The following is a 72,089-nucleotide window of genomic DNA, read 5'->3' on the forward strand; positions in this document are numbered from 1 at the left end:
AAGGCATTCCAGAGGTAGCTGCTCTTTACCTTGACTAAGGTAGACAGGCACACATGGCTACAGCTAGATCAACTAGAACAGCGGTTCCCTAACTTTGGTCCTCCAGGTGTTTTTGACTTCAGCTTCAAGAAGCCCCAGAAAGGTGACAAACAGTCAGGAATGCATACAATCGAATCATAGAGCTGGAAGAGATCATAAGAACACTCAGAACAACTGGGAAGAACTTTCTGGAAATCCCACCTTCTAAATATGTTACTACATCCCAGATGGCCTTCTCAGTAGCGGCCCCACAAATCTGGAACAGCCTTCCCCAGGAGCTCCGCCTTATCACCCCCTGGAAACATTTAAAAAGAAGCTTAAAACCTTCCTCTTCTGTCAAGCCTTCCCCTCTGGAAAATGAAGTTGTGTATTTCGATCCCATCGACTCTCTGCCTCACCCTATTGAATGACTGTTTTAGATTTGTATAGTGCATATTGTGTTACTGGTTTTTATCTATTTTTATGATGTGTTTGTAACTGGTTTTAATTCTGTGTAAACCACTTTGATCTTTTGGAAAAGAGGTATATAAATAAAAACATTTATTTAAATTTTATAAGGACCATTCAGTCCAACCCCCTGCCATGCAGGAACTCTCAATCAAAGCATACCCGACAGATGGCCATCGAGCCTCTGTTTAAAGACTTCCAAGGAGGGAACTGTGAACTGAAGTCCAAAACATCTATAGGACCAAAGTTTGGGAACCACTGAACTAGAGTAAGATTGGATGCATTGTTTACTGCAGACATGCTGTTGCAGTGTGACACCAAAAATCTGCATTTCTCCATCTCTCCTTCACCTTCCTCCTAATATTGATGCTGCTAGAAAAAAACCACCCAGACAGAGCACAAAGAAGAAAATGAGAAATGAGTGGGTGTAAAATGCTTTTGTAAAAAGGAGCTTTACTGTCAGAGGTTTTGTTAACTGAGGCATGATTGTATGTAGTTTTATAGAAATGTTTTCAATTAAGCTTAAAATGACACCTATTCAGATCATTTTTCTGGCCCTTTGTTCCCTATGAAATAAGGGGAAGCAGTTGACCATGATCTCATAGTAGGTATATGAACTAGCCCAGATCATGGCAAAATATAAATTAATAAATAAAACTAAACTAAACTGAACTGAACATGCTTATGGTTTTTTCAGAGTTAACGTAGGGCCAATACAGACTGGCACAATACGCTGGCTTCCTGGCGGTGTGGGAGCATGGCATATGCCCCAACACCTCCCTGAAGCTGCCATCATGGGGCAGATTTTGACGCTCCAGAAGTGCGGCATTTAGACGCCAAAAAGGTGCTACGGTAGCAGAAAGGGTGGCTTTTTCTGGTGCAAAAATGAGGGGCATTTGCTGCTTCATTTTGGGCTGGAAAAAAAACTGGTGTGTGGTTGCTGCGGCCCCAATCCAGCAATCAAAGGGGTGGTGTAAAGCTGTTTCAGCCCTAAGTTCATCATACCTAGAGGTTTTGATGCAGCCTCTCACTGTGAGATAGCAATACCTAGCAAACAGGAATTAATCAGATAGCAGTTCCTGGTAAACAGGGATAAGAACCAAATCTTCTAAACTATTGAAACTCAACATGCCAACACAGATTTACTGTTGCCAAAGTCTAAACTGTTTTACATTGGCACCTCAATTATGGATCAGAGGCCACCACAGCTCTGAGTCATGTCTGGAATTTGTATAGCTATGATTGCTGTTGCAAATTAGACATGTGGCCAGAAAATATGTGTCATGAAGTCCATGTTATTTCTCTTTGTGAAGCCTTCACATAATTTTGTCTGGTTTATGTAGCAAACTATCTGGAACAGATTAAACTGCAACACCCATTAGCTTTGCTCACTTGGAATCAAAAGTGACAGCTGTTTCTCACATAAATCAATTTTTATCGTCAAAAGAATTTAGGATAAGAACTCTACCATTTCCCCAACTTTTAAAATGAGGAGGTATTAGGATGATATTCCCTTTGTATGAATATTTAAGGCAGGTAATGTACAGATTTGTGTTACTCTAAACAAAACAAACAAACAAAACAAGCAACAATTCATTTGCAAGATTATATAAAAATTAAGACAGAGTGGGGAGGACAATCTTTGGATTCAGTCAGATTTTGAATGAAGTATTCAATCAGCAGATTCAAAAAGATTTGGAAGAAGTCTAAATCTTCAGGAAACTTTGATAACAATTTTACAGAAAGAATGACAGTTTATCTTGAAACACTTGTATTTCGCCCAAACTCCCCAGATAAGGAAAACACAAGATTGGGGAAAAGTGGAAGGTATAAGAAAGTAATATTATTTTGTGATTAACACTGCTAACATCTAATCACAATGCATGACTTTACTTATTCCAACATAAGTGCGGTCTATTACTTCATTGTAACTCCCTAACATATATCCAGCAAGAAAAAATTCAGGATTCTGGCCTAGGGATAACTCCTGCAGTGTCCAGTTTCAAACAAATACCCCCAAAATATATGAAGGAGGGGAACAGGCAGGGGAAGTGAATAATTTCCCCTGCAGTATTTAGAATGCTCCTCTACCACAAAACAAAAGAAAGGAAAACAAAGCAAAAAGCACAGCTGCTATTCTTCTGAAATTTGACAAGTTTTTCAGTCTGAGCCACACCTATGCTGTGTGTCATACCCTAGCAACTGTAAACACAAATAAGAGCATACATGTATTCTTTTTTTGGAAACTCCCAAATGTAAAGACTGGTTTTGTGCAAAGGTCTTTAAACCTATTCAGTAGAGATTTGGCAGCCTTCACCCACTTAGAAAGGTCACCCCTGCAAATTTCAGACTGTTTTACAAACAATTTTTTAAAAACTCTATTACTGAGAAACACGTAGACATGGATTTCTGAAACTAGATTTGGATTCAGACTTGAGATGAATTGTGCAGTTTCTAACCCTTATTTGAGCCAAATTTGTCTATCTTCTGCATGACTCCCGAAAGATAGTTCACTATTCCACTGAAGGGACAGAATCTTCCACCCATCAAGAATTTTGAGCTGTGGGCTTCTCACTGTCATTCAAAACAGTTCATTTAGAAATGGTGGACAGATAATTGAAAATAAATCAGTGCAACTATTTGGTGATTAGAGCTAGTGATTTAATCTTTTGTGAGCAAAGGCAGAGACTGCAATACTATCCTAATCATGTCATTTAGTGTTCTAGTCAGCCGAAGCACATCAGACACTCAGTGTTCCTACAGTAGCATATATTGTGATATTGCTGAAAATATTGCAGACACCATGACATAACTTCTGAATCAAGGTGGTAGAGCCTTAACAGCTGCCAAACTCTAAGGGGACCACTACTGTTCAATGGCTTGTATGAAGAGGAAAGAGCAGCTTAGATGAATGAAGAAGCAGCTGGCTTTGGCTATAAGGAGAAAAGAAATGCTCTCCCAGCACTCCCTCATTGTTTTTTCCCTTCCAGCTGACATAGTTCTCTACTGGACTGTCTGAATTGTCTGTCACTGCCCCCCCCCCCAACTACTAAACTGCAACAGCAGTGTCCTTCTGGCACTTAGCAAATGGTGGTGGTGGGGGGGCTGAACTGGGTCCAACACTGTTTATAAGAGAGCATAGGTATGCATAAACCAGAACCAGAGAGTAAGAATGACATAGTGGTTTAAATGTTGGACTAGGACACTAGGAGACCAGGATTTGAATCCACTTTCAGCCACAGAAACCCACTGGGTGACCTTGGGCAAGTCACACTTCTCAGCCTCGGTGGAAGGCAAAGGCAACTCCCCCCTGAACAAATCTCACCAAGAAATTCCCATGATAGTTTTATATTAGGGTCACCATCAACTGGAAATGACTTGAAGACCTAACAACAACAAATGTAAATAACAGAATTCAGGCCTATATACTATGGAATGACTGAAGCCAAAGAAACGTTCTTTCAAATTGCCATTTTCTGTTGAGAAAACCAGTGAATAAACTGGCTAGGCCAGTGGTCCCCAAACTTTTTCTGACTATTGCCTCCTTTTGTCTTGGTCAATGACCCTATCGTTCCCCATGCATATTTCCTGCTTTTAGGTCTACTGTTCTACTGCAAAATCAAAATAACTGCTAGGTCATAGGCAAGTGGTAAACACATATAATGCCAGATCTACTGTTAGGTAGATTATACTGTCCCGACAAATTTTTCCCTAGCACAGAAGAAAGCTGCAATACTTGTAGGTATTTCTTTTGTCCCACATGAGGTACATGAACTTCCAGTTGTGCGCCAGAAGGTGCCTAAATTTCTAGCAGTGTATTCCCATTGAAGCAATCACAAATGTCTTCATGGGTGATGTATGAAAAATGTTTATTTGTAGAATCTTCCTTAACATTACTTTTAGGTTCAAGTAGGGTTTGGCCCAACTGAAATCTATCTGCATTTCTAATTATTCAACTATATATTATCTGCCTATCTATCTTTCTGTTTATGCTGTAGATGGCATTAAAGCAATCCATTGGAATTTTGTAGGAAAATCCCTGCAAGGAATCAGAGCTTAATACAATTTCCCAACAAGCTAATCAAATCATTAGAATACACTTGTCAATACATTGTTATCTACCTGTGTAATTATAATGTTTAATACAACAGACCAAAACCCAGAACTTCTTAAAACAGTGAGCCCTCTGAACACAGACTAATTCTTTGTAGAGATTAGCATGCTGATGATGCTAATCAGTACCAGATTGGCACAGTAGCAAACATCTGTTTTAACATACTCCACATATTAATCTAAGGACAAGGATAACATTATTCTATTGTATATGACTATATTTTTGTTTTACAAGTAGACATATCTGAATTACTTTTATACTGATGAATATTTTCTAATGCAAAAAAAAATGTTTCTTAGTTCAAAATGAAAATGAAGAGCAAATTGCAGAACTCCATTCCTTTCATTACTAGCTGTTAACAAGCAAGCAGGTCTTCATTAATATGGAGCACTGTGTGATACAGAAAAAGAAAAACCCTAGAACTCAGTAGCTCTCTTCAGAAAGAGACAATGGAGAACTACACAGTTTTTGAGAATGAGGATGGTTTTGACCTAGGAATGTCAGAGGTTGGAGTTAAGGCCTGGCTAGTGAACATAAAATGACCACATACTATATAAAATGTACTAGCTTGGGTCATTACAAAAGCTCCATAATGGTTCTGTTGAAAACTGGTGTTGTGTCGGTTGTCAGGATTCTGGTTAGAGGATCTTTGGGGGTTTCCATCATGGCCAGAGAAACACTTAAACTGGTAGTTCAGAAGAATATGATCTGTGTGAACAGCACCATCTGGTGTCAGAATAATACTAATACATAATGACTTATCAGTACTTTGATCACTTCCATCTGATTTCAGTTGTGGTTCATTTCAAATCTATAATATTGGGCATTTAAAATAATGGACTTTTTTTTAAAAAATGGCAATGGTCTGTGTGCTATTTTTTTCTTTAGCATACAAACTATTTTGGTAACAATGTCATAAAAGGACTGTGGAAGCACTGTGGAATCTAGCCTTTACAGCAAATCTCTTTATCTTTATAAGCAAGGATAGAGGCTATAAGTGCTTTTTTTTACATTGCATAATATGGTTGTAAAAACATACACCATCAAAACTGCCAGACAGTTGCAATGATTCTTAATCTGCACATTAGAGAGAAGCCATCAACAATTCCTTCTCCTTGTGGACAAGTTTCTATGGGTTTTAAGAACGCCTTCACCTACAAATGCTAAATTCATTATCATTTTCTTCTCTTTTGGTGCAAAAGAAGACTGTGATTTATTTTACAGCTTGTAATGAATTAGCGAGCAGGAAAGTAAATAATGCATGCTGAAAAGTTAGTAATTGGAGATGACAGTAATGACATTCCAGCATGTTCTGACTCATTTCAATTGCCTTTAAAAAAAAAAAAAGAACAAAATAGTTTCAGAAGCAGGCAAATGTTTTGAGGAGAATGAGGTGGAGGGGCTTGGCTGATGCTCATTCCACTTGTAACCAATCTATTATTTAATTCAGATGCTTGCCTTTAATGGCATTTCACACACATGGCAAGATAAAAAGCAGACAAAGATGGCTCATCCTTCTAACACTCAGAATGTCCACTTTGTTGAGAGTGCAGACTGCAACTCCAGAAATCTGTTAATAGCCCTGAAGAAGGCCAATTTGTGCCAAGGCCAAAATGCACTGGGCTTGTTAAAATAATAATAATAATAATAATAATAATAATAATAATAATAATAATAATAATGTTTGTGAATCATCAACAGTATGTGGGACCTCATTTCCTTTATCTCTTCTACTGCTTATTATACCAACAAGAAGGAACAAAATTCATCACTTTAGCTTTTGAAGTTCACTGGCACAAATGGTAAAAACCATGCTAGGAGAGAAAAGTGAGGTTAGAGTCACAGGTCTGGATCATGCTTGCTTGATATGTTATAGAGAATGTAGCCACAGTATGCCACTGGAGAACTAAAGTACAACAGGTGACATTTATTTCGGAAAAGTGAATGAAATGCATGCTGCTGAAGTTTCCAACCAGCAACCTATGCTCTTCAGACTACACCATTCAGTTCCTTTCTAATTGTCATTCCTCCAACAAATCAACATACTAAGCCACCTTTGAATTATTTTGCAAGGTCCCTAGCCTTAACCACATAGTGTTCCCCCACTCCAATTTTCTTTGCACTTCTACAAATCTTGGAATGATATTTTCCTCTTGTGAATGGCTGGTGCTGATTAGCTATCTAAGGATTGGCACTTGATAAATGAGTTAGTTCAATAAACTAGTTTATGGCTTAACACTTCAACTCAGAGCCAGTGAAATACTCTGTTTCACTCTATAGATGGGGTTTGTACAAATCCGCTCCAGAAGATTTAGCTATTAATGGGCAAACACAGGAAGCAAAAAAGGCCAGTATTTTGCAGCAGTTTAGCATAGTGACAGCTCTGCAAACATGCCTTCCACGTTCTAAAACTGTCCGCCCAACAAGTGTAGGAACTCTACCTCCCCTTAGAACTTTTGAATGGCTTTAAGACACTTAAAAAATAAAGCTGCTGTTTTATTTATCTTGGCTTCCCTCCTCCTTTCATGAGTGGACACATATCTGAGTGGTGGTTCCTTTTTGTTTTAGGAAGGTGGCTTTTTGTGGAGTTGTTTTAAACCCATTTTGAACAGGTAGGGCAATATTTCAAATAACTAAATGACAGCAGGAATTCTGGAGATTCTGATAAATGTCTTTGTTGTCCAGAAAAATAGTTAGTCCTCCCTGCTGACTGGGCACTTGCCTGCCTGCTTTAAAAAGATCCCTCCTTTCAGCTGCTGACTTATTCCCACTCTGACCATTTGAGCCTGGCTTAGAGAGTACAGTAAGATAGCAAGCTTGAACTCAAAGTCAGTGCTTTGCTGCTTAAAGCTTTATTAACCTTTGTGTTAAGATTTTGCCTGTTAATACTGATTTTAGCAAAGCCAATGTAAATAATGAAATAATGAGAGTTCTTACCATAATTTATTTAAGATTTATCTTGTGTGTGTGTGTGTGTGTGTGTGTGTGTGTTCCTATAATCTTAAATTCATATAAATCCTTGAATTAACTGTTCTCTCCCTAAACCCAAATACGCTGTAGATTTAATTGGGGGAGGCAGTGATGCTTTCTTTTTGTACTAGTCTCTCCCTCCAAGAATAAAATCCCCATGTAAAGCAAGCATCTTTTCACAAGATCAACAACATTGCAATTCAGCTTTTGCTAGTGAACCTTTTAATTTTTTTATAAGGAACAAAAGATTGCCATTCACTGGGACAGCTTCTAGCCTGTAACACTAAATAAGGTAGTACCACTCTGGTCTTTTTTAATTATTAAAGGTCTTTTAAGTTAAACTGAAAAGGGTATTCAGTGCAGAGAGCTACAAGATGGAAAGGTACAAAATCAAAGACTTGCCTGCAGGCACCAAGGGCCCTTGTTACAGCAGCTCTTTTTTCTCTCAGACAATTAGAATACTTGCCTGAGCTTGATAAGATTTCAGTGTATTTGGCATTTCTTTCTATTTTATATTTCTATTCCATGACGGGAGGCCACTATTCAAGTGGAATACGCAAGGCTAATTTGTTCACATCCTAAGAGGACTGAGTTGCTAGATGTCCCTTGTGATAAACTGTTATGCATTAGAATTCTTCACCTTGCATGAGGTTATAATTGTTACAATGGGAAAAGGACATTGCTCAGATTGTTAGACAGGGAGGGAACTTACTTCATTTTTGTGTGCTCTGAAGAAGATGGGATTTTTTTTCAAGTGGAGATGGGAGGGAAATATGGATGTTAAAGGAACCAGAGAATTTATTTTATTGAAATTCAAATAGAAAGATTATGACCTTCTGTGGAACACTATTCCGGCATGTAATAAAATAGGCTTATTTTTGTACCACTTACAATACTTATCTGCTGGAGAATATTTAATACTGTTATATTCCTGATCAAAACACAGTAGGTTGTACACATGGGAAATGAGAAAAGTGTAGAATTTTCAGCCCCCAAAGATAAATATGTCTAAGTTATCATGTTCTTTCTTTCTGGCAGCTCTTTGTGCCATTTTTAGACTGATGCACACTACTATTGCCAATTTGCTGCTGTTGGTGTGTAGCCTTTTTTTTCCAGAAAAAGAGAAGGAAAGCCTTACAGAACATCATTTCCATTTCAAAACAAAGGGCCAAATCCTGCTGTCTTAAAAGAAACAAAGTTCTTCCACCTTTAAGAAGGCAACTGCAGACAAGTGCAATTGCATATATAATGACAATTTCTTCTTCCCTTTCTTCCTGCCTTCCCTTGCTTCCCACCACAGGTACAAAAGATCAAGTACATACCTGTTCCATCTTGTAGTCACTGCTATGGAAGCACTGATATCCCTGTGACCTGAGCAGGGAGTGGCTCATCCCAAAATGGCAGGGTGAGGTTCCCCACATTTAGGCAAGAAGCTTGTATGGATGCCTTCTACTACAAATTTGGTTGTAGCCACACAAACAGGAATGTTAAAATTTCCTGCATAGAAGCACCTTGAGAGACAAAGAATAGTACTAAAGGGAATAGTACTGAAGAACTGAAGGGAAAGAAATACACATAATGAGAACCATTAGCGCATCAAAATATTGACTCACTAAAGGTTTTTGCCAGATATGGATGAGAGAATGGTTGCCAACTGCCAGCCTATTTAATGAGGGGAGGGATGTGTGTATGTTTTATGAAGGTGCTGTCTATGAAATGAGTAAATTGAAATGATTGTCAGTATGAACTGTAGTTATACCCTGCCATCTGTGGAAATGATCTTAATTGATATTTGAAGCAAGTTGCCTAAACAAAAAGAAGCATGGAAAATGCATGCACTCATCAGTAACTACTACTGAAAACACACCTGACATGTTTTTGTTCCTATATAAATTTTCAGTGGCCTTCAATGTTTTTTTTTAATTGCTTTGTGCTGCACTTAAAATTGTCAGTACAGTACTGGTAAAATAGCAGAACCAGGAAAATGTTTTTAGCAGTAAACATTTCCAAGAATATGCTTAGGTTCAGTTATATTTACAGCCAAATACTAGTGGGTAAAAAGACAGAGGCCAAGCCTAAATAGATCATGGAGGATAATGTGTGCATATAGAGATGATACTTGGAATGCCATCATGTTGTGGAAGGAATCTTTCCCCCAAGTATACAGATTTTCAGTTGACCCATCAGTAGAGTATGCATCAAAACTGATATTCAAATATCAATTAAGATAATGTATATTTTAATGTTGTAAACTGTCCTGATTGCATTTCATAGAGGGGCAGGATATAAATAAATTTATTATTATTATTATTATTATTATTATTATTATTATTATTATTATTATTATTATTTAAAACATACAGTGGCCAGGAGAACCTAAAATTGAGTTGTTGTTGTTATTATTATTATTAACCTTTATTTATAAAGTGCTGTAAATTTACACAGTTCACACAGGAAAGGAATACAACCAGTCCAACCTGAAACAGGTACCACCATACTTTCATGTGTGCTCTGAAATACTTAACTAGGGGCTTGGGATGCTTAGGCTTGGAATGTTCTTTTGTAGAGATGTCATTTGATTGCATGAATAGACGCATTGAATACTATTGTCAAAACTGTCTTTAGGGGAATCAGCAATATTCTCCCCACCAAAACAGCCACAACACAACAAACTGAAAAAAGTATGAAATAATACATTTGATATATCTTGGTTTTGGTAAAATATTCATTCTGAATAGTGGATCTGCTGTCTAAAACAGCTCTGCAGACCTTTCTCCATTCCATTTTTTTGTTGTCTATACAGTTTTCTTATTTAACAAACTTTATTACAGCCATTTGGCCAGCAGAAATACAGTTTTCATTAGTTTTCTAGGGATATTCAAACAAACTGTACTAAAATAAAATAGCAAACGTTTCAACTGTCCCAATTAGCTGGGACGATCCGCCATTAGTCTTTTGTCATTTCCCCTCTTCAGGCACTTTTAAAATTCCAATTTATGTTTCCTCCTCCCACTTTCCCCATTGTTCTCAGCTTACGTCAATGGCTGTTAACTGGTTCACATTTGATTAAGTATAGGACACAGAAGAGGAGAAGGCAGAATCTTATCTCTCCTTTTAGACTCAAGTAAAATCAGACTGTTGTAGGCTCTCCTAGCTTTATTTCTTCCTCAGTAATTTTTGCCATCTTGACCACATGCTGCTTGGCTTCACCTATCTCAGTTTTCATTTGTGAAATGTTGGAGGGTATGAAATAATGCAGAAAACACGTTAGGAAAATCAAGGTATATGTTTTTTTAATTTATCCAGTAGATAGTTTTGTAGAGTTAACTGTATAAAATGGCATTGCCATTACTTTGCCTAAGTAATGCTGCTACGCCACTAAATCCGCCATCCCATTAGTACAGTATAGCCAGTATGCAATACAGTACAGTGATACTCTGGAGTTTGGTTCCAAGATCCTTCATGGATAACAAAATCTGTGGATGCTCAAGCCCCATTAAATATAATGACATAGCAAAATGGTGTCCCTTATAAAAAATGGAAAATCAAGGTTTGATATTTGAAATTTATACTTTTTAAAAAACATTTTCAAACTGTGGATGCTTGATTCTGTATATAAGAAATCCATATATGAAGGGCCGACTGTATAAGCAAAAGCAGCACCCTGCTATCTGGATTTGATCCAGCGTTAGAACACATCAGAAAATATTAGGATAGAATGGTCAACATTCATTTTAAATGAGATTTATTATTCCTAGTGTACTGAGGTTACTAGTGCTATCTTCTTGGCTTATTTCCGAGCATTCTACAACCACCAACACCACTAAGGGCAGCCAAATTAACACGCTTGGAAGGGATCATTTAAAGAAGGGATCACTGAAAGAACAGTGACAGTCCTGTCTTTAGCAATGCAACATTCATTCTGGCATGCTTATTTGTTTAATTTATAACCCATCCTTCTCTCAGGATAGGCAGCTCACCACATAAAGCAGTTTAATCACAATTTAATTCAAAATCAAATACTACAAAACCATAAGACGTTATAGTGTTAAAGCACATTTAAACCAATTATCATGTTAAAACAACAACCACAGAGCACAGAGATAACAGGCACAGAGACAGCTTCCTTGGAATCAGATGGAAAGTAGAGATAGAATTGGGTGTCATAGGCATACAGGTGACACATCACCCCAAACCTCTGGATGACCTCTGCTAGCAGTTTCATATACAGTTGTCCCTCCATATTCGCTAGGGTTAGGGGAACAAGACCCCCGTGAATATGGAAAATCCGCAAATAACAAAAACACTGTTTTTACCTGAGAGGACACCTCTCTAGGAATCTCTAGGTCCTCCAGTGCAACTCTGTGGTCAATGTCCAACATACACTGACCATGGAATGGCACTGGAGTAGCTACAAATGGTCTTTCAGTGCAACTTTTAGTTAAAGTTGACCACAGAGTTGCACTGAAGGTCCTAGAGAGAACATATTAATGAAATCTGTGAATAATCAAATCAGCAAATATCAAAGCCACAAATATGGAGGGATGACTGTATATGTAAAATAACATGGGACAAAACAGAACCCTATGGCACTCCACAGGCCAGTGGCCAAAGAGTCAAATAGGAGTCCCCCAACACTGCTTTCTGGGTTACCCCTCCAGAAAAGACTGGAACCACTGTATAATAGTGCCCCCAAGTCCCATCCCAGAAAGGTGGTTCAGAAAGATAGCATGGTCAGTATCAAACGCCACTGAAAGGTCTAGTAGGGCCAACAGGGACACACTTCCCCTGTCCAGTTCTCTGCATAGGTAATCTACCAAGGTGACCAAAGCTGTTTCTGTACCATAGCCACGCCTGAAGCCAGATTGAAATGGATCTAGATAATCCATTTCATCCAGAAAACCCTGGAGCTGGGAGGCCACCCTTGCTCCAGAACCTTACCCAATGTTAGAGAACATTCTGAATTGTTCCCAGAGATGGAATATTATAGTCATCTCAGTGGGAAAGATTCATGTAAGAATTAATATAAGAATTAGGGTGTACTAAAAAGACAGGGAAAAAAGACTGGAAAATATGGAAAGGCTTTGCTATATGTTTGAATATGTGATATGAAAGATGTAATCATAGAATCATAGAGTTGGAAGAGACTGCAAGGGCCATCCAGTCCAATCCCCTGCCATGCAGGAAATCCAAATCAAAGCATCCACGACAGATGGCCATCCAGCCTCTGTTTAAAGACATCCAGGGAAGGAGACTCCACTACACTCTGAGGAAGTCTGTTTCACTGTCAAACAGCCCTTACTGTCAGAAAGTTCATCCTAATGTTGAGGTGGAATCTCTTTTCCTGGAGCTTGCATCAATTGCTCCGGGTCCTAGTCTTTGGAGCAGCAGAAAACAAGCTAGTTCCCTCCTCATTGTGACAGCTCTTAAACAGGGCGGTCATATCACCTCTTAACCTTCTCCAGGCTAAACATCCCCATCTCCCTAAGCTGTTCCTCATAAGGCATGCTTTACAGACCCTTCACCATTTTAGTCGCCCTCCACTGGACACACTCCAGTTTCTCCACATCCTTTTTAAATTGTGGTGCCCAGAACTGAACACAGTATTCCAGGTGGGGTCTGACTAAAGCAGAGTTGAGTGGCACTATTACTTCCCTTGATCTAAACACTATATTTCTATTGATGCAGCCTAAAATCGCATTGGCCTTGTTAGCTGCTGGATTGCACTGTTGACTCATGTTCAATTTGTGGTCTACTTTGACTCCCAGATCCCTTTCACATGTAGTCTTGTTCTCCTCAGTCTGTTATCACTCTGTGCAAATGCCCTTGATTTTTGAGTTTCCTAATGCAAATGAACATGCAATGGAGATGCAGAAGAAAAACAATTGGACAATGGCAGTTACACACAAGTTTCCAATGTGTGTAATGGTCATTCTGGTAGCCTGAAACATCATATGTAATTGGAGGAGATTCATTCCACCTCAATGCCCAGGGGGGAAAAAAGAGAGAGTGCTTGGACCACCCATTAGACACAAGAGACAGTCAGACCATCAAGAAGGATGGCAGTGCCTTCTCTGGCCAGTGGATGGGACCCAAGTGTCCTCCTTTCCATCATAAAATTAGGAGAGAGCCAAGCCAAATTTCTTGCCATTTGCTCTCTCTCTGTTTGGGGACAGGCTAGTCTCCTCCTTGCCATTATGTCACTGGGGAGGCAAGAGTTACTTTTTCGTTTCTTTCCCTGACAGAAAAGGACAGAATGTGTAGCTTTCCAACCTCAGTACAATAGCTTATTACAATGTAAGCTAGGCCATTTGATTACTAGAAAAAAAGCTACTACAAATTGTAAAATGCACAGCAATTGCTTTGACTGTCACACAATCTCAGTTCAACATCTACAGTTGCCAGAGAGAGGGAAAAGAGTCAAGCAAATGTTCAACTATGCATAAGTGCTGATAATTTTGCATACAACTTACCTACTGGAGTCTCTCAGTGTGGTCCTGAGGTATGATCTAGCAAGATAACTTACAATGAAATAATTATAAGAAAGCTGTTGCCTGCATAAATTCCTATTTACTTAGAAGTCAGCAGGCAACCTCCAAAATTCAAATGTACACATCCGTGAACACATAATGTGTGGTGAGGATCAGAATCAAATCAAAGCTCTAAGACTCAGTATCAGGAATGGCTAACATGCTGGTATACTCTCTGAGTCTGTTTATCCACCAAAGTTGGGAAGAACACGTGTGAATAATCCAGTCCCCCAATGAAATGTAATGTAATAGCTTTTGGTTTGGGGGTGAAAGTTTTACATGGAATTATGTCTGCTGCTGATAGCAAGATATTTTGTTAACATTCTAATGCTTCTATAGTCTGGCTTTACATATTTTGCAGTTACCTTTCTGCAAAGTAGCAAATGAATAAAATAGATGTGATTATTAAAACAAAGCCTTTTGAAATCATTAGAGCCCTGTAAAAAGTTTAAGAGTGAAATGGAATATGGATGCTCTTTTTTTATTTACAATGCTTTAATTAGAGCAATACATGTACCCATTCAGTAGCATACCATTTGGGGTATAATACCAGATTAATTTGGGGTTTAATACCTTGCAGTAATATAATCCCACTGTATAGTTAATGGGGATATTATTTAATGCAGATATCAAATGATTTTGTAGTTCAAAATGGTAGAAAAGAAAGCAACATCAATAAAAATGGAAATGAATTATATATCCAGGTTCATGGTAGTCAAAAAAGATGTTTGCTTTGTAAGGTAAATAATGCACCTACCCAATCCTATTGTTAGACCCACTGAAACTAGAGTAGACCCACTGAATCAGTTGGCTTTGCCTACACCATTTAAGAGTTAAGTCTAAGGCTTTACTTTAGTTGTGATCAACCAAAAGGATTCCAGGGGGAGGGGGAAAGAAATCTTTGAAAATTCCTACGGTCCACAAATTGTCCCACCATTCAGGCTCATAGAACATTTTTAAAAAATACCAACAACACATCACTGATTATATATTCTGTCTGTCTACTTCCTGAAGCATACTATGCTGCATTATTAGATGCACAGCAGAGTTTTATAAAGACTCAGCATTGAAAGCAATCCCCTGATTCCAGGTCCCACAAACAGTTTGAATTATCTGATGTATAATTTTTTTTCCACCAAACTATTAAGCTAGATGCTACAGCATATGTCCATCAACATGTATGTCTGTTTATGTTATACCATGAGAACTGAATATGTAGTTCAAGATGGGTTAGAAATGAACTAATGTCTTGGTACATCACATGCCAAAGACCATGAACAGAACGATTCCAGTGCGCTAACCTAAATCTCCTTGGCCATCATGGGAAACAGGGTTCTAGATTCCAATCTTTTCATATTCTTGTATTGCAAGGCGAACTAAGACATTTTGTTGCCTGAGAAGCAGCAAGCAATGTTTTGCAGATAGGAGTATAATACCCAAGGAGTAGAGTCCCCAATGCTAGCTGAATTGTGTTTGTAAATGAGATAGAAAGTTACATGTTTGTCTTTCTCCATCTCTGCAAGTACAAATACAAATTAAACAAATTACAAATTAACAAATTAAAAAAGTAAAATTTATTGTATGGTACTCCAAATCTGTTGTCTGTGGCAAATACATCACCTTTCCTAACTCAGAGCCAATCTTGATATGTTGGTGGTTGAAATGTAGTGGGGAGGAGACTTATTTACACATATACCCGCAATATGTCACAACATTGCCCAGAATGATCTAAGATTTGGAGCATCATAATTGTCTTTGATATTCAACTCTTTGATATGCAACTGTTCAGCTTCAACTCCTTCAGCAATTAATTCCAAAAAAGGAAGTGACATCAAAATTTAAATCACATTAGAAGCACACATTTCTTCTCTTGGGACACCTATTGCTAAGTCCCAGATAAGGTCTAAGGTTGTGATTTCTCATATTCAGGGGCAGACCAGCAGTCTGGAAGAAGCCCAGTTGAGAACTTATCAAACTGAGTTGATTGAACATTTGGCAAAGAATCTGGTCAGAATCCTAAAGCCAAAGGGAACCACCTTTGACCAGCAGAACTGGAAAGAGGGCTGCCCTTTCCCTCAGAGTTCCCTGAGCATCCTCAAAATCCATATATTGGAAAGTCCTTTTTGGGAAGTAGGGTGAGAAAGGCATCAGGGTGTAGAGAAGAAGAAACAAGACGTTATACTTAGTGGGTATCTGTTAACACATTACTAGATGTAGGGTGATGATTCCAATCAAAGTGAAACTCTTCCTGTGGCTCAGTTTCTGGAAATTAAAATACACTACTACACTGTCTTTAAATTTTATCATTACCTTTTTTCTTCCTTCCTCTTGTCTTCCTCCTTAGTTTGCAATGCAAGCAAAATACAGGGGAAAAGTGCCCAAGTACCTATCTTAAAGGGGATGTAGAATTCTGGTAGGTTGGTCAGCCTAAAGGACAAAATGTTCTCTGTAGTGCATAACATTTTAGAAATTGATACTTTGGGAAGGAGAGCCAGTTTTTTCTTCAATTGCCTACGCCCAGCCTTTGTAAAAGAATTATGGCAGATAAGAAAGTAAGTGAAGTTGTGTCCTAGAAAAGTTATTCAAAATAGGCTCTCTGTCCTACCAGAACTTAAAATTAGATACATTTATAAATGGCCAATCCCAAAATAATACTTCTTGGTCTTTTTCCCCCCATGCTATATCAGATTCATTTTCACACTCTTTTTAAAAAAACACAGTAGTGTCCAAAAACCTCACTCACTCTTCTCACTCTCAGAGACATCCTTATGTGTGCTAACAGTGCTTCCATTTGAGAACATATGAGAACATGAATGGGATGGCAGGGGCTACACACACACTGCAGAAATAATCCAGTATGACACCACTTTAACTGCCATCAATGCTATGGAATTCTGGGAATTGTAATTTGTTGTAGCACCAGAGCTCGCTGACAGAAAAGGCTAAATATCTCACAAAGCTACAGTTCCCAGAATTCCATAGCACTGAGTTATGGCATTTAAAGTGGTGTCGACTTGGATTAGTTCTGCAATGTGGATGCAGCCTGAGGCACAGGGGAAGAGTTACATTGTTTAGATAAATGATCTAAAATATACTGCCTACCTGTAGTTATGAAGCTGGAAGAAAGCATACTTAGAAATATAGATATTTCAGACAGCATTGTTGAAAAATTGCAAAGAGTATTGGCAGAGTAGTACAATGTGATACTTTTCATACTGAAACAATTTGTGACTCTTTTCTATCTGAAAAATTGCAGTTTTTTAAATCTCTCTAGTTTTTTTCATAAGAGTAAAAAACTAGTTAAGCAAATTCTTTATGTACTATTTATCCAAAGCTAGTACAAGCTAAAATTTGAGTCCAAGCATGTGCCTGCACTACAGAATTATAGCGTTTTGATGTCACTTTAAGACTCAGGGCCCCTTCCTAAGAATCCTGGGATTTGTAGTTTGAGGAGGTCCTGAGAATTTTCTGCTTGTGAGCTCTGCAGTGGAGAATTCCAAGGATTTGATATTTTGTAGGATGCAGCCATGGCAGTTGAAGTAGTATCAGATTGCTGTAACAAATTGTCTACACATTTCAAGTGTAAATGCAAGTGCCTTATTGATATATCATGCCTTATAGCAACGCTGCAACTCTTACTGTCATGAAAACAGATAGATTTCTGTATCAGACATCTTATATAGGATGCAGCCTTGCTAGGCAGGTAACAAGGCTTGCCCTTGGCTATTACTTAGCCTGACCACAGGGCTTTCTACAAACAGCAAAGGCTTTATAAGTGTCAGCTCATGGCTAAATCAATGTTTATGCATGATGTACCTTTGAATAGCAAACACTTGCTGCCTGCAAGCTAAACAATGTTTTTATCTGTTTGCCTATTTCTGGCCCTTCAACCACAGCACAGGGTGTTGCAAATCGTATTTAGTAACAATTATCTGCTGGCACTTCATGAACAGGAAAGTAGTGTGATTAATGAAAAGTGACACACCAAGATTACTTTACTATGCCAGTCTTCTTGGTGAATTGGCAACTCTGTTGAACCAAAGCATGGCCTTTGTTACCTTTAGTAGGGTCAATGTGAATGCTAAGTGTTTAGAAGATTAGCTACTACAAATGTCCCAATATTTTTCTATGAAGCTGTCACTAATGAACTGCAGGTAGCCAATTAAATATAATGATACCGTCTTCATCTTGCTCAGAAAGGTTGTGTAAAAAACATCTGCAATACTTCTTAAAAATTGTTAACGTATAAAGAAACAGTGACCCTGGATTCCTAGTGCAGTGTGATTTTAACATGCACTGATAATTAAGGGTTCAGGAACCTTTCATATCTGTCCAGATTTGTTATGCATCATTTTTGTCCCCTTTTTCCAGTTCACACTTGATGCTTTTGCTTTGCAGCTGTAACACGTAGGTACATTTTCATTCCAGTACACCACCATGACTTGCAACATCTTGCAACTTGCAGCTCAGGTAGCTACTGATTTTATTACTAGCCCTGAAGTTTTAAGTAACTTTATTGTAGCTGTAGTAGCAACAGATTGCTTGTCACAAAGTGGTGAGATAATGTAGCATAAAACAAAAGAGAATACGTGGGCAGAATAAATATGTCTTATAAGCAGAAAGTGTTCATCTGGAAATGTTTTGGGAAGTCCCTCTCTTCTTGCCCTTAAGAGGACAGAAGCGTAACTCAAATAAAACTGAGAACTGTAGGCAATTTTGCTTCCAGGTAAAGTGTGTGTGTACTATAGACATCAGCACACATATTGTATAACTACAGGCATGATGAAATAACACTGATTACCAGTTTAAGATGAACAGACTACTGGCTTCTCAACAGTAAATTTATACTGAGATGATGGCTTGTCATGTGATGGCATTGTGTGCTTTATGAACAAGGGAGTAGAAAAATATAGGGAGACTCACATGATTAATTATTGGTTCCAAGACCCACAATCCAGCTCTGCCCATGAGCTTGGAAAGTTGCTTAAAAATTAAACATAATGATATGCTGAAACTATTGTGAGTTCCATAGTGCCATCTTTGCACTAATCAGTTATGAATGGCTTCAGCATGTCATCATATTCATTTTTCTTAAAAGTTACCATTATGTGATAAATTATTCAATGTATCTAAAAGGACGTCAGTTGTCCCCAAACCAAAGTTGAATTAGTCAGTTTTAATCTTCCACCTTGTCTAAATCTGCCATGTAATCTTGCCTCGATCCAAAGGGAGAGGCGGGAAATATAAATAAATCAATAATAAGGGAAACTCATATAATTGGGAAAGAAACATTCTTTCATTCAGTGCAGAGAACATCTTTCTCTTGTCAGTTTTCAACCACAGAAAGTATTTGTAACTTGGCCTGCCTTTCATTGATTCAGCTAAGTTATGGGGCAATCAGTAAAGTAAAAAAAAACCATGGTTGCCGCACTGTTACCTAATTATTTCATTTTCAGTTTATGGCTGAAATCCAAGCTTAGCCATAAGTAGTTGCTGAAATCAGTTGGACTTTTAATTAGCCATGTGAGCATCCATTTTTCTTTGTCTCAGTTCTTAGTCCATGCCTTCATATTTCCACAACAGTTGTGATTTTAAAATTAGATTTCTAATCTAAATTGCTCTTAATGTGCATGCACTTGTCTATTGCATGCATGTTTACACACAATTTCACCTTATATAATGCATTTTATACACCCGCCCCCAAAATATACACATTTTTGTGCACACTTTCTCCCTAGTATACATATATGCAAATTTTGCTAGTAGCATTGCATTACAAACTTCTGAGACATGTGAACACAAAAGGATGAGTATGCTCCAGGATATATTAATTAGGGAAATTAAAAAAACTGATAAGTTGATGTGAACATGAGAACTGGAAAAGAGATCCCCACCCCTACTTATGGTTTCCTTAAGCCCCATTGATTTCAGTGGGTGTACTTGAGCTAAGCTGTTGTAATTTTCCATAAGTGGCTGCAGTGGATTGCTATGTGAGAGCAAGTATAAGTACTGTTTGCCATGCATGGTAAAAATTTGTCTCAAGCATGTAGGCAAACATTGTTCTCAGATACAGAAAGATATAACTTAGTGGAATCGTGTGACATATTGAATCCGGCTTCCAAGAAAAACTATTGGTTGGTGATCTTTTCTGATAGAATATAATTAAAACAAACAAGTGAGAAGACATGGATTAATCATAGAAGGAACATGTTCATTTGTTTAAAAAGGGTGGTTTATAATTGTTTTAAACAATTTCATATTGTAAACTTACAATTTTTAAAGGTCAAACTTCAGAGCTGGATTGTTAATAAAAATCAGTTGTGTATGGAAAACACTTATTCAACAATTACTTCTCTTTGAATATGTTTACCAAGTATATGCCTTGATTATAAATACAGTCACTTACTTCTAAATGCTTTTCAGCAATTTCTACGTAATGGTTCCAAAGGAGCCCATAAAATGTAGTAAATCATAAAATTCATTTTGCTTTGCATCAGGTCATTTATCCACTCCACGACTAATCACCTCATTTCAAAATTCAATAAACCTAAATAGTTAGATTTATAACGCTTTGTCACAACTGAAAAGGGAATATCAACAATATGCAATTAGAAGGCGATTACAACTTAAAGACAAGCACCTAGTTGAAAACAATTAAAAACACTCTGCAACAATAATGATATCCATAGTGTTAGCAAATAAAACAAATTAAAACTGATTTAATTTCTGCTTTGAGAGACAGAAGAAAACACTAAAAAGCTTTACTTCAGCCACTTAGAACTCTGAAATTACTCTGAAGTGAAACTGAAAAAGCCAAACAACGAGGGTTTTCAAAATATTCTTATTTGCATTGCAATGAACATCTAGGATATTTTAAAAAGTAAGTTGCTGAGTGACTTTTGTTGTTTAGGAAAATGAATTAGGGGATGAATTTATATAATAAAAGATAACAATTTCAATACAGATTATGAAACTGCCTCTATCCTAGAAACTGAATCAAAACCAGTTCCAAACTTTTTCTGTGAACTTGCTAGCCATTTAGAATTCATTTCCCCTTAACTGTGATTCATTTAGGCTGCTTTATTTTAAAAGCACTCTGTTACCATACTGCCGTGGTTTAACACCGAATGCACCAAGCATAATCCAGAGATTTACTATTGATTCACAAATGTGATGTGTAAAATGTACTTTGATCTTACTAGAAAATAAAATATCAGGCTGATTTGTTTGCATATATAAATGACATTTTACCATTTACTGGTTGTTTAAATCAGCAGCTAGTTTTCTGGTACTTTTACAGCAGTGCTGGCTCTCCCATATGGCTTTTAAATCCCACTTTTCCATGAATACATCGGGGGGGGGGGGGAAGACAAAGCCAACAGCATGTACTGCAAAATATTCAACATTTAGCACAAATAGGACTAGGAATGAAGCATACATTGTCTTTGGAAAGACCTGAAAGGGCATCAGATTGTCAGTGTTACTAAAGGTCTGTGTGCCTCAGTTGCCCCCTTAATTAAATTCTTAGAAGTAATCAGACGCAAGATGACAAATGGTAAGAAGAGAACATATCAGGGCTGAATAATTTTATCATTTATTCCTATAACTGTCAATTCACGAAGGACTATTTTTTTAATACATCACCTAAATCACAGAAGCTGGTACCATTTTGGGTGATTCATGTTAGCCTACTTACATGACTTACAGCTAAATTATTTCCGTTCTTTTTCTTGGTTTGCTTTCACATGATTAATCTGTGATTTGAATGAACAAAGCTTTCAAGATGAGTATAGAACACTGTTGCTACACTATGTCCCTTATAATATTTGTACCAATTTCTTCATGTTTTCAGAGCAACAATTACTACTTTAAAGACCATGATTAAAGCATAAAGCTCTTTATGAATTTCTATTTTGTTTCTTCTGAATACTGCAATGACAGCATTGCCAATAGTGCAATGACAGCAATGATTCTTTCAAAACAGGCTGCCATACTCACAATGATTTAAGAGTTCAATACATCTTCAACTATATTTTCTTTTTCTTTTTCTTTTTTTTTTTTTTTTTGAGGAAAAGTAGTAAATTTTCTAAGTTTTCCTTTAAATTGTCTTTTGCAGACTTTGAAATGTTTCTATCTAAATTTGGATATCATAACCTAATTTTTTTTTTATTCTGCAGTACTAGGAACCTGATATATCAAACTGTCTTTAATGATATCCATCAAATAGGATGACATTTCATTTGGGACATCCGGTGAAAATGAAGGAATGTGCAAGGTAACATTAAATCTTTAGATTGTAGTTTATGACAAAAGGTGGCAGGTTTATCAGAGCTCACATCAGGTACTTGTACATTACATCAATCCATCGTTTTGATATCCTGCTTAATAGATCTTACTTTAGTATATCACAAGAGGTAATCAAGATGTTCTACAGCTTTCTTTGAATTTGTGCTCCTTGTGAATTATGATATACTACAAGGGATATTTTTTTTCTTTTTTGTACATAGCTAATTATATATTAGTACATAAATACCACAAATTGCTTCATGTGTATATACATTTATTGACAGTTGATGCTGCTCCTCTCCAAGTGCACATAAATAGAGCTGGTGGTATGATGAGGCCCAAATCACTTCATAAGAATAAAGAAGGAAATAAATATTGTGTTTTGTGTACGGTGTAGTACACTACTTTTTCTTAAAAGCAAATAACTAAATGAATTAAATGAACTAAATAAATATGCAAATGTGTTTTTGTTGCACTTCTCTGTTGTGAGGTTAGCACTCAGGTAGTACAGCCAGCTATAAAAAGCACTTATAAGAAATGATGTAGCTATCTATATACTTGCAGAAAGACCATGAAATATAAGAATCTGCAACTTTGGATTCAAAAATGGGTCTAGTGTCACATGAGTTGATTTGTATAACCACATCGGTTCAATAACTAGCTTAGGTCTCATTGATTTCGGTGTCTGTTCTAAGTATAATTTCTAGGTCCTCCATTGCAACTCTGTGGTCAACATCTGCCAGACATTGACTATACAATTGCTCTGGAGGAACTACAATTGCCCAGTGGAGTGTTGTCTCTAGGAATCTCTAGATCCTTCAGTGTGACTTTTGATTAAAGTTGACCATAGAGTTGTGCTGGAAGACCTAGATATTCCTAGAGAGAACATATTACTAAAATCCAGGAATAATCAAATCTGCAAAAGTCAAAGCCGCAAATGTGGAGAGATGAGTGTATATATTCAAAGGCTGAGATTCCCATTTTTGTGCTGTGGGAGACATAATTTTGCTTATTTTACAACAGGAAATGACCAAGTCAGAATACTGAGCAGAGTAGCTTTAACATTTATGAGTCAGAATGCATACTCAATGTTGCTCATTTTCATATCAGAAAATGTAATTTCCTCTATGGAGAAAACTTCACAACACTATTTTAGAATAAGTTCATTTCCCACTAATGAGCATAGTTAATCACCTACTTATGAAAAATCTTCTCTTGTTGGAAAAGAAAGCAGGCATGAGAAGACAGATTTTTTTTCAAATGCTATTGACTAACAAAAAGTCATATTCATGATTTTGTTATATTACCTTGGGAGATTTCAGATTGCTGCCAAGGAGCGACATTACAATGACACTAGCTATCTAAATACTCAAACCAATCTTTGTTGATGCAATTTTTATATTCACGTCTGGTAACTTGGCATTTCCCCACTGCTTGGATTCATGCATATGCAGCAGAGTGCTGATAACACCAATCCCTAAATGCTCTTGAGCTTCCCTGGCTCTGACCCAAAGTAGTAAGGGCTTCATTCATGTTGACAGGGGGAAAAAGTTATATAAACTCTCTCCCCAAAAGCAGAACTATAAGATATTTGAAGATTAAAAAAATGGACAGCAGTTTGGACCTGGTAAACTGAAAGTAGGGTGCAAACAGATTGATTCGTGAGCAGGTCTAATAGGAATTATGTTTTACATTTTGCATATAAAATCATATCAAAATCAATATGAATACATTACCTTGCTTCTTAAAACATCTATTTACTCTTAAAAATTTTGCTGGTTGTCCAAATATGGAAACTCTCTTTCTATTATATACTAGAGAAGTTTATTTTTAAAATCTATTTATTTCTATTTATGGTTTGCACATGTATACATTTATAGAGCTGTGGACTTTCTAGATTTTTATCACTGACAAAATAGGTGCATCTTTATGTATATCTTACACAGTGAAATGAATACACACAGCAGGAAGCAACAACCAATTAGGTGATTAGGAGAGGTATCTACACAATAAATATATTATTACACACATATCTGACACATACTCATTACATATACATTCTCTTGTTTAATAAGGGTACTTTTTTATGAGAATGCCCATGAATCAGGGGTCAAATACAAATTTACACATTTATACAATACCAAACGTATCATATCTATCCGTCTGTCTGCATGTCTTTATCTATCATATTCATACCCCACCTTTCTGCAAACAATGACTCTCAAGGTGGCTAACAGTAGTAGATTTCAAACAAAAAAAATATAAAAACAAATTTAAAAACACATCTTTTAAAAGGAATAACAGCACTAATCCGTTAAGATCAGGAACATAAAAATATTTACAAACTTTCTCAGTCTCAGTGTGTATAAGAATATATCAACACACTTTTCAAACAATGATCTTGAGTCACAAGATTTCCTCCAAGAATATGAGTATAAAAACCATTTTTTTCATTTTGTGTGTGAAATTGTTCTATTTCATGCAAAACATGATTTCTGCCAAACAACGACAACAACACTTCACAATATGAGTTGTGAATAACCCCAAATGGGAAAACTCAAATGCAAGAATGTGCATGTGTGTGTATATTGCCTAAGATTGAGAAAAAAATCAATATTCTTTTGTGTGAGAATAAAATAGGTATTTATATCCCTAGCTAAGATCCTTTTCAGAAATAACCAAGCCATAATACTAAAGGTCTGCCTACACAGAATGCCTTTACCTGTCAGTAGAAGAAAAATGAAAGGGGCCAAGCTAGCTTTCCATGGCTGAGAGTGCCAAAGACTGGTAATAACCAGTGTGTAGAATTTCTCTCATACACCTGTACCAATGTCTATCTAAAGAATCATAGAATATAGTTGGAAGAGACCACAAGGGCCATCCAGTCCAAACTCCTGTATCAGCCTCTGCACACAAGTAGCTGGTGAATGTGAGCTACATAAGGACCTACCCTGAAGCCTAGTGGAGAGTTCCTTGTTTGCACCAGGTCTTCATGGGGGCTGCCATGAGTAGCTGCTCGCCACTCTGAATGGCTTGCTTTGAGTAGAACTCCAAATCTCACAATGGTTCCAGCTGTTGCAAGATTTAAGGGGTGAGATCTCACACCAGATCTCATTCAATTCTCATGAGATTTGGTCCGAGATTTGCTAGGCTCATATTGATCCGAGCATGTGGAGGCTGGCCATTCTGAACCTAGCTTCTGAGCAGGATTTACAGCTGTAATATGAACGATTTATGACCCCTGTACTAAGTTGTGGCCATTTTTATATCCATACCACAGTGTTGTGCCCTTTTGGTCTGCCACTACACTGTTATAATAACTGCTAGACAACTGACTGACCACTGCATGGACAGAATGTTGGATGAGGAAAGTCGTTGGTCTGATCATATAATTAAATACTTAAATAAATAAAGTAATATAAAATTAATTACATTGCATTCTAATCAAACTAAATTAAAAACAGTGCCTTATACATAAGGTATAATGGCTAATGTAGGCAAGAGCAGTTCCTTGCAATATTGCAAGACCTGCTTAAAAAAAAAAAAGAGTCCAGAATTCATTTTTCCTTCTTCTAGGGTCATAGAATCATTTTCCCTAAGGAAGCAAGTAATATATTAATCAACGAACTTCACATAATTACATCAGGAAATGAAGTATAAGTATAACAAAAGCATTTTTTCCTTTTTAAGAAGTGCTAGATGTCATGTGGGAAGAACTGTCAAATAAATTATGTTATAAAATGGATTATACGGTTGGTGTACATCCTTTAAAAGGGTTCATAATGGGAAAAAGTATATAGCTGTTATTACTCTAACATTGTACTTGCTCTTCTGTTTCTGAGTTGCAATGCTATACATGTCTCTTCCTCACAGATTGGTCCCATTGAGCTGAATATCTGTGGAATACTTCCAGACGTGTGTACATAGGATTGCAACTTAAATCTGAACTTGTTTACTGTGTGTAAAAAAAACCACACACACAAGAGGAGGGGAGGCATGTTAATCTTGTTTATTCATCACTGATTTCTTCACATGGAGAGTACCAGTCTGAGGATGATAGCCTCTACTTCAATATTCCTGCCATGGGAAGGGTATCAGTGTGTAGAAGATGGAGTAGTATACTACAGTTACAACAGTTTGATACTACTTTACCCATCAGGAGTCTGTCCTATGGAACTGTGAAATCTGTAGTTTCATAAAATACTTAAAAATTAGGATTTTGCTAGAGGGTTCTACTGCAATCCCCTGAACTACATCCAAGAATGCTGTACAATTCTTATTTGTATTTAAGGAATTTTACTATGCAAAAGCATCTGGTTCCCAAAGAGTAGCTGTAACAGTAGTTTGCATTGTATATTATTGAAAAGAAAGAATCGTATTTGCACAAGGATAGAAAAGGGCATGATGAGTTGGAGGAAAGAAATGTATGTCAATGTTATTTGGCAGATTTTCATTCGTGATCCTGCTCTATAGCTCTCCAAACATAAATATTCACAATCCCTAAAATGTCAGGACAAGTCAGCAAAGTGGTACCTATGTTTTAAAAATAAAATTAATCTAACACACGCTGACTAGCTGTTCAAGAAATATGTTTAACATTTTGAATAACAAGGAGTTATGCAGAAAACATTCTGACTACAACCATGGGGCTGGGGGGAATGCACCATAATCAGTACATTTTAGAAAAGGGTCTAAATTTTAAAGAAAGATTTGTTTTAGGTATCCCAATGCCATACACAGCAGCATTTCCTAGCATGGTATTGCAGTATGCAAAATTATTTCAGTTTGCAAACACATTAGATCTTTTATGCACTACACCAAAATACATGGAAGTACTCCAAAATAATGACGTGTATCTCACGGGCCTTAAAACGGGCCCGTTGCGTTCCAAAACGGGGGCGCACACGAGCACGCACCGAATGGGGTGAGGCTAAGAATGGAGTTTACTGCACATTGGAATGGTGCCACTGCCGCCAGGCATTCCAATTGCATCCTACATCCATTCTAGAGGGCGCGATTTCTGAGAACACTTTGGAACAGTTCTCAGAAATTGTGCCCTCTGGAACGTATGTAGGACGTGATTGGAATGCCTGGCAGCAGCATTGCAGTGTGTGCCTCATCCCACCCCCGTTTTGGAAGACAACAGGCCCGTTTAGGGCCCATGTGATAAACTTCTAACCTCTTGGTTATAGGATACAAAGCATCAACGACCATAGTGCACATGCAACGTTCACAGAGAATTTCACCTAGAATATGCAGATCATTTAGAGAAAGATTGTTCTGACACAGCCAGAGAAAACTAGATGTAAATTGAGAACCACATTGTGCTTCAGAGCGAGTGCTTACACTTTGACTGCTTAGACCATGAAAAACTATGGAATACGCTCAAAGAGATGGGAGTACCACTATGTTTGATCATCCTGATGTATAGCCTGTACTCAGGATGATGATGATGATGATGATGATGATGATGATGATGATGATGATGATGATGATATATTTTATGTATGCACTTCTCCCTGCATATTGAGGCAGGTTTCAACAAACAACAGACAAGAGGCTGCTCTTAGAACTGAGTATCCTGGAACAGAATGGTTTCCAATGGGAAAGGGAGTCAGGCAAGGCTGCATTTTATCACCCTCTCTATTCAACCTGTATGCAGAAAACATATGCAGAGCAGGCTTAGATTCAGAGGCAAGAGGGATGAAGATTTCTGTACCTCCTGCCATCTATCTCTTTCCCCAAACCTACCACACTTTACACTTTCATCATGCTTTACATCATGCACTTGCTATTCCACCTCTTCTACAGTCCCCCCCCCCCCCTTGCATCATTTCATTCTGCTACTTTCTTCCTAAACAAGCAGTAGTTGCCTAAAAAGGCAGTGCTGCTTTCAATAGAGGGCAGATAGGCCGGTAAATACATCAATATACAATGATATACAGTTGACCCTCTGTTTTCGCGGGGGACCCTCAGAACAAACTGCTTCAGAACAAATTCTGCCATGAAAACCTCATAATAGTTTTTCCTTAGGGTTGTCGTAAGTCAGAAAATACTTGAAGGCACACAACGACAACTCATCAGCTATTACTACTGTTATTTGGCAGCTGACATAACATACTTTGGAACCCACAACATGCTACTTTCATTCCACCTGTGGAACACGGTCTTTCTGATTTGTAAAATGCTTCAAGAAGGAAATCAAGCAGATTTCTTATCACTTAGGTGTAAATAACACTTTGTCTTCCTCTTGACAGCAAGTGAGAATAAAACATGTTCCCAAACCTTAGTCAACTCTGTTTAGTTTTCAACAATAATAACATTAAATTATTATCAGGAAACTGTTGAAAGTTACTTGAATTTTTCAGCACTAGTATTTAAAATCATATTATTTGCCCATGAGTAAATGTGATTTCCAAACTACTTTCCCCTAAGGTATCTTAGGGGATGGAAAAAAATAGTAGCAAACTTCTCAGATGATCTCCACCCACTACTTGTGCTATCTACATGCCAGGCGAACTAGTGTCCAGCCCTCAGATGAATGTACTAGCAAAGGAGGAGCTAGTCTGAGTCTGGAAAACCTTATTTCTCAATCTAACACATAATATGAATTCCAAAATCAGCCTTACAACTCAAATATGATTTTGCAGACATCCAAGTCCAATGAGAAACAGATTACGGATCTGGGTACATTTATCGGGCTTTGTTTATTTTAGAAGAGAAGATTAAGAGTTGATATGATAGCCATCTTGAAATGTTTCGGGATGTCTTACAGAAGATGGAATAAGTTTTCTTTTGCTCTAAAGTCAAGGATATGAATCAATGGATTCAATTACAAGAAGATTCAATCTAAGCATTAGGAAGAATTTCCTAATTGTAAAAGCTGATCAACAGTGGAACAGACTACCTAAGAAGATGGGAGACCCTGATACCATCCAGCAGCCCAATTATGGCAGGATCCCCATTATTCTTCTCTTCCACTTTTTCAGCTGCTTTTAAAATGCCCCACTCTCTTCCCTCCTCCTCCTCAGTTTACTTCACTGGCTGCAAATTTGAGTCCCAAGTGCAAAAGTAGTTTGCTCTTCATCTGGGGATGAGAGGACAGGAAGAAAAGAATCTTACAATTCCCAATAGACTCAGACAAAATCCAACCACTGAAGCCTCTCCTAGCTTGTGTATTCCTACTCATTAGTAACTTTTGTTATCTTATACACACTTTGAATGTCTTGACTCCATGTACCTAAGGTTTCATTTGTTAAATGTTGGAGGTATGGACTTGCCATTTTTGCAGGTCTTTAAACAGAGTTTGAGTGGCCATTTTTGTGAGTGCTTTAATTCTGTACTCCTGCATAACAGGATCTTAAACTAGGTGACTGTTGTGGTCCCTTCCAATGATATGATTCTATGATTCTATGTTTATGATCATATTACTGTTCATAATAACCAATTATTGAGGAAAAGACATTTTGATATAAATGATTATATGAGCTAAATTAAATATTATTGAAATCTTGCTATCTTATAACATTAAATAGACTATTTTCTAAAATCTTATTGTGCTCACCTATTCAAAATGGTTTCTACACACACACACACACACACACGTTATATTTTAAAAGCCTGTCTAAATAAAAAGGTTTTAGCCTGCCACTGGAAGGACAAGGAGGGAGGCATTCTGACTTCCCTGGGAAGGGGTTTCCAGAGTGTAGGGACAGAGTCTAGGGGCAGCCACCAAGAAGGCCGTCACTCATATCCCCTCCAACTGTGTTTGTGATGGTGATGGGACTGAGAGAAGGCTCTCTCTTGATGACCTCAGATGACCAGCTCATACAGGAAGAAACGGTCTTCCAGATAACCTGAACTTGAGCCATATAGCACTTTGAGTTGTGTCTAAAAACAAACTGGCAGCCAATGAAGTTGTTTCAACCGGGGTGTTGTCTAGTTTCTGTACCTTGCACCAGTTAACAGTCTGGCTGCAGCTCTTTGGACCAGCTGACCTTTTTGAACACTCTTCAAAGGAAGCTCCAAGTTAACAATAGTCTGAATGGGATGTAACTAAGGCATGCACCACCATGGTTAGATCTGACATCTCAAAGAATGGGCGCAGTTATTGCACAAGCTTTAAATATACAAAAGCACTCCTTGCCACTGCAGAAACCTGGGCTGAGTCCAATAGTACACCCAATCTGCGAACCTGTGACTTCAAGGGGAGTGTAAACCCATATAACACAAGCTGAATCCCTATTCCCTGATCTACCTTATAACTGACCAAGAGTACATCTGTCTTGTCTGGGTTAGGTTTTAACTGGTTTGCCCTCATCCAGTCCATTATTGATGACAGACACTGGTTTCAGATGAGGACAGTTTCTTTGCATTGGAGTAGAAAGGTGAAGTAAAGTTGGATGCCATTCACATACTGATGGCAGTGCACTGCAAAGCTCTGGATGACCTCTCTCAGCAGTTTCATGTATGTGTTGAATAGCCTGGAGACAAAATAGAACCCTGAGGGACCCCATAAGTCAGTGACACCTGGCTGAGGGAATCGTCTGGCTTTGCCTCTCCAGGGCAAAGAACAGAGCCACTGTAAAACAATGCCCCCTAGTTCTTCCCCAGTTAGGCATCCCAGAAGGCTATCATGGCTGATGGTATTGAAAGCTGCTCAGAGGTCCAACAGAACCAACAGGGACATACTTCACCTGTCCAGTCCACAGCATCAAGGTCACCAAAGCTGTCTCGGTCCCATAGCCAAGCCTGAAACCAGACTGAAATGGATCTAGGTAATTTGCTTCATCCAAAACAACCTGGAACCTCCTTGCTCAAAAACGGTAGGCTGAATGCTAGCTGATAAATATCCATGACAGAGGAATTCTGAGATGGCTTTTTCAACAAAGGTCTCACAACTGCCTTATTATAAGGAGAAACTGACTACCCCCTTTACCCACTCAGCCAGTCCCTTTTGCGTGTTTGGCAAGCATTGAATGAAAAAAAAACTGCAGCAAAATCATTTTGGACTTCACCAAAACCATACTTTACTGCAACAAGGTAACTATTCTAGAATTTGGGAATGAGAATTCTTGTACCATTCCATTTAGGTTTCGAAGTCATTCCTCTTAAATTCTTTCATATTCAATATTTCCTTTGACAGAGAACATTACTTGCACACGTCAGGAGATCACTGTCTGTAAATAATGTACCACAGGAATAGCATTGTGTAATATTTCTACTCAAATAACGATGCATTATTTATGGTGTCACAGGCGAAGTATCAAAGAAGGGAGGGGTGAAAGATATATATTCTGCAAGGAATCTTTTTTTTAAAGAAGAGAAAAAGATTGGAATGCTGAATGTAAATAGCTGAGGCACCTATTTTAGATTTCTGTTGGTAATAAATGTATGTTATAATAAAATATTTCAAACAAACACTACAATATTAAGGTTCCTCATACTTGCCCTAGGGCAGCAAAGACACAAATGTTTTGTTTAAATTATATTCTCTGTCTAAAATAGAGACGGTAGTTCTGATCTTCATCCAAGCATGGTGCCAATATGTCTCTGTAATTTAAATAATCCAAAGCACCAATTTTACACCAATTATGGTGACACCAGAATCTGTCCAGTGTTTCTAATTGCATCCCTTTCTTCTTGAGGGCGGAAAACTGAGATGGCACCATTTGTACTTAATGCCTTGAAACAAAGTGAAATCAATATTTTTGTCCTACATTTTCAGTGGATAACACAACAGCAACATAACAGACATGGATATTTTCTTTAGTACTCCCAGCATTTCAAAAGGAGAAAATGTATCCTGATTAATTTGCCTGTAATTGCACAAGTCCTTTATAGTTCCTCCATACCTTTTCTTAGACATGGCAAAACCAGCAGGATCAATTAGTTGAAAATGGAGCTAAAGTACATGCTTCCTAAATTGCATTATAGATCTCCTCCCTGTGCAAAGGGAATAAATGCATCAGTATCTCTTTGTACTTTAGAGCATCAATAATCTTGAATTAGTGAAGGGAAAAACACGGCAACTAATTGGTCACTTTCTGCAATTGCTTCTACCCACATATGTGATTGAAAGATAAAATCTTTTTTAAAATTCATGCATGTTATTTGTGCCCATTAAATGGCTCTAGTGTTTAATTAAAAGTTAGTGAAATACATTTATTCAAATAGTATCAATCAATAAACACAATCAATTTATCTCGAATTAGGGAGCAATGAGATTTACACCCATCAAGAACAAAGAGACTTGTTTTTGCCTTTGTTGATTTTTTGACATTATTTAAGCATGTGACCTGTAATGAACTAAAGTCTATGTGCTTTCACATTGTCTGCTGAGATACAGTGACCCCATGAATTTCATAGGGTTTTCTTAGGCAATGAATCTTCAGAGGTGGCCAGTTCTTTCCTCTGAAATATACCCTATAGTACTTGTTGTTGGTCTCCCATCTAAGTACTAACCAAAAATGATCCTACTTGCATGTTCAGATGGGATGTGGTACCTTTAAGGTATTAAAACATATCATGTCTTGGGCATTTACACTGTTTACAATATTTATTAATATAAAATTTAGAATAGAAAATATGCCAATGATGCTTTTCAGTATTGAAAGATTAACGTTTGTTGGGGGCATTTATATATGTGTCCTAGCCCTGATCGATCTTCATATGAATATATTGTAGATGTGTAGAAGAAAAGTAGGTATTGTGTAAAATGACACTGTGAGGCTGACACAATATTCTTTGCTTAATACATCTAAGGGAACTGATAATCTGTTTATTTGGATGGTGGACTTAGTCTATTTAAACATATTTCACTAAGTTCTTATAGGGACCTCGAGTTGGTGGGGGAGCGATAAGTAGATCTCACACTCACCCTACACACATGTTTTATTTACTAGCTAATCAAGCAGGCCTGCAGCAAAACACTAATAATAGTATGGTTTTCAGTAGTTGCAGTTTCTCCAGCAGGCTATTTACACTGTGAATAGGTAAGAATGGTTCCATCTTAGAATGCCAAGGAAACTGTTCCTTTATTAGTATAGAGTGATTTCACCCCTCTCCAGGCTGTGAAAGTGTCAGAACTTTCCAGAACAATGGAGAAAGAATATTTAAAAATTGGGAAAATTCAGATTCTTTGGTCTTGTCCTGAGATGGTGCAGAATCACCCATAGTCCAGCCCAGTAAACACTTGTGATGGTGTCTAATTTCACTGTGGGGACCCTGGTGAACAGCAGCTGTGATGGACTGCTCCAGGGAAGGGACATGAGCTAAATTTGCCCTTGCCTTGGGTTTTGTTGCTGCACCCTGTTTAACACCTTTTGGTAATCAATAAACGATTGTTTTGTGCCCCTGTGACTCTGTTTCATTTTGACAGACTCTTGGGTCATAGTTGTCCTGGGAACTGGGTGTATTCAGGCCCTGGAATCTTTACAATCACTCTCTTGTTCCTTTTAACAATAACACCATGCCATCTGTCTCAAATGTCTGCAGATCTCTTGAAGCTTTAAAATGAAACATGTGATAGATATTTAGCAAAATTGAGAGGCAGCTAGTAGTATCACTATGCCACTTCAGGATGTAGGTTGAAACAAGTCCATTTTGAATGTTCCACTACCTTAAAAGTGTTACCAACAGGATCGCCTCCTCCCATATAATCCACCCCTATGTTTATGTGTTTTAACTTTCGTCTTATGGGTTTTAGTCTATGTTTTAACCTTCCTTGAGCCTTGTGTAAAGATGGGTAAGAATTATTATTATTATTATTATTATTATTATTATTATTATTATTTGAAAATCACCCAGATAAGGGTGATCTGTCATAAGGCTGAATGAAGTGGCTAGTTAAAGCAGCTGTTTTATGCTGTCACAAAAGATGGAAAAGCATTTATTTATTTATTTCTGTAATTTGATTTCCAGAAAAGGAATCTGGGTGTCAAAATAACTTAACTTTGATACCATGGCACCTTGACATTTGTAGCTGGTATAGGATGGACACATTGCCATTTCATTTCAGAGCAGTAAGGAGAAACATTGCAGCATTTCCTTGCTTTCTTTGCTTTGCAATCATATGAAAAGTCTCTATGAATAGGAATGGTGCTCCACTTAGAATTTCTGACCTCAGCACAATACGGGCAAGATGAAGCTAAAAAAGGGAATAGCTAGCAAGCTTTTCCTTGGGCTCTTTCCTTGCATGTCTTATTTGAATGCCTGAATAGGATTTTGTACTTTCATGGTGACTGTAGCATATGGGGATATTAAGGATATGATTCTCTATCTGCAGTATCATCTGGCAAAATCCATTCTGCCTAGGGACACTGATTATCTGAAGAAGCAATGACTAAAACAAATAAAAGCAAGCCTTATCTGAATTAATGCCAAACAACATGTCCTCAATTTAAGGTGGACACAACTCTCTCTGTGTTTCTGTATTTAGAACAAGGTTCACTCTCTATTACCCCACTATCTGGATCTGCAAATGAACAGGTGGATGAGGGATGAGATCTTGAAGGAAGCTGGCAACTCAGAATTTGAGAGGCAACATTGTGTTAGAGTCTTTAGTAATGGTGACATTAACATTAGCATTTCTTTCTAAATGTCATGCATTTTGAGAAACTCTCATTGTTTTCGCACACTGAGTAATGTTTACTTGTTTTAGAAATGTTTCCTTATGGAGACATTTAGGATGTTTAGTCATTTTGGCCATTTTTACTTCTTCTTGTTTGCCACTACCCCCCAGCACAACAGCGAACAAGTAACAGATTATTGTAGGGAGAAAAATAAGAGTTCAAAACTCTGTGCAAAAGACACTTGTACCCCTCCAATACCTATTTTACTTTTAATGTCCTCTGCCTGCTACAGATTCCCTGAAGATAGAACCACTTTTTATTATATGGAACAAAATGTGGGAAAATGTAGAAGAAAGCAATTATGTTGATCAGTTATTAAAACCAAATACTCTCTGTGATTTTTCAGATACACACACACACACACACACACACTGGCTTGAATACTTGAATAAAGCCCAGTTGATTTGGGTGCAAATAGATGCATCAAAACCCCTTTCTAAATACGCTACTTCATGATTTTCCTTCTTTATTCTGCCACATGGGTAGACTGGACATTAATGGTTAAATAGTTTCTAATATGACATCTATAATGGGGCTTATTTTTTCCTTCTGCAGTTTATCCAAAGTAATAGTTCTATAATTTTACTGCTTTAATGGTTAACAGTCTTTTTACACTGTACGGTATAAACATACATGAGGATGACATCTTGTTGTTCCTTTGTTTAAATGTTGTAAAGGATAAATGTAATAAGAAATCAACTATAGTTATTATTCATCATCATGTTGCAAAATATTCCACAGTTGTTACAAGATAAATTTGTCACAGATGAATCTACATCATTCCAGTAGAGTTGCTTGCTTGATGTGTGTGTGTGTGTGTGTGTGTGAGAGAGAGAGAGAGAGAGAAGTACTTTGCTGAAACAGCACTTCACTGAAAATAAAATACATTATGAAAAATGTATCCAGTCCAAAAGAAATAGTATTGGGTTGAATGCAAAACCTATTGAAACAGGGATTGAACTAAGTAAAGATACAAATATACTTTCAAAGATACTTACATTGAACCCTTATCTTTGACATATCCTAAAGGTCTCTCAAAACTCAGGACATCCTTTTTTCCCCCCTCAGTGGTGTATGTGTATACAGTGAAATGTAGTGGAGAGGACAGAATAGAGTTGTCTATCACCTTTATACTCACATAACTGTTAGAATTAGGGTTGCTATTTTCCTAGTTTTTCTGGTTTTATTTGGATTTTAAGCATGCCACCCAATACACATCAGCTGGCCAAGATTCCAATCTCTAACCATTGTGGGAGATGAGATATGTGTGAGAATGGGGAAGTATTTTTCTGTGATAGCATTTTGGAAGAAACAAGTCTGCCCCTATCTTTCAGCCACAAGAAAAGGTAGACTGAGTACTGAAGTGGTGGAAGCACACTGTGAGGAGATGAGCTGAAGTTCCAGGGGAGAATAGGAAGGAAGAGGAGTGGAGTGCAAGTAGGGGAGTGCAAATATCAAGGGAAGAGTGTCTTGCGACAGTGTGGGTTGAAAAGGGAATAGGCAGGAAAGTAGAGAGAGAGGTGTGAGTAGCAGAGTGCAAGAAGGACACAGGGGCACATTGTCAGGTCGCAAGGTGGCAGGAGGAAAAGTGAAGGGGGAGTGAGTAGGTTTGCCGAGAGGCACTGATGGCCCAAGGACACATGTTAATTTTCTCAACCCACATTAATTTCCATGACTTGGGTCTCCCAGTTCCACACACAGCACATTAAACATTATTCCATGCTAGTTTTCTCAGGTCAATTAGCTGCAAAAAATAGTATGAAAGCTGAAAATGGAAGGTGGAAAACATTTAATAAGACGGGGGAAGAATGTAATAATGGACTTTGAATAAGACTAAGACTAAAATTAAAAATTGTTGAATTTATGAATATACATTAGTACATGGGTAGATAAGTGTATGTATAGATAAACGCATAGATATGAAATATACGTGGGAACTGATAACAATACTTAGAAGACAGTAGAGATTAAAGGAGTTAGTACAAATAGTGGTAGATCTATGCAGAGGTACAAAATATGTATACAGGATTAAATTTACAAAATAGTAAAAGTGAGAAAGATATATTTAGGTCCATGTCCAATTTCATCTACAGAAAATATTTTTTTAAAAAATATAGTGAAGTAGAGACAAAATCAACTCACACGTAGAAGTTACTAGGAAGGAAAATAGACAAAAACAAAACAAAACTGAGGAAGAAAACAAGAATAAAAGTAATTAGAAAAGATAAACAAGCAACAAAGAGTGTAAACACCTATAAGGTCATAGTTAAGGAAGTAATGATTGTAATAGTGTTTATTATTATATGTCATGGGGGGTGTTAAAGGGGGGAGGAAAAGTAATGAATGTATGATCATTTTTTTGTAATAAGTGTATTAAAAAGCAAAAATTAATTATAAAAAGTAACAATTAATGTGCTGAATTTGCATAATTAGAATTAGAATGAAAATTAGAGTCATTTTTGTAATTAGAATAGTTTGGGCAATATGCAAATTAGGAGCCTAGATTTGAGGAAGTGGAATATGGCAACTCTAGATATAATATATGGCAAACATGCACATTTATTACTTCCTTCTACTGTAGCCAACAGAACGTTCCCTTTTCTGCAGAAAGGTAAATTTCATTGCACAACTGCTAGCAACCTTTTCAGTATGACTGAACGTGAGATTCACTAAATCCTTCCTTTGCCAATGACATAAATCATTCTTTTCTTCCTTCAAATTAGAAAATCTACAAACAGTCTTGCTGTCATTTTGATTGTAGATTGTACTCAAAGACAAGATGAACTGATACACTTTCCAAGTACATTTCAATTCATTCAATGCAATCAGTTCAATTAGTTATTATTATGCAAAAGATTATGAACAGCAGCTCAGTTGAAAGCCGCCTGTCCCAAGAGCTGACACCTTTTTCCTAGTAAACAATTTCAAAGCATCAAAAGAAAATTGGACATCTTTTGTTCATTCCAAATGAATGCATTTTCAATTGACAATGCCAAATGACTGTGAATATAGTTTTTATGAGTCTTTTTTCCCTTCCTTTTCATGCTGAGGGTGCTGAATTTCTTTGGAAATTTCATCATGCTATCTGAAGAAAAACAGTCTTTAAACAGTGTGAGGCCTATGCAATAGCAGCAAAATTATACCCGTACCTCACAGTCAAAATACTTTGGGAACTTAAAATAAGAGAAATAATGCTCCAAACTAGTGTTGTGATCTTTTGGATTGAAGGCAGAATCTCATTTTAGCAGATATATGGGTTGGGAGATTTCACCAGTAACTATGAAGAGACTGTTCTACTTTCAGCATGTTCGTGTGGAATAACCTGCCTTTCTCTGACAGTAAAGGTATAATTTTGGTGCTATTGCTTAGGCCTCACACTGTTTAAAAACTGTAAAGTCAACATTTCACAGATGAAAATTGGGACACGTGTGCCAAGCAACATCAAAGTGTAGTCAAGATAGCAAAAGTTATTGATGAAGAAGAGCACACAAGCTAGGGAAAAATGCAGCAGTTTGATTTTGCTAAGCCTACTGGGAAGAGCAAGGTTCTGCTCTCTCCTCCCTTTTCACCCTGCTGGATTATTTCATCACAAACTACTTTTGCAATTGGAAACCAGATTGCAGCAACTGAAGTAAGGCAGGATTGGGGCGGGGGGGGGGTGGGTGGGTGGGGAGAAGAGAAAAAAAACGGGGACATTTAAAAGTAGTTGAAAAAACAGGGCAGCAGAGGATTTATTGGGTCTATTTCTGCCAAATCAGAACAGTTCATAAACAAATATCATTATTACATTCAACAATTAATATACTTGCTTATAATGAGAATATTTGGATTGTAGATAAGGACACATTTATCATTATGCTTAACATTTATATTGCACATTTATATTTCTCATTTGAAATGTATTTCTCATTTGAAAAAATCTACACAAGGTTAGCTATCAATCACAAACGTGGGACTGGGGATTAGAGCAGCCTTCATCAATCGGCTGTCATTCAGATGTTTTGGATTACTACTTCCATTAACCCCCAAATATCAAAAAATCGGGGACCACAGATTGGGGAGCTGGATTACAGATTGTTTTCCATGAGGCAAAATATTAATTAGAAGGCCCTACCTCCAAAATTGCACTCTTAGGTCTAATCTTCATAGAGGTGGTAAGGTTGTCTATGTTCACTGCCATTGTTAGAGGCACTTATGGGAGGTGATAACCAGACATTTAGTTTTATATGTATGGAAATCACCTGAAAGTCTTTTCCAGAGTGCTGTTGGATATTCTGCTGTGGTCTGCTATGGGATCAGAGGAGCTGACAATAGACCTCCATGTCCTGGAGTGTGACTGCTATGGGTACAGAATTATAAGAAGACAAACAGTGTCTTAGATCCTACATGGAACAGGTGGAACATAACACTCAATCTATGAAGGTCAATGTCATCTCCTTACCTCAGCAGCTCAAGTCCAGGAAGGTGCCTAGACCTCTGCTGCTTATTGGGGGAAGAGACTTCAGATGAAGCAGCAGGTGGTCTTCACTTGGAAGGGAGAAGAAAGTACACACACACACAGCATGCACCCTCCATTTCTTTCCTTTAGGAAGCCAGAATAGCTGCATTGTTTTCATCAAAATTACCTCCCCAGTTCCTGCCCTCCTAACTGGTAAACAAGTCATGGACCCTCCCAGGGTCTAACCGATGCATGCAAGGGACAATTTGGATGGGATACACAGAGGTAGAGAACAGGTTCATGTGCACCATTCAAAAAGAGAGGTGCACACATATAAGTTACCCATATACACATGTAGGACATTAACATGATGCCACTCAGTTTCTGCCGAGAAGACACCTAGAGATGTTTGAAGTTCTGCTTGTGTATTCAGGAACATACGTAGGGCAAGTGGTAGTATTATTGTGACAGGGACATCCCTCTGCCCACTGCATTGCAGATTTGGCTTGTGCCAATATGGTGACACTTATATGTACCTCTCCTCATGTTTACAAATTTGATTAGGGCATTCACAAGCAGATGTGTGGCAAAAAATAAGAACTGTATGGTATATATGAGTAGGTTTTGAAAATTATAAGGTAAGGAAATGTACTATAAATGTGCAGTTTTAGTTTGATGTTCCTCTGATGCTTTCTGTAATCAAAAGTATTTTTCCTTTCCATTTCTAAGCTGTCTGGAGAGAACAGCCGCTTTTAGCATGTACTGAATGTTTTCCTCTTAAAAATAATTGACAGTAGTGTCCAAATCACACAGATAGATAAATAGATAGATAGGAAGATATAGAGTTAGCAGGACCAAGATCAGGAAATGTTGCCTCTGATATAAAAATTTTACACATTTTCAGTATTATTGGCTAGCTATTATGATCAGTCACTATTACTAAGTTTCAAGCAACCCATATTTCACAAATAATGTTTATCTTATACATGTCTAATATACACATCTCTAGGAGTCTGTTCAAGATCTGAAATGCAGAGTAATCCAAGACACCAAAGAGGTCTGTTGGCCTTGCTAATACACAATTTACTTCCAATGAGAAAATGATGGACTAGGTAAAATAAACTAGCATGCAATTGACTAAACATCTTTCCTGACATTCATATTCATAGGACTTGTGGAGGAATGGACTTGGTCAGTGGCTTTGGTCAGATAAAGCAACGCCCAAACAAACCAGCTACATTTTCATTAATTCCTTCCTTCAGAAACACACTTTAAGCATTTTTCCTTTTTAATTCTCATAGAATATAAAACAGGACAAGTTCTAGTTTTTGTTTACTTCAAAGATTATTTGGCTTACTTTTGAGTAGGCATGTACCCTGTCATTTTATCCACCAGAAACTTCAACCAACCTAATTTTACTGTTCTTGGAAGGGATGACTACTACTTATAGGTCTTACCTACATTGGAAAGGGGCTTATTTCAGTTTTTATCACTGTGTTGCCCTCTAGAGGCTGGCCTTAGAATAAGTGTTTCCTCATCAGCATTAAAGCTTTCTGTGCCACAAAAGATTATTGTTGAGAATTTATACTTCATTTATATGTTCGACTTTAACTTTAACAAGTAAATATTTCAGAACACAGGAAACTCACTGGTTTACATAATACATCACAGTTTTTATCTGAATAATATGATTTTTTTACCTTCCTTCTATTATGAAGAAATGACTGATTCTATGAGTTAAGTGCATTTTCCTAATTTCAGAGACATAACATCTAATATTGAACATGCCACATTGTCCTAGGTGTTCTGCTGAGCATCTCGCTTTGAGTACCCCACAAGTATTTCTTAAGATTACTGATTTAGAATTTCCTTCCAAAATTAAACTAACATAAAGTACTTCTCAGAACATATAACTTATAGCATTATCAGGAGAAATAAAATAAATTATTTCTTCTTTAAAAAAATCACTTGGAATTTGCCACATGCCATATGAGATAAGGAGAAGCAGATGTTTAGATGTTTTTAAAGGGGATATAAGACAAAATCATGGAAGAAAAGACTCCCAACAACTACTAGTCATGATGACTATAAATTTCCTCCTGTATCAGAGACAGTGTGCCTCAGTGGCAATAGCTGGGAGGAAATGGATGGAAGAAAGATACCGAGCTCTTCTTTTGTATGGGGTGTTTGATTGACTGTTGTGTCCATAGAATGGTGGACTAGGATTAGGATAGGTGGACTTTGGTCTCATCTAGCAGAGCTTTTGCATGGCAGGGGGTTGGACTGCATGGCCCTTGTGGTCTCTTCCAACTCCATGATTCTATGATTCTTCTTATGTTATTATTAATTCACTGATGGAAGCTGATCATCTTCTTCAGTATAAGCAGTTTTTAAGAAAGAATTGTCAAAATTCATGGAAGAAAATAGGTTCCTCTATTTAATAATAGCTAATAGAACATCCATGCACAGAGGCACTGTATTTCTGATTACTGAATATTGGAAATAGACAGAGAAGGAACATTGCCTACATGCTCTTCCGGATACATAGGTAGGCTAGAATGGATAAAGCCAGGTTCTTGTGCCACCAGCCAATCAGGACCACTAAAAGTTGTCTGCCCTCCTCCATCTCTGCCATGGAAGGAGGATAAGGGGGAGAATGAGAAATGTGGTGTTAGTGGCTTTTGTACACTGAGAGAGTACCACCATCACCTTTTTCTTGTTCTCTTTCCATGGCAGGCAAGGTACACAGGTAGAGGGGAGGTATATTATAGGGGAGGTGCCAAGAATAGGCCTTCTTGGGATGCCTGTTGGGATTTCCACCTTTCTTTCCCCCCCAGGCCATTGCCTCGAAGCTGCAATGATGTACTCTGACTTTCATATCTTACCTCCCAAAGATATCTTGTTAGCAACTGCTGGAAACAAGATGGCAGGCTAGATCATAATTTGGTCTGTTTCAGCAATGCTGGTTGCTAGCACTGTTTCAACTAGACAGTGACTTCTTAATAAACTCTTGCTTTTGTTATTATATTAAATTATAACTGTAACTAAGACAATGGCCTGATACAGACAGCCAAAATAAAGCTGCTTTAAGTCACTTTGGAGGTATGGTGTTTCAATGATACATACGTCCTAAGAGTCCAGAAGCCGCAACAAAGCCGCGGTCCAGTCCTAAGGACTGGAGTGCAGCTTCGGTGCAGCTTCTGGACTCTTAGGATGCATGCATCATGTAAACACCATACCTCCAAAGTGACTCGAAACAGCTTTATTTTGGCTGTCTGTATAGGGCCAATATTAGGTTGGGGTGAAAAACATATGGCTCTCCACATGCTGATGAACAACTTTCATTAGCCCTAGCCAAACCAACATGACCAATGATGAGGGATAAGGCGTGTTGTAATGCAACAATATCCAGAGGCCCACATTCCTGTTTTATATAAAGGGTGAATGCAGTTGATCCAGATGGCCTACAAATACCCTGTAACATTTCAAATGGTACAGTCTCAAATTTTGTGGAATGTAACAAACTATTCACATTCCTCTCCACTATGGCAAGGTACATTTAAATTAACCTCTTTCTTGGTGCTAAATGGCTGTTGTTTTTCCTGTGTGTGCCTTCAACTTGTTTCCAGTCTATGATGACCCTAAGGTGAACCCATCATGAGGTTTTTTTGGCAAGTTTCTTCAGAGGGGGTTTGCCATGGCCATACTCTGAAGCTGAGAGAGTGTGACTTGCCCAAGGACACCCAGTGGGTTTACATGGCTGAGCGAGGTTTCAAAACCTGGTCTCCAGAGTCATCATCCAATGCTTAAACCACTACACAACGTTGGTTCTATAGCTAGTCTATGCAAATGTAGGCATTTTAGTTCTTATGTTTAATATCAGCTAGCCCCTCTTTTTTGAAACATACTTTGAATGCTTCTTTCCTTGTGCTTTGAATGTCTCCTGCATTGTGCTGCCTTCCTCATTTTTTTTTCTGCTGAAGAGAGGAGGAGGTGTTGAGGAAGGCTGCCAGTTTTCCTTGGCAGGTTTCGAATTAGTAAATGACTTCTGTGGGGTGCACACAGCTACAGTAATGAGAGGAGGGGAAGGCAGAATTATCTAGATGAATGGATTGGAAGAATGGGCATGCCTCCAACTCCTTGTCATTTTACAAGAGAAAAGAAAGCAGCTAATTGTTAATTGTTCTGCACATTTTAATCTTGTACATTTGAGATGAAACTGGGCTTTGTGGCTCATTGACAGAATTTTACATTGTGAATATTCGTGGTACAATGTCTCTGTTAAAATCCTCACATGATTATATAATGAGCTCAGAGATTCCTTGGCCTGTACTGAAACAGAGGTCAGGAGGCAAAAATCCTACAATTCACTGGAGGCACTTCTTGGGGGGGGGGGGAGGGCAAGAGAGAGATGTATTTCACATATTGAGTAGATGCAAAAAAATGGAAAGGGATAGAGGAGACTTCTGGAAAAAGGCATTATACTGTTTGACACAGCTGGGGAAAAGACAATTAAGGCTGTATTCAGTATCTCATTCTTTGCAATGCTTAAAACAATTTGAGCCAATAATATGTAGTCATAAAATGATCTTTCAGTTTATAAGAAAAAAACAGAGAGAGAGAGAGAGAGAGAGAGACGGACAAACCAATGTTAACATAAAATGCCAATTTTCAACAAATTGGCTACATCTCCCCATTAATTCCATGTGCTTAATTAACTTGAATGGGATTCAGGATGTAATCTTACACACACTTAGGATAATGTCTCACTGAGCTCACTGAGGTTTACATCTGAGTAGATATGTACACAGTTCCACTAAAATTCATACATACAGAGCACATGAGTTTGGAATTTTAAGCCCAAATCTTTAAAACACTTCTTCAAAGGAAAGTCTTATTTCTTTCCATGATTCTTTTATCTAACTCATCTGTACAGGATATAGGTTGCAAAGGGGCCAGTTAATTTGACATAAAATCACTAAAATCACTTAACTGCTATGCACATGTGTTTAAGATCATTGTGCTTTATGGGCTACAGTAACATTAGAAAGTTTGGAAAAGTTTTCTAAATGATATTTGAGTCCAGTTAGCTTAAATAGAGCTCCAAAAAGGGGGATTTTTTTTGTTTGAAAACAAACAAAAAAACAAGCAAAACAAACCTCTGGCTTATGGCCACCTTGAGTTTTTGAGACGGTGAAATAAAACTGTTTGAAACAAATTCTTTCAATAAAATACTGAAACATGATTTGATTTTTAAACATAAATAAAATGTTAATGTTTAGTTTCCAAGAACATCCTAATCACTTCCTTGAATTACTCTGGTGTTTTGGGTTTTTTTTTTTTTTTGGGGGGGGGGGTGTTTTTAACTAGCATTCCATCAAAATCTCAGCTTTGCTCATCTAGAAAACATGAAAATGAAAAGAAAAGAAAAAAAAAGAAGGCATTTGGGTACCATGTCACAGTGTGGATGGAGTATGAGCCAAAGAGACACTGCTTTTAAATTTGCAGTTCTACAAAAGGGTTTACAGCTATTGCCATTTGGGGAATAGTAGCAAAAAAGGACTCTATTGCTATTCTCTGCCGGCAATAGTTGATGAAGTGTCAAAGAATGGTGGAAACAGTTTTTTTCCACCATTTCTGCCAGTTTTCTTATCTGTCAATTTTTCTCATTGTTTGACTTTTTCTGCCTGACAAGAATGGGAAGGGAGTCATAAAGAAGTGGGGGAGGAGAAAGTGTATGGTTTTTTTTGGCACTCTCTGAATATCTCACTGACATCTGTCAAGCGCAATAGCTAAGTAGTTAAATTGACAAGACAGAACCCAAAAAAAATCTACTCATTTTCTGAACACTTCACAGCTTTTGTTCAGGACATGTATCTCTACTGGAGGAGAGAAACAGAAGGGATGCACATGATTGAGTGGGACAAAACAATGCATGCTGGTGGGCGGCAAAAGGTCTTTCTCTGTGTGTATGTCTGTTTGATTATTAATAACATTGTTTGTGCTGACAGCAGTGACATAAGTGGGCGTGGAAAAATTAGTAGGGATGTATACAGAAAGATGCCTTGTTTACAGGATTTTCTGCTGTGGGGTGAACTGTATTTGAAACCCACGTCAGTGACATAGGCCCGTTACAGACGGGCATATAGTATGCGCAGAGCACATACTAGGATTAGGAAGGGGCGTGACTTCTTCACTCCCCTAACCCTAGTATGTGCTCTGCACGTACAAAATGGCGGTGCCCTATACAGACAGGGGCCACCATGTTGACGCGTGGACGCGTAGTGTCCGGACATCGCGCTGTGGAAATGATGCGGTGAGTGCGCCATTGGCTCCTCGCTGCGTCATTTCTGCGGCGCAAGAAGAAGCGCCATTTTGGCGCTTCTTCTTAGTGGTGGCGGGAAGCCTTGCGGTTTGGCCGCTGGGGCTTCTTGCCGCCGCTAATGATGGCGCAGGCAGACCGCCACTTTTCAGTGGTCTGTAATGCGCCATAAGTATCTATTGCAAGCCACGAGAACTGGAGAGCCTAAGTAGGCTACTGAAGGGAGAGTTGGGGGAGGAGAGAGCGGTCAGGTGGAGGAATTAAGGAGGAAGAGCCCAGGGGAGGGGCTGGAGGAGAAAGAGGAGGAGCCAAGGAGGAGGATAAGAGGAAAGGGAGAGGTGCGTCCGGGGAGAGGGAACAGACGCGGAAGAGGAGGACGTGGAGAGGCGGTCGAGTTAGGAAGGGAGAGAGCGACCCATAGCCCCCTCAGGGCCGGACGGCCCGTGTCCCTGCAGAGCAAGTTGACACCAAGGCCACCAGGACCTCATGAGGTATTACAATTACGAGACCCCCGAGAGGAAGGGGACTTTCCTTTTCCTGAAGAGGAACTCTGGAAGAGACAGGAGACAGGGTGTCTAGAGAGTGAGTGGTGGGACAGTAAAGGGGGTCGTTGGGAGCAAGGACCTCCGCCCCAGGAGAAGGAAAAGGCTGAGAAAGAACCCTTGGAAAAGCACGCGGGTGGTCACACAACTTGGAGGGAGAAAGACCAGGAAGAGGTCGAGGAGCAGAAGCTGAGTTGAAGCGAGAGGTTGGGAAACTGTTGCTCTGGGACTTGGGGAATTCTGGAAAGTTGCACTGAATTGTAGTTACTAGTTACTATTAAAGTCACAGTTCTTGCAAAGCCCGGTGTGGAAAGTTTGTTGCACACGTGTTTCAAGGGACTACATTACCCAGAATGCAGCCGGCTGCACCAGCCCCGCCCACAGCTACACACCTGGTTAGTCTTGCATTATAACAGGCTCACTTCTCAAGTCATATGCATCTAGGTATCCTCGGAGATATCTCTGGGGAATGCAGAGATCAAGGGGAGTGGTCAGTCTCTCTCCATGAATAAAGAATAGACACATTTAGAAACTTAGAATCATGGAGTTGGAACAGACCACAAGGGCCATCGGGTTCAACTCCTCTACCATTGAGGAATACAATCAAAGCAACCTTGACAGATGGCCATCCAGCCTCAGTTTAAAAACCTCCAAAGAAGGAGACTCCACCACATTCTGAGACCTGTCATGTAATGCTTGTCATAATGAAAGGGCTTCAGAATCCTTCTATTTCAAAGTAGGACCATCATATTGTGCTTTTCAAGTATATTAAGGCCCGTTACAGACGGGCCTCTAAGTACGTGCTGAGCACGTACTAGGGTTAGGAAACGGCGGTGCTTCCGCACAACCCCAACCCTAGTACGTGCTCAGCACGTACAAAATGGCGGTGGCCGTTCCACACGGCCGCCGACGTGACTACGTCATGACCGCGCCGCCTCCAAACAAGGCGGCATGGTTGTGACATAGTGGGGCCGCGCGAGGGTGCCTAGTGTGCCCTTTACGCAGCCCCGGAAGGAGCTCCGTTTTGGAAGGAGCTCCTTCCAAGCGGCCCCTTTCTCCTCCTCCCCGCCCCAAGGACACCCCTTTCCAGGCCGCGGGAAAGCGGCCTTTTGCTGCTTCCCGGCAGCCTAAAAAGTGGCGGATCGGGGCCTCGGAGGCTGCCGTTGTGGCAGTTGAGGCCCCGATACACCGGGGAAAGGAGCGCCTACAGGCCGCCCCAAAGGGGCGGTCTGTAACGCGCCTAAGTATGTTTATTTAAACTAGAGTTATATGAATTTTAATCACTTTGATTTCAGAGCATTCCATCTATCTGCTACCTATCTGTCTGCCACCCTACCTACTTGCCCTTCAATTTCATTTACAGTAAAAACATATTGCAAATAAAGTGGCACATAAAGTATCTAAAATAGTATTGAAAATACCAGGATACATATACCGGTTTTTGGCAGGCACCTAAACAATAAAACTGGGACCAGGCAGCCCATTCCGGGGTAGGAAATCAGAGAAGACTTTACTGCTGAAACTCCCCTCTACCTAGTTATACCCACCTCACTTCTGGTCACTTCTGAATTGCTCAGACAAGTGTGTAAAAGGCACCCCAAATTTGCTCTTAAAGAATGGACAAGCTGATATGAGAAGAAGTGCATCCTTCCTGCAGGATTACTAATTGTATAGGGTTTTCAAATTAAGCACTGGCATTTTGAACTGAGCATGAAAGCAAACAGGTGATAATGACAAGGAAACTTTTAAAACTGGTGTGACATGCCATCGTTACTTGTTGATTAGACTACTGTAATACACTGTACATGAGACTGCCCATGAAAAGTGTTCAGAAAGTGCAGCTAGTGCAAAATGCAGTAGCCAGACTGATGTCAGATGTTCATTTTAGAGACCATACAATGCTGGTCCTGTAAGAACTGTATTGGCTTCCAATTTGCTTCTTATCTGAATTCAAAGTTCTGGTGTTGACCTACAAAGCCTTAATGATGTGGAGCCAGGATATCTGAAAGGCCACTTCCTTCCATATGAGCCTACAGAAATGTGAAGCCCTGTTGCATTTCCCAGAAGCTCCTGAAGTTAAGTTAGTAGGTACACGAAGCAGTGCCTCAGCTGTGGAACTCCCTGCCCAAGGAAGCTAAGCTGGCCCCATCTCTTGAACCTCTGGCAGGCATCTTAAACAGTGCTTTTTTTGCATGGAGGTTAATGTTTGAAATTGCTGTTCTGTTTCCAAAATATATTCTAAGATTGTTTTAGACTGTGTTTAGGAGTTTTTAAAATAATTTTTAATTTTTTAAAAAAATATATCTTTGTATTGTTTTAATTGGTTTTTATTTGGTCATCACATCAGGAGCCCTTGTGGGCAAGGGGGTGATACAGAAATACTTAAATAAAAAAAATGGATCCAGTCAATGTTTGGAATTGGAGATGCTATATTCACAAATAACTGGAGCTTTCAAAGAACTCAAGCTGCATGTAAATCACCCTGATGCAATCCAGCCAGAAAAAACAAACAAAAAACAGAGCATTGAAAACTATGGCAACATTATCTTTTTCAAGTAGGGGTTGCATCTGGAAAACCAAGGGCCAGTAAAGCTGCCTTCCTTGTGGCACAGGGGTGTAGCATTTAGATGATTCAGGCCCCCAAGACTTCTTGAAGCTGCCCAGCTATTTAGACATGGGTGGCTTCAAGCAGCTCTGGTGGCACGGCGTTTATACACCACTCCCTGCCAGAGTGGCTTGCAGTCAGCTTCAACCTGCTGTGAGGCAGGAAAAGCCAGCTTTTTATCAGCCAAAAAAGGAGCTGATCTTTGTTGCTCCTTTTTCAGCTGGCTTCAAGGCAGATTGGGGTCATAGGGTGTGCTTGCCATGACCCCAATCCAGCTTCAGTGGGAGCAGTTTGAAGCCTTGCCCCCAAGTGTACCTTAGAAATGTAAATCTTTGCTTCTTTTGTTCTCATGCATGAGAATAAAAAACATTCAGGAGCCCGTATCAGTTTCCTCCTTGCCGGTGAGTGAGATGATGAGTTTTTTTTCTTTTTCGTATTTTCCTTTTGCACATTTTCTGATTAATATATTAAAAAATTATTTTAGTACATTTTTGGATTTAAAAAATCATGAAGGTTTTCTTCACATTTTCTTTGCATAAAAACACTGCTTTTTCTATCCCCCCCCCCAAAAAAAAAAATACGTTTGGAGAGAGCTAAAGAAGAGGGGAAAGTGCTTGTCTTTTCACTGTTCCACAGAGGAGAAAAACATCTTGTGGTGCTTGACAATTTTTTTGACAGGGTGCCTTGATATGATGAGACACACTTTCTGATCTAGGATATGAAAATATGCAAATGTCCTGCACACTGCTACTGTTGCTGCCATAACACATTCAGATTGCAAACTGAGGTGTAACCAAAGGTGACGGGAAAAACCCTTCATAGAAATCTTCATAGAAATCACTGGCAACTGCTCTGTGAACGAAAAGGCACATGAAGGCATCTCACTCAGAATGATGTACTAGGTCTATCATTGGTGACTGACTAATGGTGTGTGTTGACATCATCAGCACACCTTTGCTGGGGCATACTAACCAATCAGTAGTTATGATGCTAAACAGTGTTGAATATGCTGTTATCTGCCCCATTCCTCTTACAGGAAATCTTGAAATCTTTCTGACTACCAAACCCCCTTAAAATCTGGTTTGAACTATAAAACATTATGGTGGTTGGGAATCTTTTCAAAGTTTTTCTCATTAGTAATTAATAAGAGTATGCTTTTCTCCTCTTCCTCTCTTCCTGAATTGACTTTCTGTTTGAACCATAGAGTTGGAAGAGATGACAAGGGCCATCCAGTCCAACCCCCTGGCATGCAGGAATACACAATGAAAGTATCTCCAACAGAAGGCCATCCAGCCTCTGTTTTAAAACTTCCAAAGAATGAGACTCTACCACACTCTGAGAGAATGTGCTCCACTGTCAAACAGCTCTTACTGTCAGCAAGTTCTTCCTAATATTGTGGTAGAACCTCTTTTCCTGTAGTTTGAATCCATTGTTCCATGAAACTAGAAACTAGCAGAAAACTAGCTTGCTTTATCCTCAACATGACACCCCTTCAAATATTTAAACAGGGCTATTGTAACACCTCTTAACTGTCTCTTCAATAGGCTAAGTATACCCAGTTCTCTAAGTTGCTCCTCATAAGGCATGGTTTCTAGAGTATTAACACTATTAGTGACCCACTTCACTGGCTGTATTGGTTTTATTCGTTCTTTGCCAATGACCAGCTAACCTAAACTATGCCCTCAGTCAATTGTTTTGGTTTTCTTAATCCTCAAAAATCCAGTGGCAGTTCTCCTAGCTTGGGCCCATCTGTTGTTTGCAGCATGCTAGATTGAAAGTTTATTTTAGTCTTGTTCTGATAGAAAATAAAATTCTACTTTTCCTGCCATCATGTTATTGACATCTGCCTATTTCCTCTTGATACTTTCTTGATAGTTGCTCTTAGTAAGAAGAAAATGGACAAAGTGTAATATCACAGAAGCACAGCTAGTTATGAGTGCAGAACTGCACTGGTTTTACCTTGAGGGTTTCTGCCCCCGTCACAACAAAATAATTTTTGAGGGTGTAAAAATCTCATTCACACGATTCTAATTATCTAGCTGCTCTATGAAAGTTTGTATTTCTGTGAGATATGAAGTCAGTGCACCTAAAAACAGAAGCCCCTTTCTGTGATGATAGTGCTATAAGAAAAAGTTTAAATTTAAATTGTTAACTGCCTTCCAAGGAATTTTTATCAGTCTAGTAAGGACATGCTAGACTAGCTAATGTGAAAACATTGAGCATGTTAAAAAGCTGAAAACATGCCTTTCTCTGATTAAGAGCTGTGCCACCAACTATTTCTATTCCACTTACAAATTTCTGAAAACAAAGGGTATTCCTATCCCATGCAAGCACTAAGAAGGATCATATACCCCCAAAATGCAGAAAGGAAAATATCCTTTTTAATGTTTTATTAATTGAAATATTGAAGAAACCCCTGCTTGGCTTTCATTAAGAATGTAAAAGCTTCATTAATATAGAAACTGCTCCAACTTCACCAGTCCCATAACAGTTTGTCCCATGACAACAATAATGGCACATCAACAATCAGTAGTGTGCATTTTAATGGATGTTTTTCAGCCAAGCCTTGTAGTTCAGAGGGGGGCAGTAAAAGCTTACACTCTCCTGTTAAGGTTTCTGGATGTGTTTTCACATACTTTTATAATTACTGCTTTTCTGCAGCCAGCCTAGAAGAGGATTTGTAATGCAACTGAATTCAGGTTAGAACCAACAAAAAGAGTTAGTTTTGTAGCTCACTAAAAAGAAGATTGGACAGTCATTTTAAATGGACTTACTAACAAGGGAACATTGGTCTCAGAAATGTGAATCTCTGTCTCTATCTCACCTCTCTTCAAGGTGCAAGGTAAAAATGATAACCAACTTTAGCACACGCAAAAATGTGCAGAGCAAACAAATATTATATATTCTGTTTGAAATGTGCTTTTGTTTTCACATCAGGTGACTTGAAATATGCAGTACTGAATAATATAAGCATATATGTGCACGTGTGTGTATGTGTAGCTGTAGTCCTCCAACAAATAGAAACTGTTGTAGAGAGGTTTTCCTCTAAGACAGGAGAATTGAGCAGATGTTCATTGTACCAAATAATTTTCATATTTCAATGTGACAAAATAGATGAGCCACATAAAACCTAATTTCAGTTGCAAATTGCAAGCTGGAATAAGTTCCAGGATAGTAAACAATTAGATGCTTTATTTTCTTTTTAATAAGACTAAATTGCAAGATAATATCTACTGGCATCAACTTGGCTAATAAAAATCTGTTTAATAGGATTTGCCATTTTTCCAATTGCTATCATGATCGGCTTTGCATTTTGATTATCTCTAAACTTTGCCTCAATTTTCTCATAGAAAAGCTCTCAGTGGTAATTGCTTTAACATTTATTCCAGGTCAAGTGGTTAAGTATGAATAATGATGTGTCAAAAATGTACAGTAATGCTGTCAATAGAGCAATTACCGTTTAGCTAGAGATTATTGTGGCACAGGAGCACATTAACCAGGCACAATAAACAGAACAACAAAGAAGGAAGGGGCAAAGAGACTGGCTATTTTCAAAGCCAGTGAGTGTTATACAGTATGCTTTACTGTCAGATACTAATTGTTGCATAAGCACAATTAACTGCATCTGTGCTTTGATATTTAACAAATCAACCGAGAATTGTATTGCTGCCACTTAGGACAAGAGGCTAAACATGTACATAACCTGATCTTTTAAATATAGAACCACACATTGTCTTAATTTTCCCTTTCACCTTCTGTTTGTTTTCTTTAGGTGTTGTGTGTTTGTGTGTGAGGGGAGAGAGGGAGGAAGGGGAGGCAGGGGGAAGGTTTATTGGAAATTCTTACTGTATTTGTTTTATTTGATGGCCATATAATTTTCCACTATAATAATAAAAAAATTAAGGCACCATCTGTTTTATTAACATATACTATAAAGGGACTGATTTTTATTGGTATTTGATTTCCAGGGGAAAAAATGTTCTAATGTAATATTGATTATTCAAATGTACTGCAGCATTGAAAAGAAGTTAATGATGAGTTTTCATCATAATCTGAAACAAATGTTTAAAATCTACTCCTTATCTGATTCCTGTCTCCTGATGCAGAATACACTGATGAATGGGGACTATTCTTATCTTGATACAAAATGACATTGTTATTAATATTATTATTGTTGTTGTATTTCCATCACTATCATCATCAGCATATTCTTCTACTGGATTCCATGTGAAAGGTAGGTTTCTAAATGGATCTCATATAAATAGATTTTAGCCTCATGATATGAAGGATCTTATGTCCAGCCACCATGCAGAAAGAATGCACATAGTAACAAAGCCTCAACCCCCTTTTTAAAACATTAGCATGGTATATGTAGAAACCAAGAGAAAAGGAGAGAAGTGAGTGTTGTACATCATAAGCTAGCTGGATATTGTTACATTGTTTAATTGTATTTGATGTATTGCTATTTTAATGTATTTTTGCTGTGTTATTGTGTTTTTATCTGGAATGGCACTTTTTGTAACCCGCCTTGATCTCTGGAAAGGTGGGCTATAAATAAATATTTTATTATTATCTATTTATTATAGTGTTGATACAAAAAATATTCATAGCAAAATAAGGGAAGTAGTAAGACAACAGGAATAAATGGGATAGCAGCACTGAAAGACAGACACATAGCTATAACTGACCTACTAATATTAAATTCCTGTGGTGTGTACCAACAACATTTTATCTAAAACAAAAAACTCTACCTGAACCCTCAGCCCAATGAATATTAAGATGAAGGTCACAGAATACGGACTCCCTGTTGGGAGAATAGAAAGAAGAGGGAAGATGAGGAGTTGTCTGTTTTGATATGGTTGCCTGGAACCCTAACAGGAGAGTCCAGAGTAGAAAACAAGATTGTCTTTTCCTTGACTTTCAGAAAGCACATTCTGAAAAATTAAATCCTGGATGTCATTGGAAAAGAAGGCAAAATATTTGCAGATATGAACTTTTGATGATGGCCTCTCAAGCTGCAGATAAATCTGGAAAGCTGGCCATTGGGGTTACTGGGACAGGGTGGTATTGATAGAATTGTTACACTTGTTCTTTTGATAGTTTTCTCCTCACCTCCAAATAATAAAGTATTTCAAGATTCTGAAAAGTGGAACTGAAATGGAATAGTCGACAACTAGCAAAAACAGAAGCCCAATAGACAAGATGGGTGTTTTGTCGTATATAACAACCACTGCAGATTCTTGAACCTAGAACAACAATTTCCCAAAATTAACAGATCTGTGGATCAATCCACTTTGTCTTAAACATGCACTTGTAGCATTAAGAATCACAATATTATTTAAAGGGCCACCACACATATAACATCTTTGTAAAGAAACCTAAAGATGTTCATGCCCAGTTCTAAATTCATTTTGGTCTTATGTATTTCTACTGATAATGGCTCAAATTTTGTCAAAGCATTACAAGTTTACAAGACCAAGGACAAATCCTGTGGTCTTTAATATTAAGAGTGATGGAAAGGATGACCAACAAGGAAGAGGATTACAGAAATGTGATATGCCTTCCATTTGCCACTACACTGGAGATGTACTTCTCACAACTTTACCCCATGACAATACAAGACATATAATCCTGAATTCTAACTGCAGCATAAGCGCTAGTCTTGGGGCTTTAAAAACCCCTCTGAATGATGGGAAACTGCAGCTAGGTGTAATTTAAACAGAATCAGAACAGAATGTGAATGGGGCATAATGCATTCTAGGCTCAAACAACCTAATAAGTGATACTGTTCCTTACATTTCCCCCTTTCTCTCCTAGGTCCATGCTAGAAGCCTTGCTGAAGGTGGAATTTAAAACTACCGACAGTACTGGAGACAGATGCAATGATGGCTCTTTAGAAAGAAAACAACTACCAGAGTAAGAAGACTTTTTACAAAGCTACATCAATAATGTGTATGCCAGGGGGAAGGGAATTTTGTTTGGAAGGAAATATCTGGATATTTGTATATATATATATAGTATGCACAGGCAAGCTATTATTGTGCAGCAGTTGAATTTATTTTCAGTACTGGTTGCAATGTCATGAACAATAAAAGACAGATTACCTGACAACACACTTGTGAAAGTGGTTCTTTTGAGGGAAATCACTTTTCTGGTCTCTGGTGGGATCAAATATTTAACTTTTAATAATTGGTCTCTGTGTCTTAAAAAAAATCTGGGGATATTTCTTGTGGAGTGTGATTGACGGGGTGAGGTAGTCATGGGATTGCTAAGGAGTAAGAAGTGGTTCTGGTTTATTGCTTATATTAATAGCTGTAGTTTTACAGATATTTAGAAAGTTTAGAAATGATACAGGATCAAAGGATGTGGTGTCTTAGTGGTTAAGATAGCAGTTCTGATGATCAGAAGATCAGAAGGTTGGCAGTTTGAGGCCTGAGTGCTGCATGATGGGGTGAGCTCCTGTCACTAGTCCAAGCTTCTGCCAACCTAGCAGTTCGAAAGCATGCAAATGCAAGTTGATAAATAGGTAACATTGCAGTGGGAAGGTAACAGCATTCAGTGCAGTCATGCTAGCCACGTGAACACCGGATTTGTCTTTGGACAATGCTGGCACTTCGGCTTAGTAACGGAGATGAACACTGCCCCCTACAGCCGGTTACAACAAGACATTCATGTCAAGGGACTACCTTTACCTATATCATTTAGTGGTTTAGGGCTTTTCCACACTACACATTTATAGAACAATGATTTCACTTTAACTGCCATCAGGGTAGCCAGGTTGACTATGTGGTAGGGCTACTATATGAAGCTTATTGCACACATTATTTTCCCCATTATAGGAATGGGAAGGGGCCACTCAGGGCTGTGTGCGACCAGAAAAAAATGGATTTTATTGCACAGCAAATGATCCTCAAAATGGCCCTGTTCCGTCCCCCAGTGCCAAGCCGTTCCCATTCAGTGCTGAGGCGCATCATTTTGGTCGGTTGGAAGTCGTCCAGCCGACCAAAATGATGCTCCTCAGCACTGAATTGGGATGGCTTGGCGCTGGGGGACAGAATGGGGACATTTTGAGGATGATTTGCTGTGGGATATAATCCTTTTTTCCTGGTCGCATGCATCCCCAAGCATCCCCTTCCCGTTCCCATAATGGGGAAAATAATGTGTGGAATAAGCTTCTATCTTTAACAGTTAAGAGATGATAAGAAGGAAGATGTAGAGTACAGTTCTTTCAGTCAGGACTATACAACATCTCCCTCACTCGACCCAATCCTTCTCCCCAAAATGGCCATTTACTGCCTGATTCTTTTTCAATTGGGCTGCCCAGAACTGGACACAATATTCCAGGTGATGTGTGATGAAAGCAGAATAGAAAAGTAGAAGAAACATGGCAGAAATGCTACCCAGTTCTTCTAGAGGATGTTTGAAAGCATTTAAGGGAACACATTTTGCATTTTTCTAGGAAGGGGAATTGCATGGGGGTGTTGCAGCCCTCCAGCTTTTCCTGGAGGGCTAATGATGCCTCTTACCCTTTCCTGGCTCTGCACTATAGGATCTGCAGGATTTTTGCATAGGATCTATATAGGAATCCTGGCCTGTATCCAACCTGGCAGCCCTGATATGGCTGCATCCTGTGAATGCTGTCAGACAGTAGCACTCTGTATTGAGAATTCTGAATCCCTTCCCTAACTGCAAATCCATAGAATGGAATCATAGTGCTACAATTGTTCAGTAAGAAACGTTCCTAAGAAATGGTATGGCACATGTTGACAAAGAGAAATTATTATTAGTAAAATTGTTATTTCATAATAGTATTCTATTTTCTCATGAAATTTAAAATGACATTATCTGAAACCAACAACCAAAGTTCTATGGCCAGTTTACTGTTATGTTAAATGCATAAGAAATGAAACTACACATATCCTATGTACTTTCCCTTCCCTTCTTCTTTTTTCCTCTCTTTCTTTTTTCTCTCTCTTCTTTGTTGCTAATCTTTAAAAATCTAGTAACATTTTAAAAATGATATGATAGCATAACAAAGTGACACATAATGGCAATCAACAGCAGATGATAGTTGCACCATGCAACAAAACAACTGTAATATCTTTGAGATCATAGGCATATCTCTGTGAAAGGTGTATATGTGTATACGATATAGATGCAGATGTAGATATGGCATATGAGTAAGATGTATGAGATACAAAATTGGAAGTATATGTAAACTGGAAATCAGGTGAGCCAGAAACTACTTCAGGATAACACAGCATTCAGATATACATTCCTGCACTGAGGATTATTTTAATGAGACTTTGAAATGTCTCCTCTTCAAATGATAAAGAAGAGCTCTTCATTTATGGGGAGATTGATTAAATCTGACTATTCTTTTACTACTCATCTCAGAAACAGCCTGGGAGATTTAATAGTCTACTACTACAGCAGTGTTCAGCAGCAATCTCTAGAAGTGACTGAAGCTTGATTTACTTCCTCTTCTATTTGAATAAAAGGGGGGGGGGTCTGATATTAATAAAAAGTGAGGCAGAAGTTCAGAACCAAACAGAATAGTGGTCCAGGAATTGGTTTTCTGAAAAAAGATTTTTGCTCCTCATGACAGATTCCTAGTGGATTCACATTTTAAAGTCAAAATCACAAGTAAAGATTAGTGCCTGCATGCTGTAATGGAATGGATGAATCTGAACCTTAATCCTGATAAGACTCAAGTTCTACAGATTTGTGGTTCTTGTCATCAGAAACTGGATAAGCTACCTGCCCTGGATGGGGTTGTATTCCACTTGAAAGAGTGGGGCATAGTTTAGAAGTATCCTTGATTCCATTCTTGTCACTAGAGAAATAGCTGAATAATCAGAAACCAAGTGATGTACTTAAGGTAGCAAAATTTTGTTATACCATGTGTAAAATATGTTCCCAACTGGCTGATAGCAGTTGATGATAGTTGGTGAAGTTTGATCTGATTCTGCCCTTTTGCCCTTCTGAGTTTTGTTCCAATAATTGTACTGTTTTGATCATACTATTATCTCAGTATTATTCAATGACTGAATAAACTATTGATTGAAACAGGTAAAACCCATAGTTCAGAGTGCTTGGGGCCAGCTTTGACTTGTGTGTTAGCTACTGCTTTTCCTGGACAGGGACAACTTAAGAGGTGAAACAGACGGCCCCTTTGCAGCGGCTTCCCGGCAGCTTGGGGGTGTGTCATTTAGACAACGCATGCCCCCAAGCTGGCAGGAAGCTGCCTTTGAAGCTGACCACCTGGCGGGCAGCTTTGTAGCACTCTGATGTGTGGTGTTTATATGCTGCATGCTGCAGGAGTGCAGCAAAGCTGTCACAGCAGCAGGGAAAAAATGGCTTTTTGCTGGTTCAAAAAGGAACATCTTTCTGCTGGTCCTTTTTGGGCTGGCAAAAAGCCAGATCAGGGCTATAGCATGTGGTTGCTCAGCCCCAATTCAGCAATCAAAGGAGCAACATCAAACCACTCCTTCAGGGCCGTCTGTTTCATCCCTTTAACCAAAGTAGTCCACGCACTGGTAAGTTTTTGATTAGACTACTGTGATATCCATATTTGTAGGTTTGATTCTTGAGTATTTAATTATCCATGGATTATTTGCTGCTGCCTCTGCTGTGGTGCTATGCCATTTTTAATAGGGACAACAAGCCTTGCAAGACTGAGAGACTGCCAATGTATCGCAAGGCTTGTTAAGCCCCTATAAAAAATGGCACAGGGCAAAAGCAGAAGCAGCTGCCAGCCAGCTGCTTCTGCCTTGTTAAGCAATCCCACCAACAGTGGGTTGAATCTGCAAAGTGTACTTTTTTGTTTGGGAAATATGGTTGGGGAGTAGAGTTATTTGTGTTTTTTCCGCTTTCGTTGGACTTAAACACACTGGTTTTAAAGTAACTGTAGTGGCTACCAATATGCTTCATGAATTCAAGTTAATGGTAATGACATTTAAAGCCTTAAATGGCTTGGGACCTCAATATTTAAATGAGTGCTCCTCCATATATATTCCTGCCTGAGGTTTGAGGTCTACTGAAGGGGCTTCCCTCTTTGTCCAATCAGTCAGGTAAATATATTGGAGGACATGGGAGAGAGGCTTCTCTGCTCTGTTATGGATCACCCTCCCTTTAGAGATCTGATTGCAACCAATATTGCTGTTGCTCAAGTGCTAAATGAAAACAGGGTTGTTCACAAAAGTTCTTAGGGTCTAATAGATTTTACTACAATGTTCACATATACATGCTTTTAATTCATTTTAATTCATTTTAAACTATTTTAGCACTTTAATCTGTCTTTTTAACTTCTTAAATTAAACACTTTCTCCCCATTGACAAATTTTGGAGGGGCCAAGCAATTTCCAATGAAAATTTTGTCAAAAAACATCCCTACTATGTGGCATTGCAATGGCACAATCATCATGTCAGATTCCTTCCTGGTGTCCTCTGAAATCAAATCCAGTGGTCAAACTGATATGTACATTTAAAATATAAAACTGTACACTAAATTATATGTGCACTAAATTACAGTGCCCCTGCCAACCACAGACTTGTCATCCGCAATCTGAACGTCTGTGGATAGCAAGCTTCGGCTTTTTCAATGAGTGTGTGTGCACACAGCTGTGTGTGTGGGTGCAAGCTTGCATGCACACCCATTGAAAAGAATGGGATGTAAGGTCTCACTTTTTTGCTATCCGTGGCAAGGGGGAGCATGTCTGGAACTGATCGCCCATGGATAGCAAGGGATGACTGTAATAAGTCAGTCTTCCAAGCAAATAACCTGAGTGTCAATTGGTCCAGGTGAAATAAATGCCTCCCTTGGGTTAGAAATTAGCATCTGATTTCTCCAGAAACACACAAGAGTTAAAGCTGTTAAAGTATAGAATTTTTCATGTATATGTAAGAAAATATTTGCTACTAGCAAGAAAAGAAGAGACAGTTTGGCCAGAAATCCTATCTCTTGTATTTTTAAAGATTGATTGGAATATTTCCTGAAGCTAAGAAAGCAGTGAAGCAACTGTGACATGACTGTTTTCACCCACAGCAAGCATAGTTCTCTTCAGACCCAATAAATCCCTTAAAGACTATGTAGACACTGCCAGAGAGGGCACCAAGGAATGAAAACACTGATTAAAATTCACAACTCAAGGGCCTGTGGCTGGCATTACTGACGGGTTGGCTGAAGACAAAAATTGTCATTTAAAAACAACTAAAAAAAGAATTCTGTCTCATATGGCTTATTGCCTTCTTCCACCTGATCCCATTTATATAGTTCATCCTGGCATTGATGGACAGATAGCAGTCAAATTTTTTGTGACTTTCCATTAGATACTGCACTCACTATCCCTTATAATCAAAAGAAAAGGCATTTCACTTTTTGGTATGAAAACCAGTACAGTAAGTCTCCATAGCACAATTTACCTATTTATTTTGGGTAATAGGGGACCAATTTATATTTTAAATAACATATAATTCCTTTTCAGCCCTGGAATTCCTGTGCTCCTTTTCAGCGCTGCATCCCATCTCAGTTACTATGGAAAGCTGTAAAGTTGAACAAATGATTGCCATGATTGTTTGCTGCTTTTTTTCTGTCACAGCTCAAAATCCAGGACATGTAAAGTTCCATTTATGAAGGATAAATATAATAATATACTGAGCAGTGGTATGATGTTCTATCTATTATCCATAGCATCATCCTACTAGAAGGCCAACAAGAAGGTAAGGGGAAAGCCAGCACAAATTACCAGGGGCTGGAGGTCTGGAAAGGAGCCCAACTATGCTGCATATGTTTTATCCTTTCTGTAGCATCCTGCTTCATTATTTCTGACATCCATTGTAATACTGTTGACTTTCAACAGTATTACAATGCCCTGCATAAATATTTTTTAACAAATCCACTAGGGACTCAAAGCTGCTATTGGACAGGCGAGAAAAAGGCTGGGCTCCTCTGGACTCACTCCTGCAGCTACTAGAGAAGTGGTTTGACTATGGACAAGAGGAATAATGACCTTTTGATTCCAGCCAAGCCAGTCTTCAGGCTGCTTAGGTGCTCCTCTCCCATTTCATCTCTGGTTGTTGCATTAATGGCCACATTGCTCCTCTCCTGCCCTTTCTGCCTGCTCACCTGCCCTACTTGCTGCAGGGAATGTTTAGAGTGTGCCTTCTAACAGGTCCCTTAGTAGGTCTCCAGAGTCTTTTCCAGACCTACAGGAAGTCAGGGAGAGACAGGGATAATTAAAGAACTCCTTCCTTCATGCATATCTGAAAGCCATCTCCCTGCTTGGCCCAAAGTCACCACACCAGCCCAGAAGGTTTTGGCTGACTGGCTGGCTGGCCAGCTGGATTACCCACCTGCTACCCCCACCATCACACAGATCTACTGCTGGAAAACAATGGGGGGTGGGGGCTGCCCCCTAAACAAAACCTTTCACTCACCCCAAAAACCCCACTGCCAGCAGCTCTACCTATCATTTCTTCATTACATACTGCCATACTCATTCGTTTAAAAGGAACTTTCCAAATTCTCTCAAAATGGGCTTTTCTTCCATACAGAAATATATCATGATCTGTACCTCTTCATGTGTGGATGCAAGTATCTCGGGAAAGGATATTCTGAGTGACCAAATGGATAGCAGGAAGTAATCTCTGCATGGCTATCAGGGCTCCTAGAAGAACAAATCCAAACCTATGGGCGCTTTTCCTAAAAGATATGGCAAATGGGAAGAGGCATCATGGGAGTACATTGGACATTAATTTGATACTGAAAACTGTTAATTTTCTGGTTTTATGGAGTTTGTGTTTGAAAGAAAGACTTTGAATTTTTAACACCAGTAATTATATTAAGGCATCCCAAGATACCAGTTTCTTATGTCAGATCCAATACTCACTAATAATAAATCTTAGGAACTCTCCTAAATTGGCTGCTTGACTAGGTGAAGCTTCCTTTTTCAGACTATGTCTTCAGAAATATATCTAAACACCATCACACCAATTTCCCATGAGGGCAAAGTTATGCTCAGAATTCTGCAGAAAAGAATCCTACCATATATGGAGCATGAAATCCCAAAGTGCAAGCTGGATTCAGGAAAGAAAGAAGCATTAGGGGTCACATTACAAACATACAATGGATAAAGCAGTGCAGCAGGGAATTCCAGAAGAAAATCTCCATGTTCTTTACTGACTATAACAAAGATTTTGACTGCATAGATCATGAAAAGCTATGGCTTGACTTTGAGTAATGGGAGTGCCACAACATCTGATTGTCCTAACGTTTAACCTAAGAGGCTCCCTTTAGAATGGAATATGGAGAAACAGAATAGTTTCCAATTGGCAATGGGGTCCGGCAAGGCTGCATTCTATCACCTTATTTTTTCAACCTGTATGCAGAAAACATCATATGCAGAACAGTCTTAAACTCAGAGGAAGAAGAAGTGACAATAGGAGGAAGGTACATTAACAACCTAAGATATGCAGATGACACAATACTACTAGCAGAAACAAACGAAGTTCTGGAGCAATTACTGAAGATGGTCAAGGAGGCAAGTGCCAAGGTTGGATTAATGCTGAATGTTAAAAAAACCACTGACCATAGAAGATCTACAAGAATTCATCCTAGATAACAAGGAAATTGAACTAGTCAAAGAGTTCCCATACATTGGTTCAAATATTAATCAGAACATAAACTACAGTCAAAAATTCGAAGAAGTCTAGAATTGGGAAAGGCAGCTACAGTATGAAAGAAATGGTGAAGATCATAAAGTGTACAGACATAATAACTCTGAATACTGAAATGAGGACCGTCAAAGCCATTGTACTTCCCATCACAGAAGTGAGAGCTGGGAAGTGAACAAGTATGTTAGGAAGAAAACTGACTTATTTGAGATGTGGTGATGGAGTACTCAGAGTACTGTAGATGGCTATGAGGATAATAATAATAATAATAATAATAATAATAATAATAATAGTTGTTGTTGTTGTTGTTATTATTATTATTATAGAATGGATCAAGCCCTGAAGCCAAGATGACAGAATTGAGGCTGTTGTACTTTGGCCACATTATGAGGAAAAATGAATTATTAGGAAAGGCAAGGATGCTAGGTAAAATTGAAGGCAGTAGAAAGGGAGGACAACTGTATGCCAGATGGTTAGACTTGAACATGGGTGACATGGGCCTGGACCTGCAGGACCTGAGCAGAGAGGTTGAGGTCAGAGGGTATTGGAGATGTCTCACCCACAGGATAACCATAAGTCAAAGTCGACTTGAGGGCAGTTAACAGAACAACAATAGTTTTAAATCATCTGCTTCACTGTCTTCTGTTCACTCCAAACAGGAATTTTGTGTCCAGAATATGCACTATTTGTTTAAATAGGCACATTTTAATCTCATAGTTATGTTAAAATAAGTATTAAAAATTGAAAAAAATAGAAATAGTAGTGGTAGTAAGTAAAGGTCTTGCACGGTTTTCTAAAAGACTGTGTCTGAAATACTGTACTCAAGTGTTTCTAGTTCAAATTTAGTCTTTGTGACTGATAAGCAAGTACAGTTCACTTCATCATACCACAAAAAATATGAAACCATAACAAAGAAATATGCTTCTCATCATTTTTCACCCTTCTACACTGAAAAATATCCTTAGTCTGAACAATAAGATTTATTTTTCTTTTTGACATTCAGAACTCAGGAGACTGACATTTCTCTAAGATCTATAAGATGTGGTTTCAAAATACTTTAAAAAGTCATCAGCAACTTTGTTTATTTTGTATTTTGTATTCTGTCATCAATCTTGCTAATTTCTCAAATCACAAGAGTTGGAAGGTTTTAATCCTTATCTCACCTTTCAAAATTTAGTAATCTAAATGATCAATGGATGACTGAAATACTTTATCCATTATTAGAATTTCTTATTGCGTATTTGTATTTATGGATCTTTATCTTGACCTGTCTTTAAAAAAAAAACATCAAGGAGACTCACAACACAACAACACTAACACAAGGGTTGTTGATAACATGGTGAACTGGAGGTCTCTCATTCATACTGTCAATATTAGTACAAGTCAAAAATGGCAATTAACAAATAGGTCAATCCATCGTAAACATTTTTTAAACTTCTGTCACAACACACTGTTAAAATATTATTTTAACTAGTTGATTTTTTTCTTTAACAATTTTAATCACACATATATATATATATATATATATATATACACACACACACACACACACACACACACACACACACACACACATACACACACATACTAGGAAAGGAACAAGTTCTAACTGTGTCCTTTTGTATCCAGTTGCATATTTTTGTATCCAACATGAGTGGAACAAGGATACTTGTTACCCTCACACTGCAGCTCTCCATGGCACCAAAACCCTGTTCTACAGTATTTCCCAGCACTGGTCCAGGCTGCAGGGAGGATTGGTCACCAGTTCTGGTGGAAGTAGTTAGATCCAGTGGGAATACACAACTGTGCAATTGGCAGATGGCAATGGTGTCACTAGGGTTTTTGTCACCCAGTGCAGTAGCTCTTGATACCAACCCCCCTCATTGACTTAATGCCATTATGCCACCCCCGCCTTGATATAAGGGAAACATTTCTACAGTATTTCCCAGCACTGGTACAGGCTGCAAGGAGGGTGGGTCACCAGTTTTGGTGGAAGCAGTTGAATCCATGATGCTCCCCCCCACCGACTTGCTCCCATACCAAAACATACAGAAGCCTTGGTACAGTTGGCCTTCCATATCCATGGATTCTTTATCCACAGATTCATCTATCCACAACTTGAAAATATTATTAAAAACAAAAACAAAAAGAAAAGCTTGATTTTGCTATGTTATATAAGGGAAACATTCACTGTGCCCTTGTGTTTAACAGGATTTGGGTATTCACAGATTTTGATATCCATGGGTGAGTGGGGGAGAGGATCCTGGAAACAAATTCTAGTGTATACCAAGGACACACTGTAATTTGTTTTGGTACAAATGATACTCATTAACTGTAATTCATGGCTAACACTGAATGTAATGGCAGTAGTTGTGATGTAAACACCTAGCATAATTAAAATTACACTTTAAATCACAATATCATACATACAACATATGCACAATTACACAGTTTCAAGTGGTTAAGGCAAAAAAAAAATGGCAAGAAAACAATAGAAAACCATGGGGATTAAAAAATTGAATCTCATTAAAACCTAGTAAAACCAAACTTTTATTCTCAACCAAGAGGACTAGGAACTTAACTCTTCTGCGGTGTGTGCGTGTGCGTACGCAGAGGGTAGTGTTGTGTGTTGTGTGGTGGTGGCCAGTAACAGTGGGTCTGTGTGGTGGTGGTGGCAGGTGCATGAGGTAGCACAGGAGTGACAGCGGTATGTGTGCGCAGGGGTGGGGGCGCCAGTAGCAGGTGCATGTGTGGCAGTGGTGGGGTGGGGGCAGGGTAGCAGGGTGGCAAGTATGTGTGGTAGCTGTGGCAGCAGCAGTGTATGTGCATGCAGTGTGTGTGATAGTGGAGATAGTGTTTGTGGTGGTGTGTGTGTGGGGGGGAGGAGGCAGGGGTGATAGAGAGTGTAGTGGTGGTGCGTTTGTGTGTGGTGGTGGTGGTGGCATGGTGACACCCCTCTAGAAGTGTCACCTAATGTGGTCTGCTCCCCCGCACCCACTAGTTGATGGTAGTTCCCTTGTCAGCTGGGTAGGGAATGTGCTTTGGGTTTTAGTTTAAACTTGAAAGGAGCTGGACAAAGTTCTGATCCTATTTTATTTCATCACACTAGCAAGGATTGACTGTTCCACTGATAGAGAAGTCACTGACCAAGAAGTCAATGGATTCTGGCTAATGTAATGAGGCTGGGTATGGGCCAGAGAAAACTACACAGACAAGGTCCAATTGATGTAACTATGAGAATTAAAACATGCAGCTACTGTGTTTTGAAAACAATGAGACAAAATTGGTGCCTATGTCAATCTGAATGTCGGTGTAAAACACAGTTGTGTGCCTTCATGTCACCGATTGATTTATGGCAACTCCATAAATTCCATAGGGTTTTCTTAGGCAAGGAATACTCAAAGGTGATTTTGCCAGTCTGAAATATAGCCTACAGCACCAGGTATTCATTTGAGTCTTTCATCCAATTACAAATCAGGGCTGATCCTGCTTAGCTTTCAAGATCAGATGGAATCTAGTGCTTTTAGGACATTTAGGGCAAAACAAAATTGCTTAATACAAAGTTCTATGAAGGCTTTTTATCATACAGGTGCAACTGGCTGTAGCACATAAACAAGAATTTCATATGCTGCTTTTCTCCAAATTAATTAGATGTTACTATGCTCTACCCTTCTTGTTCTGGAGAACTATTGCCAAACTCCCATCTGGCTTAGCTCCTTAGGACTGGAGCATGGCTTTGGCGCAGCTTCCAGCCTCTTAGGACGCATGCATCAGTTAAACAGCATACCTCCAAAGGACCCAAAGCAGCTTTATTTTGGCCTGTCTGGGCCATTAGTTCTTATTCACATTTGCTAATACTACTCTCTTTTTGTTTGTCAGATCTAGTTTGCTAGGCTCTTATTTGAGATGGGTCTTCATCTGTGGACATTCAGCCATCTTCTAGGCTTACAGAAGACGTAGAAGCTCCAGAATAGGCATGCAGCTCCATCTTCGTGAATTTGCACAAACTGATCAACCAATGTGTCATGTGACTGGAGTCTTTGCCTTCCCTGCTTTGGCTATATTTTGCATTCATTTTCACCCCCTCCCCAACTTGTTAATACAGTGAGCCTTTCTATGTTGCATTGGGTATTTTGAGATCTTGAGACATTACAAGTGTTTTGGTTTGAGCTCTTACAGCAAAAATTGGCCAAAGCCTACCATAAGGTTAATTGCATGGCTGAAAAATTGATTGCTTCTCATAAGGGAGCCTATATTGGACACAGTGTGATTTTTCATTTTGACAGTCAGCTATTCTGATCTGGTGGGGTGTATTTGTCCAATAAAGGTTATGATTTGTTTTTGTTCAAATCATTTTTTTGTAGTGGGAACTGTGTGACTTTTTGGTCAGCAGGTGGAAGATGACAAGTCAAATATAGTTGTATCCTTCCAAGGTTATATGAACTCTGATTTCTTGATGAACACCGTAGAGGCATCTTGTGATGAAGAATTTACCTAACAAGGGATGTCCTTACAGTCTTCTGGTGAGAGGCTTCCAGGAGGGTCCCCCCGGAAGTCTACCAGATGGACCACATAGAGGGGCAGCCAACCAGATCAGTCTCCCTCTGCATAACTATCTGGGACATAACTTAGAAAAGACACAATTGATCTTTGCCTTATACAGAGATCATAGCTGGGCAGTTTTGCCCATGAATAAGTATTTTGGAATAAGCATTATGCCTATATTGTGCGACATTAGCCTTGCTGATTATTTCCTTAATACAGGTTGGTTTAACTTAAAATAAAGTTAATCTCAGTTTTGGTGCCTCATCCTCAATACCTGCTGGAAGGACAATATGAGAAATTTCCAGGTAGAGCTAAGAGGGAATCCTTCCTGAAACCCATGAAAGCCACTGCCATTCATACGTGACAAAACTGGATTAGACATACCAATGATATGACTAGTGTAAGGCAGCATCTTTTTTCCTATGGCTTCTTTGGAGTATAAGAAGGGCAAGGGCATAGGATCTTGTTCTTCAAATATACAAGTGACAAAGCATAATATATACAATTTAAGTATGCCATACTTGCATTACTGTATTTCTAGGAACACTATTTAAAAAGACAAGATAATTGGTGTTCACAAATCTGTCATATTTCACAGTAGCCTTCTGAATATTGGGGGGGGGGGGGGGGGAGGAACTTGGAGAAAGCTGAAGTTTGTAAAAAGTACAGACCTTAAACTGAGTAAGCATAATTACTTGTTAAATGTTATTGCTTCTGGAGGTGGTTCTTTTGTACATTAAAGGATGTTGAATGATCACCTTTTTAATTAGTTGGGGCAGGAGTTTTACTAGTGTAAAACTTAGTGTCAGTTGCCTCTCTTCCAAACCGTATGGGATATTTAATGTGTCACAGAATTATTGTTAATTGCCTTCAAGTCACCTTTGACTTATGACAATCCTATGAATGAAAGACCTCTAAGTTCCCCTATCATCAACAACACTGCTTAGGTCTTGCAGACTCACAGCCATTGCTTCTTTGATTGAGTCTCTCCACCTGGAATGTGGCCTTCCTACTGCTTTCTACCTTACCAAACATTACTTTCTTTTATATTCAGACATGTATTTTCATGATATATCCAAAGTATGACAGTGTCAGTTTAGTGACTCCACAGTTGACTTTGGCCAACATAATCCCTAGTTTCTCTTACTTTTTTCAACCCAGCTTGCTCCATAAATGGTAAAGGTCTCTATTGTAGAATTTTGAGCATCACTTTGCTTGTTCTGGAAATTAATGCAGTGCTCTAATGGTTACTGAAATTTCTGGTGTCATCTTTCTTGGGGATGGGAATGTATATTTTGAATGTTTCCAGTCAATATACTTAATATACTTGGTACTTAATAGTCAATTGCCTGTGTGATTCTTCAGGGCACATTTTTGTTCCTCCATGCTATTAAACATCTAAATCAAACTGCTGAGAGAGGTTATCTACTGTTTTGGGGTTGGATGCTGCCAATATGATGACACCTAACTCTATCTCTCCTTTTCATCCAGTTACAAGGATGTACCAAACCAGTGTTCCCTGTGAGGAAGGCAAATGAATTGAAAGTTAATCCAAACAATCCATCCAGAGGTGCTTCTGGTCAGTGACAAGGCATGTCAGGGAACAAGGATTCAGCCTGTGTTAGATGGGATTAAACACTCACTGAAATTTCAGGTTCAGAGCTTGGGTGCACTTCTGGACTCAGGTCTGAGACTGGATGCCCAGGTTTTGGTTGTGGCTAGGAGTATATTTGCACAACTAAAACTGGTGCACCAGCTGAACCTGTTTTTTGAGCTGTCCAATCTGGCTATGGTGAGATATAGGAGTTTATCACATGGGAAGCTGAGTGCCCAAATCCCTTGAAGAAACAGGATTTAAACCCTGGGAAAAAAATTCCCAAAAGTGGGATTGTTTTTAGACACATTGGGGGCATTGAGCATTAATCTGACATTAACCTGCACAGAAAGTGAACAAGATCAGCCACTTTTTATTTTCAGGAAAATCCCAATTCCAGTGGCATCCTGATGTTATCAGACAATTTTTACCACTGAATTTGCCACATGAATACAGCCCAGGTCTATCCCCGCTTCCAGATCCGGGAGTTTTCCGAGTTAAGAAAATGTCCGCTGGAGCAGCTCTGGAAGCGTGGATGGGCCTGGGCTTTGTGTGGCAAATTCAGCAGTAGAAACTGTTTGATAACATCAGGATGCTGCCTGAATTAAATTTTAAACCAGATAAAGATAAGCTGAATGAACATACATGCAATAAGTCTCGTTGTCTAACTGTACTTCCCTAAGAACAGAGAGTGACTCCAAAAACAACACAAGTAGCTTGTAGTTTAAAACAAAAGTTTACTTAATGATTTTAATCTATATTTACATAGAAGCTATATCCTAATCTAGCTGGTGAATATTTCCGGTGGTAAAGAGAGATATTTATCTCACCATCTTTCCAAAGTTCCGAGAGGACCAAGATGGAAAACATGCAGTTCAGATGAAAATATTTGGGAGAGAATGTCTGTTAGTCCCAAAGGTGAGTGACCTAAATCACATGGTTAGTCTGAATGAGAGAGAGTGGTGGTGGGGAGAGTTTGCATGCAGGAAATCCCTATCTATCTGAGGAGGGGGAAAGAGAATGCAAAAATCTCCCAACATATACTACCTTAGATCCCATGCTGAGAGTAAGAAAGGATATAAATAAAATTAAATTTAATGAACGAATAAACAAACAAACAAATAAATGATCTCACAAGAGCCCATATGCACTGAATATATCAGAACCCAAAGACAAATATTCTAGCACTCATGAGATCAAATCAAGATTCCTTTGTCTTCTCATCTAATCAACATGCATGACTCTTGCTGAGAATCTTTAATGTAAAAAAGAAGAAGATACAAACTGATTATACAAATGTGCAGAAAAACAAAAATGGAAAAAATATCTTACTTGTATTACACGAAAAAAATAAGAACACCAAAATCTAAGGAATAATTTGGATGGGGGAAATGCATAAAGATACCCAATAATACCACCTTTCTTTGACCAGAATCTGCTTGCCACTGTTTCCTTTATATTTTTGGTAGCACTATTTGCCAGTAAGGTAAAGTCCATATCATAACTCCTGAGATTCTCCTGTGTTATTAGCACACTATTTTTTTTTTATCATATCTGTTACACTGTTGGTACACCATATACATATAATGCAGGAAATTCTTCTTTTATTTAGTTTAAGTGCAACTTATTAAATGTGGATGCACTGTTATAAATGGCATCAAGTTGTAAAACTGTTAGTTTAGTGAGAAAGAGAGATCCTTTAAGACTTCTGCTATAGTAAAAGGAAATTTGGAAATTTTCCAAAACAAGCATGTAAACTTTCAAAGGCCGATCATTTCCAACAGTCAGAAAAATTCACAAGAGATACTACTGGTCATTAAAGAAAATTGGAAATACTGAAAACTTCCAACAACCTCATTATTATATAAAACTGGAAAACTGCCAACCATGAGCTTCACCATAAAGTAACTTCTGGGGCAAAAAACAGTAAGCCTCAAGTAAATTATGATTAGTTCCACATATCTAATCAGATCTAACCAACACTCATGTTGTTGTTATACTGTGATCATCTGTAACAGCTCATTGAAGAGCTTAGTCCAGAAAGTGATAAACATCTTCTATCTCCAAAGAAAATGCTATTCCCCAGACAGGATCAGACCTAAGTAGCTTCTTCTGTGTTAAATTAGCAGAAACCTCCATTTGATTATGAGCTGTGTTTATTCCTTGTTGAATTTCACACTGAAATTTCAGTGCCCTTTTCAATTCCGCTTCAGCCTCTTCATCTTAGAACTAAAGTTAATTGAGTGTGTGCGATTCTCAAGTAGATTCTCATAATATGAATTTGCTTCAAACACAAGCAAACTACATTACCTTAATTTTATCAAGCCTCCAAATAATCCTAATGATTTAAGAAAGGAAGGGGGAGACAAGGATTGGGTTATGTCCAGATATGTCCTTCCACTTCGATTAGTAGAATTATTATTGTTTTATTAGATGTAGTAGTAGTAGTAGAAGGAGGTATGGCCCTTTTATTAATATAGCTTGGTCATGGAAAGGTGCAATTTGCAACAGTTTTTTGATTCCAGATTTCAAGCGCTGAAGCACGCTTCTGTGCCTTTTGCTGGCTGGAGGAAAGCAGGAGGTGCTGAAACAGCAACCAAATGGAGTTGGCTGTTTTATCCCAGTAGCAGAACTGCAGGTGGATGCTGCTCAGGTATCTCCAGTCCTAACACAGCCAGCCACACACACCCCAACTTTTTTGTGACACAATGAAATAAGCTAAAGGAACAATCAATTTTTATGAGTTTTATTTAGTTCTAATAGTAATTCAGTGTCTGGCATCCTATCAGTGCCTAATGAAGATGTAAGTCCAACTTAGACCTCTGTAATTAACTTTGGAGTTCATCACACGGGAGGGAGGAGACCAAATCCTGTGGATAAACAGGGTTTAAATCCATGAATATCCTGCAAGAGCAGGATTTTTTTCAGCGGATGTCATACAACTTTGGCATTAACCTGACATTAACCCGTGTAGAAAGCCACCAAATCGCAACACTTTAAAAAGAGGCAGGATTTTGCTGCTTTCTGCACAGGTTAATATCAGGTTAATGCCAAAATGCCCTGCTGTGTCTGAAAACAGTCTGGCTCTTGTGGGATATTCACGGGATTTAAACCCTGTTTGCTTTCTGTGTGATAAACTCTTTTCTTAGATGTTGTAATTCTCTAGTTATCATGCAAAAAAATAAAATAAAAAAAATTGCGAAACCTGCCTTTAAAGCTACTGCAATCTACCCAACAAGGTCATTTGTTGGCAAATAGCTAAGGGAGACCAGTATCCATTTTTTTCCCACATAGGAGGATGCACTGAAATGACATCAGCTTCTAGGTTTTCTGGAAGATCCATGGAATGTC

Source organism: Sceloporus occidentalis, unplaced genomic scaffold (genome assembly GCF_023333645.1).
Source record: "Sceloporus occidentalis isolate IW3139 unplaced genomic scaffold, rSceOcc1.0.p SCAF_5, whole genome shotgun sequence".
Taxonomy (NCBI): domain Eukaryota; kingdom Metazoa; phylum Chordata; class Lepidosauria; order Squamata; family Phrynosomatidae; genus Sceloporus; species Sceloporus occidentalis.